This window comes from Malaclemys terrapin, chromosome 5, assembly GCF_027887155.1.
Source record: "Malaclemys terrapin pileata isolate rMalTer1 chromosome 5, rMalTer1.hap1, whole genome shotgun sequence".
NCBI lineage: Eukaryota > Metazoa > Chordata > Testudines > Emydidae > Malaclemys > Malaclemys terrapin.
The window spans coordinates 106,567,484-106,639,572 of NC_071509.1; the positions used below are offsets into that span (position 1 = coordinate 106,567,484).

The 72,089-nt window shown below is 39.8% G+C and overlaps 1 long non-coding RNA gene across 1 annotated transcript; it reads right to left on the reverse strand.

Moving 5' to 3' along the window:
- Positions 1-5,884: 5,884 nt before the first annotated feature.
- LOC128837684 (uncharacterized) lies at positions 5,885-52,550 on the reverse strand. The gene is made up of 5 exons (XR_008445019.1): positions 52,360-52,550; positions 30,834-30,932; positions 27,282-28,023; positions 11,085-11,188; positions 5,885-7,414 (listed from the first exon to the last, which is right to left on the reverse strand). It is a non-coding gene; the product is annotated as an uncharacterized LOC128837684 (long non-coding RNA).
- Between the last annotated feature and the right edge of the window lie 19,539 nt (positions 52,551-72,089).

The window sequence follows — 72,089 nt, forward strand, 5'->3', positions numbered from 1 at the left end:
TGCCTATTTGAACTCAAAGGGTTAAGTCAGAATGGTCTTGAGGATTGTTCTAAGCAGGAAACAAAAGGAGGACTAAGCGATCAAATAGCTTGATGTGTACACACCTTCAAAGCAGCTAAGAGAATAAAGGGGCCATTACTGGGAGATGTAAACTGTTGAGAATGGGCCACATCCACTCTGATTGAATTGGCCTCATTAGCACTGACGCCCCCCCACTTGGTAAGGCAACTCCCATCTTTTCATGTGCTGTATATTTATACCTGCCTACTGTATTTTTCACTCCATGCATCTGATGAAGTGCATTATAGCCCACGAAAGCTTACGCCCAAAGAAATGTGTTAGTCTCTAAGGTGATAAGGTGATTTTAAGGTACTTTTCTGGCTCAGTGATCTCAGGGACATTCTGTGCTGTCTACAGTCCCCAGGGCAAAGCAGAGCAGCCTTGTGGCTATTCTACATTACTTCATATGCCTGCAGGAACTTTTCTGCCAGGCAGAGATTCCACATGGGCAGGGGCATTCCAACCACATCCCCTTTAGCCCATGGCCGCTACACTGGCACCTGCTATAGCAGTCCCACACCAAGGGAATGCTTAAGGCAGGTTTAAGTTTGCTTCCAAGGTTGAAGTAGCACAAAGCAGACTAGCCCTTTGATTTTTGTTCTTTTTTATTTTAAATTCAAACATCTAACAAACAGATGGTTGAAAAAGGAAGATTTGAAATAGCTTTGCAAGTCAATGCCAAAATGCTACAGCCAACTGAGTGCAGTATGTCTGCATATAGACATGCTAGATAAAATGGCCCCCCAGGACAGGATTGTCAGTGCTAGCTGCAAGCAAATTCAAAGTGATTGAGTACTGGCTGTGCGTTTGGGTTCATATGTAGCTAGAACCATCTACTACTAACAGGCCAAGGAACCAGCATCAGCTGAGATAGTGTGGCAGAGGAAAACTGGATGTAGGAAAAGATAAGGAGGGGGCACATACTCTACTTTTTCTGCAAACAAGTTGATGTTTTCTTTTTGAAGTCTCAGGCTCTTTGGGCCTAATTAAATTTGAACATGGAAATGAGGAGTAAGCAAAATTCTTGGACAAAAGGCTGTTTTTCATCCCTACTGGGAACATAAGGAGTGCATGAAAGGCAGTGTCAGGTGTTAAAGCAAAACAGTGTATATTTTAGCAGCAGTGAAATAATTATGAGCAAAAGGATGCAAATATTTCAGGAATGTCATTGTTTTATGAAAAACATACTGTTCAATGTTACTTTGTGATTCATGCCTTGTAAATCTTGCAACAGAGAGAGAATATACATCTTTATTTGAGATTATTAATACACCGCTACCCCGATATAACGTGAATTCAGATATAATGGGGTTAAGCAGTGCTCCGAGGGGGCAGGTTTGCGCGCTCCAGTGGATCAAAGCAAGTTCGATATAATGCGGTTTCACTTATAACGCAGTAAAGATTTTTTGGTTCTATCAGGGTAGAGTTATATTTGCTCCATAGTCTGTCCTAGAGTTCTTAATGGTTATACAAATAAGGGTAAGATCATGGCTTGTCCTACACTGCCCAAGCAAAGGATTAAGATGTACCCTTACTGTCTTGTGTGTGCGACCTTTAAATGTGTTCACAGCACAGGAGGAGGAGAGGAGTGTACGTCCCCCTCAATGCATGGGGCAGGGAGAAAGCATGGGGGCAGAGCCTGGGCTCTATTCCACAGTGAGCTGAGCATGGAGGGGGACACAATCTAGAGCAAGAGGGGAACCAGAGACCGAACTATGATTCTCTACATCACAATTTGTTCCCGGGTATGCTCCAAGGGCAGTGCAGCTACACAGGCCCGCTTACGCGCGGCTGCCTGTAAACTGACAAGCTAGCTCTACATTATAACGGACCATCTGAGCCAAAAAATTAATTTTCAATTAGAAATTTATAAGAGACCTACTGTATGTGTTTTGCAGGTTGCACATTCATTTTAAACAGATGAAAGACAAAGAGATATGATTTAGCTAAAACCTCTAGCACGCTTTTGGCAAGGACTAATGCAGAAACATTCAAGGCTCTTTGTAATTGCCCTCCAATACTTGCCTAGCATTAGTTCTACCTCTCTGTCATTCATCCCAAGCCCACCATCAGGGTATGAGTGCCCAGTGTAGACTTCATTAACTTTTTACCAAGAACAACAACAGAAAGGTGCCAAGCTGGATTTTTCTGAGAATGCTTGAAATGGGTTCCAGCTATGTCACTCCAAACACAAACTGACAAATTATCCTCTCAGTTACACTGCTCCTGAGAGGAGAATTTAGACGAGGATGAATGCTTTGTAGTCGCTGGAATGGAATGTGGAAAATGAGAAGGAAAGATTGTGACAGCTTGAACCACTGATTAAAAAATTATAATCCTTGCTCTTATAGAAAGCTGAGCCAAAGAAATGGGCTTGTGGGTAGACCTGATGACAGTGAGATTTGAAGTCATTCTGATCTCTTGAGGGAGAGAATCCCATTGCTGTATTCCAACTGCCAAAAGCATTAGTCCCTAGCTTTCATAGGTCTGAATCTTGTCATAGACCACACCAGTCTTCCTGGGAAACACAGCAAATGTGGAAGATCCTGGTTGTCAAAAGGGAGACAAGTGCTCCTACATAGCTCGGACCCAACACATTGAGAGCTTGAAGATTACTACCAGGAATGCAAACTTCATGGGGCTGAAGATCTTCAAAGGAGAGACAGCATAGACACCAAAGTAACAGTGTGATGTAATTCTGTCTCCTATTTTAGCAGCTGAGCTGCCACTTTCTGAATCAGAGTATTTTCAGGGCTTGCTTATTTATTCTCAGGTACAGGGATATTGCACAAATCAAACCTAGAAGTATAAGATCCTCATATATTCAGAGTGAGGTAGCTCAATTTGTGTGCATGTTTTGAGAACTGACTGGGAATACTTGCCTTTGAAGTGTACGGTAGTATGGAGTGAGATTTCCTTTGCTTTAGATTGCAATATAATTGTCAATGCCTCACAATCCCTCAATGGCCTTTCCATGACCCCTGCGGGAATTGTGACCCACCAGTTGAGAAACACTGGTGTAGGCAATCATACAAAGTCCATATTGTGCCAGTTCAGGTGCTCTCCCTTAATCCCTCAAAGAGACAAACATGATGTAAGTGTATAATTCATTACTGTCAAGGATATCTACTGCCACTGATGACAGTGAATTTATGGTCTTGTGGTACAGATGTCATTAGAATGCCTCTAAAATTGTAAAATCAAGAACATAGTGCCTTGCTTTGGTTCAGGCAGTCTCATTTTCAGTAGTAACATTGGCCCTCTTTCCCCCATCAAAAAATCCCCTTACCTTACATCATTTCAATTTTTTTAGCTCATAATAAAGTGAGAAAACTTAAATCTAAAGTAGTTTTCTGTTCTTTCTCAAATATTTTGTATTGCTTTGGTACCAATTTACCATAGGTAATGTGTTTGGAGGGGTGGTTAGGAACATGATTTTTTAAAATTTTAATACTTGTATCTCTAAGCTATTACTCACAATGCATTTATGGATTAGGCAGAATGGTTTTAAATTAGTTTATGCACTGGATAATTGAACTATAACAAGGGCACTACTAAACTGAAACACACACACAAAATCAGTTTAACAAATTCCTGTGTTACAAGAATTAAAAGAGAAAGACAAATATTCCATTTATGTCAAAATCAACTATGGAACTCAACCATAATTCTGACAAAAATGACAGAAAAGGATCACTCACTGGAGGGTAACCGAAATGGTTGGAAATGTATAGGTGTAGTGAGGAAGCAGTTCACTTGTTCAGGGAACCAACTACTATTTTATTCAAACATGGTGAAAGTTCAGCAACACAATTAACTTAGAAAACATACAGAGAGAGAACACATATAGATAAGACTGATAACATTATTTTCTTACTTAAACTGCAGAAGTGGGAATACTGTAGCATCTTTAGCTGGACACAGAAACATTTAACATTAGATATCCCATTGTATTGTGATAATAATGCAAATCTTTAGACTCACGCGAAAAAAATGGCAGATTAAATTATTTTTCTGGCAACTGGCAAATTTATAAAAAACCCAGCCAAGCCAGTTAAATCCTGGTGAGGTGGTAATCCAAGTTCAAATCGCTGCCCCATCTGATAATGGCTGAAAGTTCTTCAGTTTATTTGATTTATTTTTTACCAGTTGCTGATGTTTGATGGTCTATGTGAAATGAACTTGATCGTATAATCTCAGTCCAATTTAAGAGGCAGGTGTCCACATATAACAAAACATCCCATCAGCACAATTGCCACTAGCTTGTACCCTTGCTGGCTGTCTCCACAAGAAAGCTAATGACTGAATGGGCATGGGGATTAAACTATTCTCTCAATCCTTCAAGTCAAGGTTGAGGCACATTGGTGGGAAGTCAGTCACAATGACTTCAAGAGTCCCTCCTCTCAATAATAGATTGTCTTTTTTATCTGTTTATGGTATTTACATGGATCCTATTCCTGTAGCATCTGAGCATCTCACAATCTTTAAAGAGCCTATCCTCACAAACCCCTGAGAGATAGGGAAGTACTATTATCCCCATTTTACAGATGAGGAACTGAGGCACTAAATGATGTACCCAAGGTCACAGCAGGAATCTATGACAGGTCTCCCAAGTCTCCTGAATACTAGGAAAGCATCCAAACCACTGGATCATCCTTCCTCTCTGATCTCATCCCCTTAAAGTCATTGTAGTTAAATTAAAAGGCAAGATCAGTTGATTGGATTTGGGACATAACAGTAGTCCTGCAGCAGGAAGATGCCCTCAAAAAGCTGCCAAGGAAGTCTCGGGAAGTCTGTTCTAGTTCTATAAGATTTAATCCAATGTCACCTGCTGTGGACTTATTTAAGACTTGAATTGCAGTCTTAACTGTCTTCAGTGACTATTTTACCTGCTGTTCCCATGTTTCTCAGAAATACACATTTTAGCTATATTTTAAATGTATAGAAGGAAAATAAATACTTTAGCTTCCCTTGACAATGTTTTGTTTCAAAAGTTACATTTCTTACAAGGTTTCACTACTGCCACCTCATCAGCTCCCCCCCACAGGCACACAGAGTTGGGGGTATAAATTTTATCTAGCTCTACAGGTGCAAAAACAAGTCTCAAGTACCTGTATCTGGTTTAAGATTGTTTGAAAATTGAAAGTAAGTCCTTCTTTACTGAAAGGACATTTGACTTTGTAGTGCAACGGGCACTTAGCCCTGACCACTGTTATAGTAAAGCATAGATGATGGTCCAATAGTAGAAAAGTAGTGCAGCATTATTCACTTCAAGTAAAAAAAAAAATATATACTGGTCCTTTAATGACTTGTATATGTTTATTACAGGGTGCCAATGTATTACTATATTTCAATCTTTTTAAATAACGTATAATTCATTTGAAAAAAGTTATTCCAGCCTGAAACTTGGCATCTAAATTAATAAAAATTTATATTTTTTATTTATAAAAGTGTTTTAATATATAAACTTGTAGCCTCTGAGCTGTGTACAAAAAAAAATTAAAAGCTAACAAGGCCTCAAAAACAAATAAAATAGCAAAATCAGCGCAAAGAAACTGAACAAAAAATACAAAGAGATCCCCAGCCTCTCCAAAATGCAAACTAAAAAAGAAATATCTTCAGACATCAGGTTAGCTTGACTATTTTTGACTAGCAAAAATGTGAAAGCTGATTTTTACTGATCAATTTTTAAAAAGGCTGTATCTAAAATTATGGTATTTTTCCCCTTCTTTGGATACCAGTGTCACGCTCTGCTAAGCGGATGCAGAATTTTGTGGCCTTATAGGTCAGCTTCCTGGTAGAGAAGAAAATCAGTGAATAGGAGTCTGAGTGTAATTGCTTTATTTACACATATATATTACTCTTGGAGCAGAGGCATTGACAAACCGCATACAGGCAAGCCCTTCTTCTAGAAATCTCAGCCCACGCACCAGTCATGGTTCCCAGGAAGCTATACTGCCAGAGAAATGCCTCCAAATGTTGAGACTAAACAGAGAGCAAACTCTCTGATATCTGACACAGCTTCTTTCAAAAGACTATTGCATAACAAAACTAATAATACAGCATTTCTTCAACAACTAAAAACTTGCTTTCATATTAAGGAAAATAATTTGCAAGACGATGTGTAACAGCACCATCTAGTGACTTCTGCCATAACAGTATTATTGTGATAGTACTGACAGCTGATATCATGGTACTAAAGTGCATATATATTCAGACTAAGAACTTTCAGGAAAGTGAAGTATTTCAGTCTCCAAGTGAGAGCTAGAAAGACCACTCCCTTCACCTACTTCGTGGATCTTCCAGTTCTAACTCCCTCAAGAGGTCTTAACTTTCAGAGATTACAAACACAATTAAAAGTCTATCAAATGAAGGGAATGAGAGGAGAATTACTGGATCAAGGGACACCTTAGCAACCATACTAATAGACTTTAATGTAATACATATTTCTTGAAAGAAAAATAAAGGAAATTCAGCTAATGGTATTAGTTTGTCCTATGTACAAATTAACTGGAAACCTGGACTTTGTTTAGGGACCCATATTCAGAAATAAGCTACTTAAAAATGGGAAAAATATTATCTCTTTGTGACAAAAAAGATCCTGTGCGGGGAAAAAATTGTAGAATACAGTTCTTAGATGAAAAATTATCTCTTCCCAGAAAAGATAGCGTAATCTTGATTATATAATAATATCCTGATGAATTTCATGCCATACCGTTACTAATCAAAATAAGATATTATCATCAGTCCTACATGATTACCTTAGCTTATAAAATTCAAGATGTTTTCTGTTTTCATACATCACAGACAACAGCCAGACAATAGGAAACATTCCAAATCCCCAATGATTGTTTTGCATGTGAACCATAAATAGGAAATATTAAACAGAAAGACAACTAAAGTTTCTAAACTTAGAGAAATATGTAGGGTAACAAGGAAAACGTATGTTTTGACTACAACATCCATTAAACTGCACATAGAGGAGAAACCACAAAAAGATCAGGCATGAAAATTCAAGATGAGGTTTTTTCCAAAGCAAGTTTCACTTCACTGGACTTTGAGCGATTCATGGTTTCTAATCACCTTTATAGGAATAATCCTGTGCTTTATTCTTAATGAGGGAGTCTCTCCGTTGCCTATAACTGTGTACATGTGACTCTCATTAACATTAATAAGCATTAGGGAGTCACATATAGCCTTAATGTAACCAAATGCAAGCCAAGTGACTTTGAAAGGGTTGTGTCCTCTTACACCAGGTCTGAATTTGGCCCATGGTTTCTGATGAAAGAGAATTTTGAGCATGCAAGGAATTCAAGTTTGTTCCCTGGTGGTGCATCCATGCCAGAATTAACTCCTAATGGGGGAAAATCCAAAGAAAACTGCAATCACTCAAACATTCTCAAAATATAGTGCAATTATGATGATGATAATCGCTATTGCTCTAATTTCTGTAAAACCCAGTCCTATAATCACAGTGAGAAAACACTTATTGAAACCTAATGAAGTTTTATAGGAGTAAAAATTCAGCTGTATTAGTCATTTGTTATCTTAAATACCGTACAGTCAGACAAGTCATGAAGTTTTATAAACCATATTTGATGATTAAAAAAACAGTTTTTCAGGATATTTCTGCTATTTGTATTTTCATCATTTTTCATGTTATTTTATGGTAATTATTTTATGCAAATGTGACTTGCAGAAAAATCCCAGTGTACTGAATATATGCAAGATAATTCAATATTTTTAAAATGATTTATTGCTGGAAATTTCTGGAACACTGAAAAGCTGCATTTGATTTAAAAAAAAAAAAAAAAAAAAAACGGTTTCAGTGAAATACATACCCAAGCCTAATTACTCACTTTGACGCAGCAAGCTTGAAATGACAAATATGTTCTTGTACATTACCAATGGGCCTGAGAAGTGAAATTCAGAACGAGATTTTGAACAATACTAATCTTGAGGGTATGTGAATCTGGGATTTTGGTTTGATCCATTATAGTGAGCAAGGCTAGATGTAAAATTTGGCTCCAGATCCAGGTTCAAATCCCAAACCTTCTCAGAGTTCATGAGTTTGGGGGCTTTTGTTCAGCCACACATCATTTAACTTCAATAGTCTATAATAAAAAGGCTATTTTGTGTTAAAAGTTTCAACTCTTCCTGAGATCATGGGAGTTTTCCATTATTATTTTAAAATTATATTTTATTGTTTAAATCATATGCATCTATTGTTATACTTTGTGATTTTGTTTTTCCCCTTTTTATTGTCCCTTTATGGTCCATCCAAATCCCCCATTCTTTTCTGGTGGATTTTTTTTTTTTTTTAAACAATTTCACCATACAGCCTAATCCACATGGATTTGTTTTGCAGTATAGAGACGGTTTGCTGTATTTTCATAGATTCCAAGGCCATAAGGGACCACTGTGATCATCTAGTCTGACCTCCTGCATAGCACAGGCCATAGAACTTCCACAAAATTGTTCCTAGAGCAGATCTTTTAGAAAAACATCCAATTTTGATATAAAAATTGCCAGGGATGGAGAATCCATCATCTGTATCACCACCAAATTGTGCCAATGGTTAATTACCATTATGGTTAAAAATAGATGCCTTATTTCCAGTGTGAATTTATCTAGCTTTCAACTTCCAGCCATTGGATTGTGTTATACCTTTCTCTGATACACTGAATAGCCCAAATATTCATTCCCTATGTAGGTACTTATATACTACAATCAAGTCACACCTTAAATTTCTCTTTGTTAGACTAAATAAAGTGAGCTCTCTCTCTATGTGTATGTCTACACTGCAATTATACACCCTGGCTGGCCTGTAATAGCTAACTCGGGTTTATGGGGCTCAGGCTAAGGGCTTGTTTAACTGTGCTGTAAACACTCAGGCTTGGACTGCAGCCAGAGCTCTGGGACACTCCCACCACACAGGGTCTTAAGAGTCTGGGCTCCAGCCCAAGTCCAAATGGCTAAATTACAATTAAACAGCCATTTTGCTCAAGCCCCGCAAGCCCAAGTCAGCTGACACAGACCAGCTGCAAGTTTTCAAATTGCATTGTAGACATACCCTATAAGGCATGTTCTTTTAATCATTTTCTGAATGCCCTCCAATATACCAACAACCTTCTTGACTGAACTGTGGACACAAGAACTGGATACACTATTCTAGTAATGGGTGCACCAGTGCCAAATACAGAGAAAAAAATAACCTCTACACTCCTACTGGAGATTCCCCTGGTTATGTATCCCAGGCTCACATTAGTTTTTTTGGCCACAGCATCACTCTGGGAGCTCTTGTTCAGCTGATTATCCACTAACACCTCCAAATATCCTCCCCCCCCCCCCGCCTCCAGAGTCACTGCTTCCTAGGATAGAATCCCCTATTCTGTAAGTCTGGCCTACATTCTTTGTTCCTAGATGTATACATTTAGCCATATTAAAGCACATATTGTTTGCTTGCACCCAACTTACCAAGCTGTCCAGATCGCTCTGTTTCAGTGACCTAACCTCCTGATTATTTACCACCTTCCCCTAATTTGTGTCATCTGCAAACTTTATCAGTGATGATTTCATATTTTCTTCCAGATCATTGATAAAAATGTTAATAGTGTAATGCCAAGAACAGATCTCTGTGGGACCCTACAGTTTTCTAACTTCCATGTGAATTTTAATATTGTAATTGTTTCCATTTTTAGAAAGCCATTTTCTGAACTATTATTCAGATTTGAATCATCTGTAGATAAATATGCTTTTAGCTTGGCATCAGTTATTTTCTCTGTAGCACCAGACTTTGTTCTTGCCCTAATAGCTTCTCAGTCATAATTTTCCCCAGATTCTGATAATACTAAATTTAGATCACAACATATTGTTTTTATTATATTCTCTAGCATCTTTTCACCACAGCTGCTACCTTATTTTAGCCCCTATGACTTAGTAGTAGAGCTGGCTTGGGTAGGATGATTATGTGGGGATTGCATCTATAGGGCTTATTAGATATCTTAGATATCTTTTAAAAAAGTGGGTGTGATTAGATGATTATCAAAACTGAACTTGAACATTCAGAGTTTTCTCCATCTGAAAACCTTCCATTTGTGCATAAGGCAACATGAATAGCATCTGGATTTTGGTTTGTTTTTTAATGTTGTATATGTGTAATGATTTTGCAATGCTGATGCTAGATTTTCTGCACACTGTTTTATGTGCACTAGCAGTGTTGAAGCCGGTGTCCTTCTTACTTGTACATATGCTTTTGGAGTGCTTATTCGTGCTCCCTCCCACTCCCCCAGTTTCTTATGTTATTCTCTGGTAGTAAAAGTGAGCAAGCATTATTTGAAGAGATCAATAAGAGATTTGTTTAAGTCTGAGACTCTCAAAAATCACAATAAGCAGCAAAATCTCAGAAAATAAAAAGTATTCCATGGTCTTATCAACTGTGAACCACAAATCCAAAACCCACAAATGGCTCTGTTCACTTAAAAAAAATGAATTTTTCAAAATAATCTTTAACTTAAAAAAAATTAAAACATTTGTATTGTTTCAGACTAAGAGGCTGATCCAAAGATCACTGAAGTCAATAATGGATCAGGCCCTAAATATTTCAATAGTCTTATTTTTTTAAAGCTTTTCTTATACATTATTTTCTGTTATGCATTCAGATATTTGAAAATAATATGTCTTTCTTAACTGTTTTTTCCTTTTCCTTTAGTTTCTTTATATCACACCAGCCAACCCATGCACTTTGCTTCCCTATCAGCAGAAACCTGGATGATTCCATCAGTGATATTATTTCAATTTTTAAAATCAGGTTTATTTTATGGTTCCTCTGATGACTGATTGTCTTTAGAGCACACCAGCAAAAATATTGTAAGGTTTTTTACATATAAACAGTTCCATTGATTTTTATAAAAATACATTTTGGTAACAAAGTGATAAATTTAAAAATGTTAAACAATTATAATGATCATTTTTAGACCTAAAGTACTTGATGATGCCCCCTGCCCCTTTAAATAAAAAGGTACCTCAAAATATGTCTTATGATTTTATATTGCATGGAGATTTTTCCATTACTCCCCATTCTCTTGGAGATCTTCCAACCTTCCAGTCTCCTCACTTCCTTTCACTCCTGGAGTAAAATATTTAAGAGAAAATAGTGGATAGCATATTACATTATTTGTATCTATAAAATTTGCAGCTTTATTCTTGTGAATGATAAATAAACCCTACCACACTGGATAAAGTGCATAAGATAGATGTTTCTTTAAAAATAATCAGCAATGAATGTCACAGCATGCAGCACTCCCTGCTTGTCTGGTGCCTCCTCATGTTCACTCCAGGAATTAGCTCTCAAGTTCGATACCCCATTCCATGGTTTGCACGCCATCACACTGCTTCCTACCACTCTGGTTCTCCTCCTCTCTGAGTATACCAGATCCAAACTCCATTCCCTCCTGACAAGGAGTGACTGCCGTCTGTATGCCTCTGAAACTTCCAAACACTATTTAATCTTCCCGGGGAATGACTATCCTTTCCTAGCAGCAGCCCTGGTCTGTTGCCAGTTTCTTGGCCTTATAGGACTCACCTATTCCTGCCCAGCAGAACCTGCTTGCAATTAGTTCCTGCTCCCTGGCTCTTCCTCCAGGTACAGGCTGTGTATTTAAATTGCCTACCTGGTCTACTGTTTAGTCATTATAGCTCCAGTCTTTTTCAGTGAAACTGGTTACTTATAAATGTTTTTCCTATCTTGGTATGATAATAATCAGACTGGTGCCTAGACACTTCATTGAGAGACTAGTTTCTCAGGGTTTATGTTGGATATACCTTTCAGACAAATAGTTACTCTTTGGATCTGAAACCAACTGATGTCATGATTGGTGTTCCATAACAATAGTTTATTTGATATATCCAACACTGTCAATGCTCAGTGATAACAGCAATCAATTATGTAGTCCATTCCAATAAGCTATGCTTTTCTGCAAAACATCTGATGTTTCTCTTCTCTTGACTACGTACATGACATAATCAGCATAATGACTGTAAGGCTCCCTCTGTTTCTGAATAGTAAGTAAATGTTTTATTCCGATAATTCTCAACCCATGGAAAGCTAAATGATACAGAACAAACTCAGTTGCTCGATAGACACTATAAATCTTGCTCTTTCTTTTCTTTTGCCAATATTCTCATCAGCGTGTTTTTGATCAGACCTAACTCACGACATTTTTATGAGTTTTCCTGAGCTGGTTTATTTCCACCATAATTAATCTTTCTTCCTCTTTGAGGTTCTAAGACTCCCACCATTCACTAAAATTGATGGCATCCACACTTCTTGCAAACTGATATCGATCTCAAAGATTCTCATGTACTTTCCAGATGTTTTTCACCGAATTGCTACCTAATCAGGTGATGTTTTTATAGCCAACCAAACATTGTCTTTAAAGGGGAGTCATTTCAACAAGAAACATTGGCAGATACTTCACAATTTCTATTTTTGTATGTAGTCTGTAATGTATTAGTCAAAATAATAAAACAATGACTCCCTTATAGTAGTAGTTTTTCAGCCTTTGACCTTGAGGTGTCTACAGAGGTAAAAGCTTAGAAGCATTATCCTAGAGTTTTATTCCTTGGCTTCTGGTAGGGTTTACAAACTCTGGGTCTGGGTTTCTAATATATTTCAGGGTGCTAAGGAAGCTTACTGCCTAGCAGGTGCCCAGATAATGTCTCCAATCTGCACATGGAGGGGTCTTACTTGGAGGCCTCTCTTCAAAGACCAGGGATCTGTGCAGAATGCAAGGATGATGACTGTGAAGGCAAGGGGATCCTGATGGGGATCCCAAGGGTTTTACTACAGAAGAGGATGATCTGAACCAGGATTACATCCTCAGGAAAGACCAGTCATTTTTCAGAAAGGATATACCAGGCCTGTGGTGTGTATGAACAAAGCAATTTCACAAAGGGAGCAGATGTGTCCATTCTTGATTTATGAATATAACTTTTTTTCTTCCTCGGACAAGTGGTAAGATTCATATTAACCACCAAGACCATCTTCATGTACATTTTTAACAAATGAGTTAGCTGTGAGCAGGATGAATACTAGGGCCACCATACTTTTATATCACTCCAGGAAATTCTGCCTTTAAGAGATTTGGACATTTTATATATACACGTTTTTCTTTGCTTACTGAAGCAGTCCACACACATATATGTATTTGCATGGGTACACCAATGCAATGATAATTGAGTTTTTGGTCATAAGCATTCTATACAGATAAACATCACTAAAATATCAATGTTTAGCAAGGTCTAATACTATTAATATGGTTGTAGATCTCAAAAGTCTCCACTGACTCATTTAGCAACAAAAATTCTTCCGTTACTGGTAGCACAACATCCTGTACAGTACCATGCATCAGGTAAAGAACTCTGAATCCTTTGTCTAAACTACAGTCCATTGTTATGCCCTTGTTTTCTAATGCCAAAGCATCCTCCAATCACAGATTATAGGAAAGTTTGAAACTGAGCATTGTCAGGCATCAGCAGCATAGTCTCACTCCCTCTGCATCAAGATGTCCTTCTGGAGACAAGGCTGAATCATAGCTAAACTGTACCACAGTACAAGGAATTACCCTTCTATATAACCCCATAAGATAAATGATCGAGGATTCAGATGCTGGGCCAATTTTTGCCTTCATTTACAGTAATGCAACACCAGTTTTTGTTAAAACAAAGTGCAAGAATCCATTAGAGGCACCAGTTTCCCCTGCTCCACCCTACCAACACCAGCAATCTCTCATGTCTGTAAGCCCCATAAAGCTCTTGATGTTCATAGTTTTCTTTTTAAATATGAAGAAAAAAGCTAAAGCGTGCTTTGTTGTTCTTAGCCTGAGTATTTGGGCCCTGCCAGAGCACTAAAGTCAACGGGACTCTGCTCACTGAAGTTAATAGTGTTCTGTTGATATAAATCTGGCCCTCTAAGTGTTCAGCTTGATCATAAAAAGGTTGATCCAAAGCCCATTGGGGTCAAGAGTCTTTCCAAGTCAGTGAGCTTTGGATCAGGCCCTAACTGAAAATCCTGTTTCAACCCAAACAACTAACTTCTGAAATTTAACATACAAAATAGGGATATGGGTGGGGGGGAAAGGCTATGTTATAAGGATGCCTTGTTTACCTTCAATCACTACTTATGGGTTGGTTTGAGATGGAGATTGGACAGACAAACAATACAATGAACCTACATTTAGTTCTGGCTTATCCTCTGGTAGAAAACTTGGATTGAAGGCAACCAAGATGATTGCTGCCTTTGTAATCTGTAAAGTGATTGGTTCAGGGTAACTGACGTTCTCCCCCCCACCCCCCCTTTCTGTCACATTTGACATTCTGCAAACTATACTTTAACATTTTTTATTTAGTCGTGCTTCTCCCATCTTAAATCTGGCATACCATTTTATGAACAAGCATAATGCTATTCTAGTAGATTGCTTAACAAATTGACATCACATTAGACCCCATATATCTTTTTTTTACTCAAATGCTAAGTGTGACACTAAGAAGAAACCACAAACATGTATTATCAAGAACTGTATTAGTGCGGGTCTGCAAAAATATTGTGATACAGCAGGTGATGCTGACAAGCTTCAATCGATCAAAATCATAAGAAAACCATGAATATTGAGATAAAGATTTGTTTAAAGCTTGAGGCACAAATCAATAGAAGAAAAAATCAGAAAGATAAACATGTTCAAATACTTGGACAGTTAGGTATTTTGAAGTAAGCTAACTTAGCTCTGAGGACTCTTTAGAACCATGAAAAATACAAGCACATCATGCAATGTCAGAAAGCATTTATTTAAAAAAATCTCAAGATTATAGCATACGTTAGGGATAATATTACAAAACTACTATATAAAATAAAAGTTCACACAGGTAGATCATGAAAAAAATGGCAAAACAATAGCTATTCTTATGCGCTGTCGGACATCTGAAAATGTCCATATCTTGAATATCATTTCACTAACCATAATCATGAAGTCCCTGACTTATGCTATATGTACAGGGAACATCTCACAGATATGACTTCAGGGAACTTGGAAAGGTGCTGAAGTGATCCAGGTGGATCCAAGTGATCTTCTCAGAGATTCTTCCTGTCCCACAAGTGAAGACAGACAGAAGGCAGAAGACTCTGGAAGTGTACTGCTACCTAGGTGTGTGGGATAACATAAAGGGCTTTGGTTTTGTGAAACATTGGACACCTTTCTATGGGGTAAAGGGTCTGCATAATTTGTATAGCCTCCATTTCAGCAGAAGGGGAACTAATCTTCTCAGAGACAGACTGGCTAGAGGAGTTAGGAAGGCATCAAACTAATAACGAAAAGGGAGGGTGAAAAGAGGGAACAAATGAGCATTCATTTAGCACAAAATTGAAATGTTAAAAACAAAATGTATCAAGAAACTAAAGGATGTGAAAAGAAGAAATTCTTTAACTACCTACACACGAACATTAGGAGCTTGGGTAACAAAGAACAAGAAACGGAACTGTTCATTTATGAGCATAAATTCAATATATTTGGTATTCCTGAAACCTGGAGGGCTGACTTTCATGATTGGACTGTTACAATCAATGGCTATAGCTTACTTAGGAAGAACTGAGGTGGGCAAAAGGGGTGAGGGAGGAGGGTAGTGGCAGTGTATGTCAAAAATGGCATCACCTGTTCCAAGTCACTAATAATTCATAAGAAAATGATCTTGAATGTATATGGATCAATGTCCTAACAGATAAAGCACATGATGGAGTACTAGTTGGGTACTACCAAATCACACAAGAGAACAGGATGACCGGCTCCTGAATCCTGTATATAAAATGTGTCGGAAAAAAGCTGTGTGATCATAGGGAACTTCAATCTGAATGACATATGCTGGAGGTCTCATGCTGCCAGTTCTAAAACATCCTAGGAATTTCAAAATGCTATAGAGGATAATTTCCCAACTCAAAAATTATTGCATCTGACATGGAGAATTTTATATTAGGCCTGATCTTGACATTTAAAGAGGAATTGATCATAGACCTAAAAATTAGTGGTGGCTTAGGTACAAGTGATTGTAACTTTATCACATTTGTTATGTGCTTTAAAAGACCCAACTTCACAAAGCTGAAAACAATTATGACTCAGATTGGTTGGCAGAAAGAATTTAAACAGAAAAATGTGAAAGATTATTGGGAATTGTTTAAGAACATTTTACTGGATGGCCAAATAGTCATAATCCCACATTCGAGAAAGAAATTTGCACTGGTTAAAAAAACAACATGGCTTAGAAGGAAGTGAAGACTGCTATAAAAAATAATATAGAACAAGTGGAAGAAAGGAGACATTTATAGTAATGAATATAAATCAGAATTATATGAAATATATGAATTATAGAAATATTACAAGGAAAATAAAAGATCTCATGAAGAAATCTATGGCAGTAGAGTTAAGAAAAATAAGAATATTTTGCATATATTAGAAACAAAAAGAATGATAACCATGATTGATCCATTGGCAGCCAGAAATGGTGGATTTGTCCATAATAATGTAGAAAAGGCAGTAATTCAATAAATATTTCTGTTCTGGAAAAGCCAGATGGTGTAATCATATCATATGATGATGAAACACTTTCCATTCTTATACTAACTTAGGATGTTAAATAGCAGCTACTGAAATTAGACATTTTTTAAATCAGCAGGTCCAGATAATTTGCATCTAAGAGTTTTAAAACAGCTGACCAAAGAACTCACTAGACTGCTGATGTTGATTTTCAATAAGTCTTGGAATACTGGGGAAATTTCAGAGGATGGGAAGAAAGCTAATGTTCTGACAACATTTAAAAAGGGTAAAGAGGATGACTCAGATAGTTATAGGCCTCTCAGTCTGACATCAATCCTGGACAAGATAATGGAGCATCTGATATGCGACATGATTAATAAAGAATTAGATCTTGTCCAACTAACTTGATTTTTTTTTTTTTATGAGATAAGTTTGGCTGATAAAAGTAATAGTGCTGATGTAATATACTAAGATTTCTGTAAGGCGTTTAACTTCCTACCACACATTTTCATTAAAGTACTAGAGCAATATAAAATTTACATGACACCCATTAAATTGATTAAAAACTGGCTAACTGACAGGTCTCAAAATATAATTGTAAATGGGAACTCATCATTGTTTCTAGTTCTTCATACTAGGTCATTTAACATTTATCAATGACCTGGAAGAAAACAAAATCGTCACTGATAAGTTTACAGATGACACAAAGTTTGGGGGAATGATACAGAATGATCTGGACAGATTTGTAAACTGGGCACAACCAAACACATATGTATTTTAATACAGCCAAATACAAAGTTATACTTCTAGGAACAAAGAATGAAGGCCATACTTTATCTTGGGAAGCAGTGATGCTGAAAAAGTTTTGGGGATCATAGTCGATAATCAGCTGAACCAGTGCAACACTGTGGCCAAAAGGGCTAATGTGATCCTTTTATATATAAGCAAAAGGGAATCTCAAGTAGGAGTAGGGAGGTTAAATTACCTCTGTATTTGGCATTGGTGTGACTGATATTGGAATTGTGTGTTCACAATTCAGACAGCATGTTGGAAATTGGAAAAGGTTTAGAGAAAAGCCAGGAGAATTGGAAAACACGCCCCATACTGATAGACTCAAGGAGTTCAGTCTTTTCAGTTTAACAAAGAGAACGTTAAGGCAGGACTTGATCACATTTTATAAGTATCTACATGGGGAACAAAAGTTTGATAATGGGATCTTCATTCTAGCAGCAAAGGTATAACAAGATCCAGTGGCTGGTACTTGAAGTTACACAAATTCAGACTGAAAATAAGGTGCAAATTCTTAACAGTAAAGGTAATTAACCAAGGGCTGTGGGGGATTCTCCAGCCCTGGAAATTTTTAAATCAAAATTAGATTTTTTTTTTCTAAAAAATATGTTCTAGATCAAACAAGAACTAAGTCAGGGAAATTCTGTGGCCTGTATTTTACAGGAAGGTCAGGCCAGATGATCACTGTGGTCACTTCCGACCTTATCATCTATGGCTGTAGTGAAATACATGCAGTGTGCTGCATGTGCTATGGTCAAATATTCAAATATGGGTCAAACATTCTAAATGTTAGGTATGTCTCCCCACATTTAGTCACCTAAATAAGTGGCCTAGTTTTTTTTAAGGTACTGAGCAGTTCCCATTAACTTTGGGGGAAATATGGGTGCCCAGCACCTCTGAAAATCAGGCCAGTTTTATTAGGGTGCCTAATTATGTATTTAGGTGTCTAACTTTCAGCAAACAGGTTTGCAAATTTTGGCCCACATATCCAAACATATTAATAATGTAAAAGGACAATCCCAGTGGAACATCAGTAGCACAGTAGTTACCATGGAAGAACACAATGAAAGAGTTGGCACCCTGGTCAAAATGTGCACATGAAGGCTCTGAACAATGAATTTGAAATGGCGGGTAGCATTTGAAGAGCAAATTTCAAGACTTCTCTGATACATAAGAAGTAACATCCGCATCATTCCGAGGCTTCCAGGAAGTATCTTCTGTTGAGTGAAGATTGAATTTGAGGCAGAAATGTACCATATGAAGCAGTGAATTAAGCAAAAGAACAAGTTTAGAATGGTAGTGAGTGGTCTCTAACCAGAAACTGGAATCTGAAGGGGGAAGAAGAAACACTGAAAGGGGCAGAAGGAACTAAGAGACAGAGAAAAAAGGAAAAATAGAGGAAGGGAAGAAATAAGGGATGTCCTGAAAGGGAGAATAAGAAAAATAAAAATAAATAAGAATGGGCTCAAGAGAAATGAGAGAACCTGAAACAAAAAAATTAAGTTAAATTGTGGAGAAAGGGCCCAAATTAAAATGTAAGAGAATATACAGGAATAGAGAGAAGAGAACTGAGAGGATATTGCCTTGATGAGAATGCTCAAAGAAACAGAAAAGTGGACCTAGAGGGAAAGAAAGCCTAGGGGAAAGGGGGAAAGAATGGATTGGACTCTGGCAGAACAGAGGCAGATACATATCATACTTTATCAGATTTGAATGAAAGTCTGCAGTAGCAACATACCAAGAGAGCTGGAAGTAGAAGAAGTGTTAAAAAGTGAAATAAAAATGCCATGACCAAAGATCACCTTGGGGATTCAACTTTAAGCCCCAAGCTTATACCATGGATGTATTATTATTATTTGTATTATAGTAGTGCTTAGAGGAGCAATCACATTGAGACCCTATTATCATAGGCTAATATGAGCTTCTTTAAGAAAGATTCATATTTTAAAGTATAAACAATTTAGACTAAATAGGTTTTATTGTATTAATATTCAATAAAAACAATATATTTTTAAAATAATAGGGAAAAAAACTAAGTGCCTAGAACCTTCTAATGTTTTGCCATCCCTATAAGGAACAGTAATAAAAGGTGAAAAGGCAGCTGTTGTGGATGCTTGGAACTAGTATACGCAGCAAGAAGAGAATTTCCTTTTTCTTTTTTAAATAAAGCTGGGAAGTACGAGGCCTTCCAAATAATAAAAGAACATTCACCTCCCACCATTTTCTTCTAATAAGGACCCTGATGCTGCATGAGGATAATTCAGCCCCTCACAGGCACATTTCACCTAAATACATTGTGTTCAGCGGCCACAGGAACATTGAGTGGCATGACGCCAATAAGACTTGTCTACAATTTCCGGATGGAAAACTAGACTCATAATTCACCACTGCTACCCGCAGTGACAGCTGTAGCAGAACCCTGCCCAAGGGTTAGATGACTTGGTACAAAGCACCTGAGCCTTATCTACACAACAGTTTTCACCATTGCTGCCACATGTGTGGTTACACTGAAGGCGAATTACAGGTCCATTTTTCCCTGCATATATACAGCTTTAGACAGCACAGTAGTGAGATGACTGTGGAAAACTGTGAATTATTTGTATTATTTTTCTAAATATCATATGCCCCATAGCATATCTGTGTTATTACCCTGCCTGAATGCCTAGTTAATGGAAAGGAGGTTGTTAAAGAAACCAGACAGGAAAAGTACAACCATGTCCTAGATAAGAAGAATCTCCTCAAAACACAATAGCCAGGTTTATAGCTGTGAAGTGGGATGAGACAGCCCCAACGCTGGTGACAAGGCTGTTTGACTAGGCTGAGAATCTGAAGATGAAAAGACACTAATCGGTTAAAGGATCTGCCCTACAAAGGGGGAGAAGAAAACTGTAAGCAGCTGCAGGCTGACACAGAGATTGACTGGGAGTGAGAGGTCTGCAGCAAGCAAGTGGTAACTTGGTGCCCTGAGAGAATGGAGAGGCACTGGGAGCTCAGTCAGGTCCACTCAAGGGGAATGCCAAATGTGGGTATGACAACATGCTTGTTCTTTTTGTTATTTTAAATCCACTTCTCTAAGCACTATATACCTTTTGGTAAAATAAACTACACTTCGTCTGGAAGGAGCTGCTTCTGTGTCACTGCATACTGTTACTATCCACAGGCTTAGTAACCTTTTAGTAAATTAAGATGGCTTCTGTTCTTTCCAGGTTCATTAGATATTGCCATCAGTCAGCTGCTTTCACTTTTTGGTCCTATTTCTGTTATTTCATCCAGCATTTTTTTCAGATTAGTTCTCATACAGTAATGTTGTATGCAAACCACATCTTGTTTCCTTTTTATCTCAGTAGATCAACCCCTATGTCCCCCATTTAAGTAAAAATCATTTGGTAATAGTCTGAATACAGAATCATTTTTTTCTGATTTCAGACAGTATAATTAAAATGAGGTAAAGTATAAAAAAATCTTGAATGCATTTTTATAGGGGAAAAATTAATTAAATTACACAACTTACATCAAAGGATGGAAATACAATATTGCTAAGCTTTGGGCCTCACAAGGTATTTTCAATTAAGAATTACTTTGCATATGTTATTTAAATAAGGCAAGGCCCTCAAGTTGGAAGAGCATTCCACTGAGAATGCCCAATGGGAGAAGAAAACAAGTGAACACTAGCCAGCAAAAGATTGGCTTACTTAAAAACCATTAATAAGAGATCTTGTGAAAAGGGCATCTGTCTGCAGAGTGGGTAGATACAGAGCATTTTCATCAGATGCTATTTTTTCACACAAGTAAATCACTAGAACGTAAACTGAGACTGGAAAAATACTCATTAGCCAAAGCAGCTCCGGTCCAAAATTAGTTAGTAAAAATAATTAATTCTGCCTCCCATAAACTTGTGTTTATGTTAAAGTTTTTACCTATTTTCTAAATGGTCCCAAAAAGGCAAGCAACCCCACAGTTTGTTACGTGAAGTGCCTGTTGAAACATGAAAGTAATAACATTGTGAAATTACATTATCTGACAAGTTTCAAAAGCCTATTGAGGTAAGCCCATGAAATCTGCAGGGAAATGAAGACAGGAGGACTTTTCAGTCAAGCTGCCATAACATTTCACTAGTGAAATTCCATAGCAGTTTACTGAACACTGAAAGAAATGTCAGCAGTAAAACAAGTGTCAACAAACTTCATGCTTCGTTGGAGAAAACTGCAGCTACTAATAAGGTAACATCAGCTTATTACAAATAAGCCATGAGATAATCTCAAAAGGAGTTTATTGTATCAAAATGTGCAGTCAAAATAGCTAAGGCATCTTTTTTGCAGTCCAGAAATGATAAAACAAAAAGGTTTTTACCACATGCTGTGTGAAATATGCCTGTCAGGTCCAAGTGCCAATATATACACTTTGAAGGAAACCACCAGCATCTTCCATTATTTGATGGAACAAGCAGACAACAAGAATGTCTAAGTGTCAGAGCTTTTTTGTAGAAGAAATTAATATGAATCAACACATCTTAATTCAGTCATCAACTCAGGCACTGGAATGAAGCATGCCATTCAGTCTAGAAGATCTCTAGTCCAAATCAAACAAACTAGGAGGGAATGTCTGGTTACAGCAAGAGCTCTTGTTAAAAAGCTTAACTGAAGTTCTCTCAATGGAAAACACTTTTATCGTGTGATCAAGACCCAATTCTTGTAGAAATTAATTCAGATCAGATAACACAATGAAAGCAATGTTTAGTAGCAAGAAGCAATTGAAGCACAAAGGGGGCTTGTACACATGTTGCAGCAGATATGGATCAAAAACTGATGTGATGCTTAACACTACAAGTTGAGTTAATGGAAGTCACATGTGACATAAATAAAACAATGCCATTCAAAATGCACCATATCATTGCCTCTTTCTCATTGTAGCACCCGTGATCCTGCTCTCAAGTGCTTAATACCAGCTCAAACACGCATTCATTTCACACCCAAAACTGCCAATGAATACAACAGAAGTTTTAGGTCACAAGAATATCATGTCAAGCCCTAAATGCTTTAAAAGTTGGATGAGGTTGGAAAAATATAACTAAAGTAATGGGAAGCATAATTACTTAATATTTTGAAGTATTCTTCCATGTTGCCTCAAATGTTGCCATCCCTAAACCTAATTTCCCAAGCCACCTTCACTCCCCTTCTAATTCTTTCTAGAAATCACGTCTGCTGCCTGATCTGCAAAAAATGAGATGGTAAAACAGGGGTCGGCAACCTTTCAGAAATGGTGTGCAGAGTCTTCATTTATTCACTTTAATTTGAGGTTTTGCATGCCGGTAATACATTTTAATGTTTTTTAGAAGGTCTCTCTCTATAAGTCTGTATATAATATAACTAAACTACTGTTGTATGTAAAGTATACAAGGTTTTCAAAATGTTTAAGAAGCTTCATTTAAAATTAAATTAAAATGCTGATCTTAAGCCACTGGCCTGCTCAGCCCGCTGCCAGCCTGGGGTTCCGTTCACCTAGGCCGGCAGCGGGCTGAGCGGGGCCTGCGGCTGGAACCCCAGCTGGCAAGGGGCCAGCATCCAAAACCCCAGGTTGGCAGAGGGCTGAGCGGGGCCGGTGACTGGGACCCCAGCTGGCAAGGGGCCAGCAGCCAGAACCCCAGACCGGCAATGGGCTGAGCGGGGCTGGAGGCTGGGACCCCAGACCAGCGGCGGACTCAGCAGGGCCGGCTCCCCAGACCAGCAGTGGGCCAAGCGGCTCAGCCCACTGCTGGTCTGGGGTTCCATCCTCTGGCTCCTGCCAGACAGGGTCCCGGCTGCCAGCCCCGCTCAGCCCCCTGCTGGTCTGGGGTTCTGGCTGCCAGCCCCTTGCCAGCTGGGGTCCCAGCTGCCGGCCCTGCTCAGCCTGCTGCCACTCTGGTGCTCAGGTTGGGGGCTGGGTATGTGTGGGGAGTGCAGGAGTCAGGGTAGGGTTTATGGGGAGTGCAGGAGTCAGGGCAGCGGTGTGGGGGGGGCTGGGTATGTGTGGAGGGTGCAGGCGTCAGGGCAGAGGGCTGGGGGCATGTGAGGGGGTGCAGGAGTCAGGGCATGGGGGGGCTGGGTATGTGTGGAGGGTGTAGGAGTCAGGGATGGGGTCGTGGGGGGATGCAGGGAGCAGGGGTGCAAGGGGGTGCAGGGGTCAGAGCAGAGGGCTGGGGGCATGTGAGGGGGTGCAGGAGTCAGGGCATGGGGGGGCTGGGCATGTGTGGAGGGTGTAGGAGTCAGGGATGGGGTTGTGGGGGGATGCAGGGGGCTGAGATGCAAGGGGGTGCAGTGGTCAGGGCAGAGGGCTGGGGGAGTGGGCTGGGATCAGGGGGGGTGCTCCCAGCCCCCTGCCCTGAGCAGCTCATGGCAGGGGGCTGGAGGGATACGCCCCGCTCCTACCCCCTTCCCCAGGCCCCGCTCCTGCCTCCCTTCCCCACCTCCTTACCGGTCTGAGCAGCGAGGGCACTGGGGCTGCTCTTCTCCCCTCCCTCGCAAGGGCCATCAGCGGCAGGGAGGGAGAGGAGGCGGGGCACCACGCAGCATGCTGGGGGAAGAGGCTGGGGAGGGGGAAGCTTGGCTGCCGGCGGAGCTTTCCCTACAGCAGCAGCCGGCAGGAGCAAGCTTGCTTCTGCCCCCTGCCCCCACCACAGAGAGCAGTAGGCGGGGGGCGGAGAAGAGCGGGCTGGGTCGGGCAGGATTTTTAATGGCATGCTGCTGCCTGCTGGGGTCCGGCTCAGCCCGCTGCTGAGCGGAACCCCGGCAGGCAGCTGCATGCCATTAAAAATCGGCACGCATGCCACAGGTTGCCAACCCCTGTGGTAAAACAAAAACAAACAAACAAAAAAAAAACAAGGCAAATGTAACTTAGCCACCAAGACATGTACATGACTAAGCTATGATATTATTGCAACCCTTGTCCTGCCTCTCCTTGTCCTCTCCTTTTGTCTGTTGACATCTCTCACTTGTTATTTCATTCTGCACATGGTCCCTCATCCTGGAATGAAAAGGCACAAGACCTCTGGGCAGGGCCGGCTCCAGGGTTTTGGCCGCCCCAAGCAGCCAAAACAACAACAACAAAAAAGCCACGATCACGATCTGCAGCGGCAATTCGGTGGGAGGTCCTTCACTCCCAGGCAGAGTGAGAGACCGTCCGCCGAATTGCCGCTAAATACCTGGACGTGCCGCCCCTCTCCGGAGCGGCCACCCCAAGCACCTGCTTGAGAAGCTGGTGCCTGGAGCCGGCCCTGCCTCTGGGTCAAGGACTGTGTCTTTACCTGTGTGCGCGAGAGTGAGTGTGAGAGTGAAAACACTTGGCACCCTCTTGGGTCAATAATACACAACACCACTGGCTGGAACATTTTAGATTAAATACATTTTTGCTGAAATATGCTGTTTTGTCAAAGTTGAAATGTTTTGCTGAGACGTATACATTTTGGTTAAGTTTTTGTGGAGAAGGTTTTGAGAGACAGGGTGCAAGACACGGTGGTTAGAGCTGTGGCCTGGGATGTGGGAGACCCAGACTCAAGTCTCTTCTCTGCCTGATTCAGAGAAATCTGGGATAAAAAAAATCTCTATTCTGAATCAGGCTGAGAACAGACTTGATCCTGGATCTCATGTCCCAGGTGAGGGCAATAATCACTAGGCTACACCTATGCACATACAGGTACAACCTTCCCAATTGAAAAGCAGAGGTTTCAGTCTGAAACAATTCCATTTACGTGAAAAGATTCAAAAGGTTTAATTTTTGTACCAATGATTAATGAAAACAAATTTCAAAACTTTGAAAGTTGCCATTCAGCAGAATTGTAATCTCTAGGCCAGCTCTAATAAATAAATAAAAAAATAAGTTGAAAATTTAAAAAAAAATTTTCTGATTTGCCATTTCTTTTTGTAAATGTAGTTGGAAGAGGCTAATTTAACATTCACAAAATAAGAATAAGCCAGCTTATGTAAATGTAATGATTTAGGATTCTGGAAAAAAGTATTTATATTCTGCTTTGCCCATTCCTTTCCTCAGCAGCCTCCCAGACCCAAATCTTGGCAGATTCAAAAATGCTAAGAACCAAAACATTATTTTCCATCCAGTAATAAGAGCTGCATAGTGAAAGATGAAGGTGTACAGCTGCCATATCTGCCACTGCCTCTTGCGCTTTTCCCTTAGAAATCATTGTAGGTTGTTAAATTATCTTGCTTTTGGACATATTCATCATTCTCTACTTGCTGCCATTTTTCTGTTCTACGTGTTTCTAGTTTTTCATTTCCAGTTCTTTGAACATTCCTTCTGTCAGACAAACACAAATTCACAACCCAACAAACGAGCTGTAACACAATAAACAGGCATTTTCAACATTTAAAAATTTTTTTTTTTAAAAAGGGAACATTTTAAACAGGGCATTGTAGATAACTTCCATGAGGAGAAAAGGGAAGAAATGTGTGTTTACTAAAAAGCAAAGACCAAAATCTGTAAGGGATCTTTTCAGACTTCTAAGAGAGCATCTTAAACAATAGTCAGCAAAATACCAAACTAAAGGACAGATTCTGGCTGTCCCTCCTTATAGATACAAGTGGGTAGCACGGGTGCTGGAACAATTTATACAGTGGGGGTGCTGAGAGCCACTGAACCAAACTGTAAACCCTTTATATGATGGAAATCACTTCAAGTCATGGGGAGTGGCAGGACCCCTACTTCTAGCACCTGTGGTTGGTGGACAGAATGGAACAAGTCGCCTTGGCCCATTCTGCTGTGCAAAGAGAGAACACAATCACATCTTCTGTGCTCCCAGAATGCAAGAGTCACAGGGCCTCCAGCAGACTCCTCAAACACAGCAAGAACACGGCCTATGACTTTGCTCCCTTTTGCACCAGCCAACAGAAGAGGGAGTTCATGCTGAACACCCTGTAAGAGTGTATTAGTGGCTATTCTACCATGCAGTGTCTGGGACCTGCTATTGCATCAGAGCCCCTCCATGTCATTGAAAGCCCCAATCAAGCTCAAACTAGAGAATAGTAGCTGAAGTTGCTTTAATGTCAGAATAAACACAAATCAAATATGAAGCCTCACTTTCCAACTGTATTTTGCAATTACCTTTTATAGGACATTATTTCCATTTGCAACAAAATGAAATACCACGTGGAATGTCTGCACCAGAGCTGCAGGTTTAGACATACCTGTGCTAGTTTTGATTGAGCTAGCATGTTAAAAATAGCAGTGTAACTGGAGGGATGCAGGTGATGGGAAGGACTTTCAGACAGGATTATACATATCTAGAGTTTTAGACAGGATTGTACTTAGGATGGTTAGTCTGTCCCAATGTCCTTGCTCCAGCAGCTACACTGCAATTTGTAATGTGCTAGCTCCATCAAAGGTAATGAATGTATGTCTAACCAAGCTGGAAATCAAACCTCCAGCTCAAGAGTAGACATATCCTAAGACAGAAATGCCCCAAATTCAGTCTCAAAAACAGTCAGGGTCCAAACCTGCTCCCACAGAAGCAGATGAAGATCAGACTGAGCCAAAACTACTAAAATCTTCCCTAGCACCATCATCTTTCCTTTGCTGGTGTCCAGTGGAAATAAGAACCAGGAAGACAGAGGTCAAAGATAGTAGAAAATAAAAAAGACTGTTGAAAAAAAAAAAACATTTTGGATTCTATGGACTGATAGCGAAAGGAATTCACCCTTGGACACAAATAGTGATAATTAAATAGCAACATTTGATATTAGTGGATAAATGCCTAAGCCTTACATAGACAATAGAACTGAGCCCAGAATGTTTTGTTTATTATATTTTCCATCCTCGGGTATTGAAAGCATTTATTAAAGTACACCTGAAATGAGGTATACCCACTGCTGAAATCTCTTTACGGAAAGAAGCTTCCATTTTGTGACAGCATACATATGATATCAGCACCAAAATGAAGAAGTACCATCCTGTGCCACCTTTCTCTTGGCATTCATTTGTATTTTCACATTTCCACCTATAGAAGTGATGACAAAAAGGCTGAATATGAATTTTGATGCAATTCAGCAACAACAGTAGGAACTCTGGGAAAGAAAACATGTGGCATGGCAAGTAACTCCCATTTATTTTTAAACATTCTCCCCAAGCTCACTGACTTTAGATAAGCTTAATTACACTCACTGAGAAATTAAGAGAAAGGAGAAAGTTCTGTCTGAGATAAAGAACTGAGACTGTCATTTAATATATTTATAAGCTGAATGCTCAAAATAGGTACACATCGATAAAAGAAGATATTAAAAATATTATGAACAATAATTTATAGTGCACTGTTGGCTGCTGAAATTAGCTAATGCTAATTGTCACTCACTTAGAAGACATAGAATCTGCATTTAGGGATTCAGTTGATACATAAAGGTCATAATTCACCACCTCAATAGCTTCTTTGATTGTTAGTACAGGCAACTTATCTGAAAGAAGAGAAGCAGGAGGAATTCCACACAGCTAGAAGCTTCAAATCAACGCCAAGTCCTCAATGTTCAAACTATGGAAGATACCTCTCAGGATTCAGCAGGTCCAAGAGAACAGAGAGATGTACAGGATACACATGTGGATAGCAGCTCAGCCCAACCTGTAAGAAAAGAAAAAAAAATCAAGCTTATCCATAAAGAGTTCTCCAACCGTCCAAGGAAGATGGATGATCCTTGTTGGAAATTTAATACTCAGAAGGGGATAACGTGATTTTAGTCAAATCAACAGCGTGCCATCGCTGGTAAATAGTATCAATGGCCAATGAGGATTTGGCTGGAACAATCTTGCCTACATGCTCGGGGTTCTACTAATCGCCATATTTGGGGTCGGGAAGGAATTTTCCTCCAGGGTAGATTGGCAGAGGCCCTGGAGGTTTTTCGCCTTCCTCCGCAGCATGGGGCGGGGATCGCTAGCTGGAGGATTCTCTGCGACTTGAAGTCTTTAAATCACAGAATTTGGGGACTTCCACAATAGAATCAAGGGAAAGGGGTTGGGTCAGCTTTTGTGGCCTGCATCATGCGGGAGGTCAGACTAGATGATCATAATGATCCCTTATGACCTTAAAGTCTATGAGTCTAAGAATCAAAACATGCTGCAAGGCACAGGTGGACAACAGGACAATATGCTGCCTTCACAGAATCAAAACATGAGAAATCAGTCTAAAATTGGGACAAGCTTCTGAAGTCTATGAGTAAGGATTTATTGGTCATGGTTCATTTTGGGCACTAATGACACTGCTTCGCAGTATATCTCACAGATAGTAAGAAACTCAGAAGTGTGCTGAAGAAGAAGAATGTCCAAGAAATCGTCCTGTCCAACAAGCAAAGAAAGATAGAAGGAAGAAAGTGAATTGCTGGCTAGGTAAGTGGTGTAAGATGCAGGGCTTTGATTTTGGAGAACAGTGGTCCACCTTCTATGGAGTGAGGGGGCTGAACAGTTTGGATGTCCTTCACCTGAGTAGAAGATGGACCAATCTCCTTGGGACAGGCTGGCTAGAGTAGTCAGGAGGGGATTAAACTAAGGGAGAGTAAAAAGAGGAAATGTTGGTGTTACTGAAACATGTTGGGATGATTCACACCATTGGAATGTTAAAATCAATGGTTATAACCTATTTAGGAAGGATCAAGTGGGCAAAAGGGGAGGGGAAATGGCACTCTGTCAAAAATTGCATTACCTGTTTCTGAGTCACTGATAACTCAAAGAAAAAATATCTTGAATGCTTATGAATCAATGTCCTAACAGATAAAACACAAGATGCAGTACTAGGTAATGTCTGCTACAGACCACCAAATCACACTAGAGAACAGGATGACCACCTCCTTATGTACCTTTCTAGAATATGTGGGGGGGGGGGGAACTATGTGATCATAGGGGACTTCAATCTGAGTGACATATGCTGGAGGTCTCATGCTGCCAGTACTAAAGCATCCTTGGAATTTCTAAACAGTATAGATGATGATTTTCTAACCCAAACAGTGTTGTTCACAACACAAGGGAATTCTATATTAGACCATGTCCTAATAGATAAAGGGGTACTGATCACGGAACGAAAAGTTAATGCTAGATTAGTTACAAGTGATCCTGACTAGATCACATATATAATGTGCAAGCAGAATAAAGTTCAGAAAAGTGACATATACACCTGGTGCTTTAATAGGGCCAATTTCATGTGAATCGCAGCTGTCTACAATGTCTCCTGTAACAGCTGTGTGACAACTACAACTCCCTGGACCACATCTCCATGACCTCTCCCCAGCACCTTCTTTGACCTCACCGCAGGACTTTCTTCCTGATGGCGTTTGTATTCCTCAGTCCTTCAGCAGCACGTCCTCTCATTCGCAGCTCCTTATGGGCCTCCCCCTAACTAAAGGGAGGTCTTTCTTTTTAACCCGGTGCCCTGATTAGCCTACCTGCCTTAATTGGTTCTAGTAGCTTCCTAGTTGTCCTAATTAGCCTGCTTGCCTTAATTGGTTCTATCGGGTTCCTGATTGTTCTGGAATAGTCCCTGTTATCTTATCCAGGGGAAAGGGACCTGCTTAATCTGGGGCTAATGTATCTACCTTCCACCACTCTCCTGTAGCCATATGGCCTGACCCTGTCACACCATGAAGACCAACTTGCTTCAGGGATCTGCCCACACAGAGAAGCTTGCAGAATTTAAGCCTTCATATGCGAAGAGAAAAAGCAGGGCCAACCTTCACAATCTTTGAAATATATCTTTCAATTGCCAGTGGTTCCTAACAACATTTATCACTCATATATTTATCAGAATACTACTGCAGACTTTCAAATTCCAGTGTTGCTATGTAAAGGAAATTTTCAGTGTTTTTCTATTTTATTTCCAGGCATAAAAAAAAAAAAACGTTATAATTCCAAATTAACTAAGAACCCAAAGCAAACAGAGTGGCAGTAAGCCTTTTTTCCCTTAGCCAACAATATCTTTAACCAAACTTTCCATTTCCTTTGTTTACAAGTTCCCTCTCATTTTCTTGTTGCCAGTTAGTATAGATTTTGAGAGCACCTGTCATCTAGAAAATTACTCTCAAATGGGGTAGAAAACATTTTAATCTACAACGAAATTGCCATTGATTGCTAGTCTCCATGCTTTCTCCCATAACTGTTATGTATGTATGTAAATAAGTGACAGTGATATAAATGTGGAGAGATTTGGTTCAATTTCTTTTTCTATTCTGCACTAAAGTCTGAATTTTGCTCTTCTTCACAAATGCTTTCTGTAAGAAAAACTGAAATGTATATGTTGCAATTAAAATTATACAACAAAATTAGAAATAATTCCTTTAAAAATAAATATGAATTAAGTGTTTGTGAAAAGGGCTAGAATGGCAGAAATGGAAAATGAAGATGTGTGTTTAGCCACTGAATAGGTAAAACAACAGCCTCCAACATCACCTGTCAGCTGCCAGAATCTTGGATCCCTCTCAGTCAGGCTTCTTTTCAGGACACTCTACTGAGACAGCCTTTGTTGCTCTGAAGGATATCCTTGTGACCCTAGACAGGGGAAGTAAATCTATATTCATCTTGCTGGGCTACCATCATCCACCAAATATTCCTGAGCCACCGCTAAGGAAGTTCAGGGATGAATTATAGAAATGCCCTGAAATGGCTCATGGCCTCCCTCTCAGAATGGCTGGGCAGGCACCCCTTTCAAGGGGTGCACTAATTTACTTTTCCCCAGGAAAAAGAGGGCAAAAATGGGAGGAATTGTGCCTCAGAGATATGTCTTAATGACACAATGCTCTTCGGGTGCCTCTGAATCACCACTCTGATGCACAGTACTACCCTGTTGCCATCCTATTCCAGAGCTGATCCTAAAGGTATATGCTAACCCTGAATGGGGACAGAAGAAACACAGATATAAATAGTACTTGTGAACACCAGGCTTTTCCGTGAATTGAACAGACTCACTTGAAATGGAGAGAGAATATAAAATGTATCTATACAGAAAAGTTAAGGAAGCCATGAAGCTACCACAAGTTCTTCAAAGCAAAAGCTGGTTCATTACCTTACCTCCCCCACCTATTCATGTGCTCAATAGTTCCCTTCAAATTATATCTAACTTAGCATCTTTTTTACCATCAAACCAATAAATAATGCTATATATATAACCAAAAGAAACGTAACCAAAAGAGCATCTGATAGCTGATTTTTACGATGCTATGACAAAATACATGATTAATGCATATAAAATAAAGAATTTTACACGGAAGGTAGATCAAGAACTTCTATTTTCCCTGCATCAGAACACCAGAGCCAGGGGACATTACATTAAAATATGGGACATTGAAAGCTAACAAAAAGAAATACCTTTATGTAATGTATAATTAGACTGAGGAACTCATTACCACAGGAAGTCATTGAAGCCAAGATTAACAGGATTCAAAAAAGACTGGATATGTATAGGATATAAAATGTATTCATAGTTATAATTAATTATAACAAAAATTTGCAGAAGGGCTATTAAACATCATGCTTCAGTATTTAAGACAATCTCTAATTATTAGAGACCAGGATGAGACCTAAAGTTGGAGTCAGATTATCCCACACCTGCCAACCCTGGGATTTTTCCAATTTTCCTGTGAAGTAGCTGGTACTGGCCACTGTCAGAGACAGAATACAGGACCACAATGACCTCAGTCTGATCCACTGTGGTAATGTCTGTTTCCATGTTCCACGTTCCTTTCGATAGGCCCTAAGCACGGCTTTGGGGTATTTCCAATATGGCTCTTTCTGTCCCTACAGATAAGAATAAAATTGTAGCAGTTTCTAAATAAGAGCTAAAATTTGAAGCAAATGCCTTTGCCAAAAATATAATTGCTACCTCTGAACTGCGCCTTTAATTTCATCTCTGACTTCTTTTTAATAAAAACAATATCTCCCCCTCCCCCATTGGAAACCATTTTGGCTTAGATCTGCATCAAACACAAAGCAAGGCCCAAGCTAGGGTTGTTACTGAAAAAATTGCCATTTCATGAACACAGAGGCTACACTGTCACTACACTATGGCATTCATCAAATTAAATTTCATTAATCTGTGAGGTAATAAAACTCTATATGCTGCCTATTCCTCAGGAATTAAGAGTATTCATGCCAAGCCATAACGTTTTTCTTAACATTTTTCAAAAGTAGTAATCCAGCAGCATGATTATCTCTTTGCTATAAGCATCAAAACTAAAATGACTTATGGCTCTAATTACAACCAGTTTTGAAATTTTTTCACTAAAGGCACAGATGCTTTATAGTGGGATTAGCCAGTGATGCTTTGTAGTGGTATTAACCAGTATAATCTTTTCATTTACCAAAGACAGGATCTCAGTGTTGCTTTAATTCCTTCCACCTACGCAACAGTTTTCACCCAGTTTGCATGATATTTTGTTGGTAACACAATCTGTTCGTTCCCATTCTGTAAGTGGTGAATTTTTCCTGTGGAATTAGGGAAAGGGGGGGGGGGAGCACTATGTTTATACACTGTTTTGGGCTAGGTATTTGAGGACCTTAAAATCTTGCCAACTTCCAGAACTTTAGATTTTATTAGCACTGCTTGTTGTTCCTTAAAAGGTTTTAGGGCTTCATGTCAACTGAGCTAAATAAAAAGACCTCAGACTCTCAAATTAGTGTTCAGGAAAAAAACAACTACTGGAGCATTTTACCTGCAGAGCAATATCTGGTTTCCATAGCTGAATAACCACATCTTGCTTTTGTTTATTGTGTTTTAGAGGTTTATGATAAACAAAGTTGCTTGATTTCAGGAGTTTCACCAGGTGTAAATTTGGCCCTCTTTATAATTTAGGCCCCGCAATTTACACCATGCAGACAGATTGCTGTAGTGACATCATTGAGTTGCCTTGTGAGTATAGCAGTCCCCATCCACACATTAAAATATAAGTTCTAAGGCTTTAGTCCTGTAATTTGCAATTATTTCACTTCTGCTTATGTCACATCGTAACATCAGAATATGTAATTATAATGGAAATGATGGCTGTGGGGCATTCTATTTGGTTACATTGCTGCTTTTAAGGACAAAACTCTCAGTCATCTTGATGGGAGCAGGAGCAGGGACTAAGTACTGTGAGCAAGAACATCAAAAAACTGTGTCCATTCCGGGTGTCACTTGTAAGCGAGGTGGCTAGAGTGTATTTCAACATATTTATGTCCTGCCATGGAATCTCTCCTTTCATATTTTATGGTATTGTTTCCTTTTTTGTTCTTTTGTGCCCCTCTTTTCATGTGGATGTACTCTTTCTCTAGGACAGGAAAGATTTTTTTTTTGACTAATTTAGCAAATTATTCACATTGCTGTGAAAGGAAAAAGCTCTGTATCAATAGCCAAGTGAAGTAGCCCTTTCCTGGCAGCAGTTAACACCTTATTTTTTCTGCCAGAAACCTCTTTATGGTGATTTGGAATACAATCATCTCATTTGCAGTGAGATAGTTCTTTCTTTGTTAGAATGAGAAGATAGTGTTTTAGTCCAGAAGAAACTTGCACCCTGCACTAAAAATGTTAAGTGAAAAAAAAAATCTAACTACTGTATTTTAATGTCTTTACTAATGAATGGAAAATATGCTTAAAACAAAAAAAGGATCACAAAATTTCCAGCCCAATGATGTAAGAAGCCCAATTCAGTGCAGTATCCACTCATATGTTAAGCATTTAGATTCACTGATTGTGAATCTCCTCAAAAACATGAATATTGGATAAATTTGCCAGTTTCAAAATATCAGAGAGCAATATGGGGTGGGGAGAAGAGTCCAGAAAGAATAAAAGGAGGAGTGCAGGGAAATGGGGTCCTGGAATAGGGAAAGAGATCTGGAATGGGGAGAGGAGAAAGGACTATAGGAAACTTGCAGTGGGAAAATGGAAGGGTATAGGACCAGATGAGTGAGTTGGCTAACCTTGAAGGTTTCAGCACTCCCTGGGAGCCAGTTCCCCAGGGCTGGAGGAATGAGCTAGGCAGCCTGAGAAAGAGAAAGTGATGGCATAGAGAAATAAGTGGAAGGGGGAAAGAGTCCAGAGGGTAAATGGACACAGAGAGAAAGACATGGAAGAAAACTACAGTAGGGGTGGGGAGAGAGAAAGTGTGTATATCGGGGCCAGAAGGGAGTTGATAGGAAAATTTAAAAAATAGTACAGTCCAAAAGGAGGGATAGAGATAATATGCCATAATATAAAGACCAAATGGAAAGAAATGAAGGGCAAAGAAGTGAGGAGACACAGACAGACATGAGAGAGACCAAGGGAGGTACAAAAGATTACATAAGCTTAAAAGTTATGTACCGTTTACTAGAAAAGCCAAACACTAGTCTGTGGTTCAAAAAAATGTCAGCTGCAAAAGTTCATCTGCTAGAGCTCAGCCTTGTCCTTGTATATTTTAGCAGTTTTAATTAAAATGTTACATAATCCTAATTCTAAGTAATTTTACTATGTTTCTGTTCCAATTTCAGGCACTTAGAGAATGTGGAATCCATCTACTTCTGACTCATACTTCTGAAACAATCAGAAAGCTCAATATAGTGTGTACTGTCAAAAGGCCAAAGCCATAAATCTCATGAGTCCTTTAAGCAGTCTGAACAAAGCACCGGAAGTTACACTGTAGGGAACTGGCAGCAAGATGGACTGGATGACCTAGTAAGTCTTTTCCATTAATTTCTATGAGGCTATTAATATAGACTAGTACTTGACCTTTCTAGTAAACTGTGTATCTGTTGCTACATGGGTAGCCTGAAGAGCATTCAATTGCTTTTTAGTTACCTTCACATTTTCACAGCAGTAATAGGAGGATGTAGTATTGGGCAGTTTGTCCAAGTCCCTTGTTGAGGAGTGAAGGTGTAAAGATCTTTCTTCCACCCTTTCCATACTTCTCAGAAGATCCAGGGACAAATCACTCCTCCTTGCATACAAGGTAGCACAGGAGCTGATCCCCAGCAGTTCACTTTGTCCCAAAGAGGGCAGGAAGGGACTATGGTGAGGCCATGCCTCCTCTCCCACATCCTAATAACTTGTTGAGCTGGCTGCCCATAAAAAGTGAAGCATATTGCACTATCCAAAGGACTGATCCTCCTGTTCCTTTCATATGCAGGTGCAGAGCTCAATGTAAACCACCCTCCAGATGTCCAGTTAAGCACCCTTCCACCACATGAGTTATTGCCGACAACATTGCCCCACGATCATAGCATGGAGAGGAAACTAAGCCAAACCAGTGCATAGTTGCAAGAACTCTGGACAAGCCAGATCCTGAGTGAGGATCCACAATCAAGTGGACAAGGAGGCAAATTCACTGAATATACCAAGTGTTGGACTCTATCCAACCAATGCCTCCACTCTATAAGAACATAGTTTTCAGCTGCTTGGAGGTACTGATTGTCCACACATGGTAAAGGGATAGTAGCATTCTTGTCCAGGAGTGCATGAGCTGCCATAGCAAAGGGCTGTCACAAGATCAGCTGTGGTGTCACATCCCATTCCACAGGAGTGGAATTCTTCCCCTGAATACAAAGAGACCTTAGAATTGGTGCTGCATATTGTTTCCTGTCTGAAAATGAGATATCAGTCAGCTGAAGATATAATAGGTTGGTTTAATCTGTCACAGCTCTCCAGTCAAGATTTAACAATAATGGTATCTCATCAAAGGCCTAGCAGAGGTGTGTGTGCTTGCACATACAAACTGGAGGTGGGTGTATAATTCAAGCAGCTGCTAACAATACGAGTGTCCAAATTCAGCTTTGTTAACAAGCTGAGAATGGTGATTGCGCCCTTAGGGCTGGTCTACACTGGGGGGGGGGGATCGATCCAAGATATGCAACTTCAGCTAGGCGAATAGCATAGCTGAAGTTGAAGTATCTTGGATCGAATTACCTGGGGTCCACATGGCGCGGGATCGATGGCTGCGGCTCCCCCGTCAACTGCGCTACCGCCACTTGCTCTGGTGGAGTTCTGGAGTCGACGGTGAGCACGTTCGAGGATCGATATATCGCGTCTTAACGAGACACGATATATCAATCCCGGATAAATCGATTGCTACCCGCCAATACGGCGGGTAGTGAAGACGTACCCATTGACTACAGAGCATTATTTATCTGGAGCAAACACCAGACCTAATACAAATGTACACAGGACCAAAGGGTCCACTCCCCAGGAGGTTCCTGATAGAACTGAGGTGTGTGTATACTCCCTAAATACACTTGGGAGTTCCAGAAGTGACTCATCTCTTCAATATATTTGTATACTTTGCACATTTGTTTAAAATGTACCCTCCTTACTTAAAGCAAAGGACCCTGCAGGCCTTCTTTGCACAAACCTTGACAACAGTGGCAGTTGACATCCGAAATTGGAGAGAAACATTGTTCACCTCAGGATTAGAAAAAGAATACAATCATTCAAATGGCCTTGACAAATTAAAGAATTGTTCTGAAATCAACAAGATTAAATTCAGTAAAGACAAGTGCCAAGTACTACACTTAGGAAGGAAAAATCAACTACAAAATGGGGAATAACAGGTAGGTGGTAGTACTGCTGAAAAGGATCAGGGCGTCATAGTGGATCAAAAAATAAATCAGAGTTAACAATGTGATGCAATTGTGAAAAGGGCTAATATCCTTTGGGATGTATAAATAGAAGTATTGTATGCAATACATAGATAGTTGTTCCACTCTACTCAGCACTAATCAGGCCTAAGTTGGAATACTGTGTCCAATTCTGGGTGTCACACTTTAGGAAAGATGGGGACAAACTGTAGAGTCCAGATGAGTGCAAAAAATATGATAAAAGGTTTAGGAAGTTTGACCTATGTGGAAAAGTTAAAAAAACTGGGCATGTTTAGTCTTGAGAAAAGAAGACTATGGGGGGACCTGAGAACAGTCTTCAAATATGTTAAAGGCTGTTACAGAGAGGACGGTGATCAGTTGTTCTCCATGTCCACTGAAAAGATGACAAGAAGTAATGGACTTAATCTGCAGCAAGGGAGATTTAGGTTAGATATTAGGAAAAACTTTCTAACTATAAAAGAGTAGTTAAGTTTTGACAGAGCCTTTGGCTGTGGAATCCCCCTCATTGGAGGTTTTTAAGAACAGGTTGGACAAAACTGTCAGGGGTGGTCTAGGTTTACTGCTTCAGTGCAGCAAGCTGGACTTGATGACCTCTCAAGGTCCCTTCCAGCCATTCATTTCTATGATTCTAAGATTTTCCCTTTCCTCAACCTCCACATGCAAAATAGATTATAAGTAGAAGTGGATGAATGATTCAAAAAGCAAATTCATGTCTAGAGTATTTGCCACATTCTAGAAATAGTTTGTAAACTTTTTTCTTCCCCTACCAGAACGTTTGTGGAAAGCAAAAGATTTCTGAATATTTATGCAAATGTGTTCACAGTAAAATTCTCATCTTCTCATGCTAGGGTGGCTATCTTGAATTCTCATTGATTTCCTGCCTCATCCTGTGAATCAGCACAGAAATTATAGCATGCGTCCTACAGGGGATGTCATTCACAAACCACAAATATCAAATAATTAATAGCTGAACAGTTGAAGATACAGGAACAAACTCTCCACTCACTGAATTCTGTTAATTTAAATGGAGATAATTTGGACCTTGGTAAATAATTCACTAGTAAGCCACAGGCAGAAATATGTTCACATGAAATGTTTGTTGAACCAATTCGAACAACAAACAAATTATTATTCACAGATAATTCTAAATTGAACAGATATGTTGGTAATAATGGTGCTAGATGAACTATACGTAGACAATAATGCATTTGAAAAAATGTGGGGTTTTTCCTGTTTGGAAATTGTCTCCCTCCATTAAGATGAATTTTTCCTTAATAGCCTCTATCATGGAATTGTTTTGCCCTCACACCCCATGAGTCAGTTCCCCCACATCCTGAAAGGAAAACAGCTTCCTCACTCCAAACCCTTTTTACTGATCCAGCAAAACTGTCATACGTAAGTCCAGAGTTTTTTGTTGTTGTTTGATTTGGAGACCTAGAGCAGTTTATAGAATAAACCACCTTCAGCTTGAGCCTCTTGAGATACAATTTTGATGCTTTCTAACCACAGAGTTACAAAATATCTTACATGAGCAGTTCTTGGTGGATCAGCTATCGGGCCAAGTGAGCAAAGAGGAGATTGAATTAAATGTTAGAACTCAAAATATGAAATTTCCTCAGCTGCCCCACGATTACTTCCTCACTGCGTCCAAGTGAAGGCAGAAAGATAATTCTCCTGCAGACTGCTTTATGAGGGCTGGGTATGCAGCTGGCAGAAATTCAAGGCTATATTTAAAGTATGGGGGAGAGTGCTGAAGATGAAGGGCTGTTTGAGGTTGTAGAGAGGCTCTCTCACCCAGAAAGACTGTTTTCTGAGGGAGAAGGGGAAAAGCTTTACAGAGCACTCTTTCCAAGCAATAGAATCTTAAAATATGTGAAATCTGAAGCATGCACAGAAAGAAAATAAATCTTCTAAAACCCTACTGGCATTTTGGTGGTCTCTCCCTCTGTTGTGTAAGACAAAATCTGCATTGGTACTACTAACATAAGCACTTCTTGGCTAGGAATAAAAAGAATGTCTTGGAACAATGGACGTGATTCATCAGTAGGCATTTGTGTGTGTCCAACACTGATTTACTGAGGATCTGCAAGTGGTTTGACATTAATTATTTGTTTAGATTTATTTACGTGGCATAAAAGAGTGCCTATCACAATCTTTGGGCACCCCTTGACAAATTCTTAAAATATATTGAAATACTAAATGTGAGACTGAAAATACAAAATGAAACAAGAATGCCACTGCCCAGTGCATTGCCCTGGTAGGAATTTTCATTCTATCTGTGGAGGTCAGCGAAGGTCTCTCCTGTATAATGTTGACCGAAATTGTACAGAATAGTAGACTACAGTAAATCTATGAACTATTCATACACCCAGTCTAGTTTTTCGTTTATTAGACCCGAATTTACTGATCTTAACTTAAAATACATGTAGATTATTTAAAACGTAGTTCAGTGTATGTCTTTTGTAACTGTTGCCTTACTTCCCCGTGAGATTTCTGGAGGGAGTATTAAACTTAATGTAATGCACTACCTGTGCTATTGCAAGATGCATGGTATAAGAATTACGTAATCCTTTATACTTTAGGAGAATCTTTAAATGGTCTCAGTAAAGCTGGGAGAACTCCCAGAAAACCCTTTGCATGAATAAGGCTATCTTTAATGAAAAGTTTTTAAAATCTTGCCAAATTACTCATAAGGCTATTCATGCTTGTTTAAAACCAATTGAGAATTTAAAAGTAAAAGAAAAATTAATTTGGGGAGCAACCGATCACAATAACTTTTAAACATTAGATGAGGAAGGGGCATAGTCTAGTGACCTGAATGCAGGTGGGGGAGTCATACCAATGAGTTCTAATCCCAGCTTTGATTTTTACTGTCTTTGAGCCTGAACAACTCACTTAACCTTTCTGCCTCTGATTTCCTGTCTGTAAAAAACATCATTATACTAACTTACCTACTTGACAGGAGTGTGATGAGGATGAATTAATCTCTGGGAAGGATTTGAAGATGAAAAGAACTATATACAACACACTAACTATCATTTGAGAACTCTAAAGTAGCCCAGGAGAAGCCAGAAGGGCTTGTTACCACAGATTGAAGGGGTAGAATAGTAATACAGTATGGAAGGATATATGGGAATTTCAAAAAGAAAAGCAGGAGGGAGTAAAGGAGGGAGATCCCGAAAAGACTCACTCTCTTATTTATAGAGAACCTGGACATTAATTTGTGTTCCCCTTAGTGCTGGAGGAATAAGAAATTCCGCCAATATACGTATAATATGAACAATATTTTAAAATATACGTTTTCCTTCCTATGAAAAGCATTTTCCAAACCCTTTATTGAGTTTCTCTCATTTGTTCTCTACTGGTCTCTGTCCTGCTTTTCCTATTTTTCTCTGTTTGATACTCTTTCTTCTTTCCTCAGGCTCTGCCCAGTCCTCTGGTGTTTCTCTTTCAGGGCAAAGCTCCAGATCCAATTGAAGTCCATAGGAATTTTGCTACTGAGTTCAGCCAAAGCGGAACCATTAATTAGTTAAAATTCTTTTTCTCCAGTTCAGCTCTAGGGTGGAGTTTCCCCTGATGTACACTGGACATCTCTATGCAAACTACTTAGTGGGAATACAATAAATAATTCTGCAGTTTCCTTGTTGCTTGATGCAATGAGGTTCTTCCTTCAGGAGAATTTTCTCTGAGATTAGGATTCCTTGGATGGTGGGCTTACTCTCTACCTCAACCTCTCTCCCCCCAAAAAATCAGAACATGCAAGAGAGCACTGTATGTCACCCAAAGATGAAGGGCAGGAGATCACACATCCACAAATCCTTCACTTTTAAACACATCAATAGTAACTGGGGAGCCAGGTTTCACCAGCAAGCAGAGATGCCAGGGAAGTGCTAGGTGATGCCAACTCTCAAAATTTTATTTCATGTCTCTGGTACTTGATGGTTTTCTTAATGCTGCAACTCCTGGAATCAGGTGATTATTTAAGAAGATCATCTTTTATTCTTAAAGTAAAAAGTGAATTTCTAGACCATACAGTTGCAGAGAAAAGCTGGGCGGGGGGGGGGGGGGGGAATCAAGTGCTCAAAAGTAATTAAAAAGTACACCAATTTTTTTATTATTATTTTAAATATCAGGGTTTTGCAGGGCCTGACTCATGATTTTAAATACTTGGGGATGGAAATATTACACACATCCCTCCTATAGAGACAATGAGAGATGGTTGGGCAAATACAACAAGGAGTCTGGTGGCACCTTAAAGACTAACAGATTTATTTGGGCATAAGCTTTCACTCTATGCATCCGAAGAAGTGAGGTTTTTACTCACGAAAGCTTATGCCCAAATAAATCTGTTAGTCTTTAAGGTGCCACCAGACTCCTTGTTGTTTTTGTAGATACAGACTAACACGGCTACCCCCTGATACTTGACATCATGCAAGGTTGGGCAAATGCTACTTTATTTTTCTTCACACTCCTTCCCAACAAGGAGAAGGGTAGAACAACAAGCTGTGGGTCATCCTCCTCTTCGCCCTTTCTACTGGATCCTCACACTAATTTAATTCAGCACAAGACAGATTCACCTGTGCCTATTATCTTAGAAGCTGGTGATTGTTGAGTTTCCCAGACAACTTTAAGCTTGTTAGGTCTCCCAAGTGAATGAGACTATACCCAGTGCATAAAAAGTGAGCATTTATTAAATGATGAAATAAAAGACCATAGGCTGACACCCAGGAAATTTGGCATCTCAATGCTCTCAGATACAGAGCTGATCGGGAATTTTTCGACAAAACATTTTTTGTCAAAAAAGCCAATTCTTCGGAACTGAAACGGTTTGCTAAACAAGTTCTGTTTCAATGAACCTCCTACCTCAAAAAATGATGAAAAATAATTAAAAAATGAAAAAAAAGGGTTTTCTGATTCAAAAGACTTTTCATTTTGAAATGTAAGCTAATTAGACAAAAAAATGTAAAAAGAAAAAACAAATAATTTTGAAATTATTGAAACAGAACATTTTGATTTACCTGAATTTTTTTTCCAATTTACGGTTCATGAAAATCTTTGAGATTTTGAGTTTTTCCTCTAAATTTTAGACAGGAAAATTTTTTTGAACTCTCAAAAATATTTGATGGATAGGAAAACCTTTACCTACCCTCACTCATACTCAGATAGCATACTTATCTACTTATTAACAAATACAGTGAAGTGCTTCAGAACAGTGAAGGAAAAGAGGATGGGGACTGATTTCATGAGAACTATTATGTGCCCATTTATGTTTTACCATAACAAACCAGAACAGTCATGTGTGCACAGAAATTAAAAATCAGCAAGAGGTCTAGGGAATCTTGCCCTCGAAATCGCTGTGTTGTGCAGTGATTGACTGTGGTGTTGGGTTCTTTGTTTTTGTTTGTTTGTTTGTTGGCTTTTTTGTTTGTTTTGCCTTTTTTTTTTTAATTGGCACATTTTACAAAAACAAATTAAAAGAAGTTGAGTGTCATGGGCATATACTGGGCTTTCTAAGGTGGAAACAGTAAATAAGCTACATTTTCCAAGAAACTGTTTTTAAGAAGTTTGAAAGGGGCTCCCTGAGTTTGTACTTCATATATTCTCCAAATGTAGGTACTTATAGTCCATGCTAAAATTACTTCTTAATCTTCTCTTTGTTAAAATAGATAAATTGATCTTCTTTAGTCTCTCGCTGTACGTCTGGTATTGCAGGCTTCAAATCATTATTGTCACTCTTTTCTGAGTCCTTTCCAATTTGTCAACATCCTTTTAAAGTTGAAAGTAACAGACTGACCAAGTGACAGTCACACCAAGTAGGCTCTGGAGGCATAACTAACCAGGAGGAAAAAACCTGGAGATGAGTAAAAATAATACCTAACATATTTTACCATAGATATTGCCAACATCAACTATTTGTCTATAAAATAGCCTAGATTCCAACTACAGCCGTTCCCAATTTATGTACAGCAATATTAATGTAATATATCTAAAATAGTCAAATGTATCACATATTAAATACCAGCAACATGATTGTTTCCTTTACCTTTTTCCATCTGGCAACTGGATAGTTTGCTTGGTAATTTGCTGGCTGACTACGCTCATCCTGACTGGCAGAACAAGCTGCGTCACTCCAGATTGACCGATGGCCAACCAGTAGAAATTGCAGCCAACTTTTCATCTCCCTCTTTTCTGAATTCCCTTGTACTAGGCGTAACCAGAGAATATATTCACTTACGGTATGTCTACACTGCAATTAAAAACCCGCAGCTGGCACATGCCAGCCAACTCAGGCTCGCAGGGCTCAGAATAAGGGTCTGTTTAATTGCAGTGTAGATGTCTGGGCTCCAGCTGGAGCCCAGACTCTAAGTTTGTGAAAGGTGGGAGGGTCTTAGAGATCAGGCTGCATCCGAGCTGGAACGTCTACACCACAATTAAACAGCCCCCGCAGACTGAGCCCTGTGAGCCCGAGTCAACTGTTATGAGCCAGCCGTGGCTGTCTAATTACAGTGTAGACATACACCCTAGCACTTGAGTAGTAGTCAAAATGACCATTCTTCAGAGGCTTCCAGCACCTGCCATTGGTGCATCAATAAACTTTTAACATGATCTATCAAAGTATGCAGTTCTAACATACAGAATGTGCTATCATTCAATATATATTGCAGCTTTACATCCTGGATTAAAATAAATCAATTCAGCTACATTAACTTATACATTTTAGCACAGCGAAAAAACACATTTTTAATAAAGCATTTTGCCACATAGCAGCTGGACATAAGAAATTATTCTAGTCAAACCTTCTCAGGCAGTGAAACAAACTTGACAGGTAATACTAAACTTCTAAAAAAAATATTTGCACTCCAACTGACAATGAGCACTTCTCAAAAAACTAACTGCCTATATATAGTTACTTAATCGGAACTTGCAAGACTATCTTGGTGACTCTTGAGTCCCAGTAGTGTTACTGGAAAGATCTGTAGGCTAACACATCTGAAGATCTGTTTGCTGGCGCCCTTGTAGCCTAGACTCCACTTTATTTATATGCCGTATGTAATCCAGTCAAGCCACGCCACAGCGTTCTAATCAACAATGTTCAAGGCACGAAGACCTCCAGGAAGGTGTGTCATTTTGCAGTCCTCAACAATGTGTGTCATGGTTTGTGGCTGCCCACATTGACATGGTGGACAGTCTCAAAAATGCCATGGAAATTCTGCTGCAGCAAAAATTCCATGTCCAGTATGAAACTGGTTGAGAAGGCTCCATTGCATTTGTGATAAATCAAACCAGATAATCCTTTTTTAGCATTATGATTTCCTGGATCTTTCATCCTCCAGAAAGTTGCTTTTCAGTGGCCTCAACCAAGATGCACCATCTTTAACAGTTTTTTATGAAATAGATATTTGTGGCTGAATTCCAGTTCAGAATGTACAGTGTTCCCCTGTTAGCCCCTTGCAGGACACATAGTAAACCCCCAGAGTGTCCAATTTCCATATTTGTTCTTATGGCAGATGTTCTATAGCTATAAATTGTGTTACCACAAAAGACTGTGGCTTTGCACTCAAAGCTTTGGCTAAATTAATGTCAGAAGCTGAAAAAGAAATAGCTCATTCTGTTCTATATAAAGTCTGATAGGTCTTGTGAAAAACTGTCTGACTGGCTATATTTGAATGCTGATGGTCCAATCACAGAATTCACAGATGTGAACGGAAATGGATTATATAACTATGAAACAGCCATACTCCCCTCCAGACATACTCCTCTTGTATGATTGCAAATAGCTTCACGGGATGAGTGTATAAATTGAATTGGGAATTTATCACATCCTTCATAGTAAACAGCAACACTACAAAGCAATAAGACTCCAATTCCCCACATTAGCAAAATGTGGAGTTATAGGGTGCCTTCCAGGGAATTATAATAAATCAATAACAGCCACTACTCGTATAAGTCACTGGCATCCTTTACTGTTTATTCTCCTGGTTAAATTTCTTTATTCCCTTCTACATTGTTCTCATTCCAACTCCATCTTCAGTTTCCACCCTCTTCGTATTTTTGTCTTTTCTCCCTTTAAATTTAGTTTCTCTTTTTCTGTGTAACCAAAATATAATATTCTTTTACATATCAAAGGGGCTTGAGCTCTTCTTCAGTTTTCCATTCAAAATTGATCCCTACCCATCCCCAATTCGGTTCCCTCCTGTTTGTTCAGCCTGTTCTTTCTGCTATATTGCTATCCTCTCTTTTTGTCTTCCTCTTTCTCCTGCCCTTTGTTTTTCTGTTCTTTTAACACTTCCTTCCCATATTCCCTGTTGTTCTTTTTCCTTTTCACCTCACTGAGTGCTGGCAACCTGAGAGCACTTCACACCATTGGCCTGCTTCTTTCCATCAATCCCTCTTACTATCATCACTCTCTGATCGCCCTGGAACACATCACCAGAGTGGGCAACCAAGCTCTGAGCAGAACAGCTCTCTCTCCTATGTTAAACAGAGTGAAGTGGGTTCCTCTGATCAGCACTGAGTCCTCACCCTGGGCCTGTGTTCCTGGAAGAGCAGTTGGCAATGATGATCAAAGGACTGAGGAAAAGAAACAGCTGGAAATGTGCAGTTTTTTCTGTACAACCAGTAAGTATGGGAAGATGAGGAGAAGCTTGGGATCTCTTCTTGATCGAGAGATAATTAAGGTCAGGAATTGGTCTTGCCTGTGAGGTAATTTTTCTTTCATGTGAGTGGTAGGTGGAGGTGTATACACCCACACACACACGCCGCTGCCACCGCCGCCACCACTCCCATCCTGCACTCCTGGCTTATCCAAGTTTCACATTAAATTCAAAGGAGATTTGGATCAGGCAGGACTGGGCCCTCCATTTCCACATAAGGTGAGTGGAGCCCTAGAGTAGCCCCTATCACTGTTGATGCGATATCCCTAGGAGTTTCACTTACTAATCAAGATAGGGTATAAGTGTGGATTGTAAAGACGTCCTTTAGAATATGAGGCATATATGTATGTGAAGAATCTCATTCTTTTACTATTTCTACTCTACAGCTCCCCACAATGCTTTCGACTAATTTTGAAGGAGGCAAATGCTCCCAATGTTAGTATAAAATTCCTTCCAGCTTAAAGTGCTTCTCTAGATGAGCTGCTGGACAATCAAAAAGAGCCAAATATTTCAAGCTGCTAATAATACTTTTACATTTTTACTGCTATCTCTTATACTGGCCCATCTTGGGAAACATGCATGTACTCCAGAGCAAATACATTTATACCTTTAACAAGAAAATGCACATACTTGGACAAATTATATATTCTCACACATAAAACTACTTGAAGTCAATGGCGCAATGGGTATAAAGATTGTATTTGGTCCGCTACATAAAAAAAGTGACAAAGAGTCCTGTGGCACCTTATAGACTAACAGACGTATTGGAGCATAAGCTTTCGTGGGTGACGAATGCATGCGTCTGACGAAGTGGGTATTCACCCATGTAAGCTTATGCTCCAATACATCTGTTAGTCTATAAGGTGCCACGGGACTCTGTCACTTTTTACATAAAAAAAGAGAAGGTTGGTCATGTAGTTAAGGCACAAGACTGGAATCAGTAGACCTGAGTTCTATTCTCAGACTTCCTAAGTTGTGTTGGGCAAGTTATTTAAGGTACAGACCGGGGTATCTAAATTTAGGCACCTAAATCGATACTTTGGGCCTGATTCAAAGCCCTTTGAAGCTTACAGTAAATGATTTTCACAGGCAATAAGCACCCCTATCTCCTACTGAAATCAGCTCAGAACCTCTAGCTGGCACTCATATTTGAAATTGTTGGCTTCAAATGTAAAGCTCAACTAGTAGTATAAAGGAGGAGAAATCCTCCAAAACCTCAGAAACTTTGCTGTAGTTCTAACTACCAAAGATTAAGAAAAGCAAAATGCTTTTAAATTTAAAAGCTTTAAATTTATTGTTTTCATATCATGTGCCAAACATCTATCATGAAGTCATGGAAGTATAAAATAATGGTTTGCAGTTGCACCTTCCCAGATGATGAGGCAAGGATATGGCAAAGAGAGCAAGCAAGTTTTACTGAAAATATAGACCCTACCTAATTGACCAAGGATGAGCAAACACTTCCCCATGGAATTTGCGAACAAAAACTCTGAGCTTTTTAAATACAGCATGACAACATAATCACTTTTTCCATCACAATCTTTCCTATCAGAAAACTTGATTACTGAATAATAATTGATTGCAGTGTTCCACCTAAAAAGAGAGCCAAAATTGCTTGGATCTTCTGTATCCAAAATTAACTGCAGGCTAAGCAGAGCTGAAGTCCAGTTGTCCAGGATTTTTTTATTGTTAAAACACACTGAAACTATTGTTTAATTCTCCTGCTTTCTGAATGGCTGGCTAAGGGGATGGAAATCCCCAGTCATGTTTATCTGTTCCTGGATCCTTCTTATGAGCCCCTGTAAATGCAGACCAGCATTATCACATTTTAAACACCTAGGCAACCTATCAGAGCTCCAGGAAAGTAAAACACATGCTGTGTGTAGTCAATTGTGAAAAAAATGTTCCTAATAGAAAAGACATGCATGCTTTTTTTTTTTATTCTAACTATTCCTTTTTAAGGAAGAGTCTTATGAAAAAGTCGTATGGAAAAGATTCCATTTTGGAATATCAATTAGAAATAAAATCAAGTTACTGAGTGACATTTGGTTTCTACACAGCTGGAGAGAGAAATGCTTTCACCTGTGCACAGTCAAAAATAAATGAGCATATGTTTTGCCGTTAGTTTTAAGTTTAGAGGGAGAGTACAAGGAGAGATGGGTTTGGAAAGAGTGTAAATTCAGGGACCAAAAGCCACAACTGGGAAGAACTGGGGAAAGGAAGTTATAATAGTCTGGGGAAATTGTCCCTTCTCTCCTAGTAAGAAAGGGACAATTTTCCATGACACTTACATCACATCTGAGCAGAGTAACAGCTGGATCCTACAAAATGTTAAGTAATCTGCCCCCCTTCCAGTAAATCACTTAAGCACATACTTAACTTTAATCAGGTGCATAGTTCTATTAGACTGATCACATGGTTAAGTGCTTTGCTAGTTTAGAGTAAGAGTTCTCAGACTATTACAGCCCTAAAAGCCTGTGTAATCTCCAACAGGCAGGAGTAGATACTATTGTAATTAGAGCAGGGCAAAACATTTCATCCAAAACATGGCAGCTTTTCAAAATCAAAAACAACTTTCATGAAAAGGTTTAGCCTGTTCACCAAAACCAAAAATTCAAAGATAAAACTACAAATTTGTCCACCTCCTTCCCCCCATTTCTCCTCCTCTTTCCCTTTTTGCGATTAAATTCAACAGAATGAATAACGAAGAGAAGCTTTTGGAGGACAGGAAGAGTCCCACTTTTGTTTTTCCTTTTTCCACTCTAATTTTTCAAAACTTCATCTATTTTTAATAAGTTACACAATGGAAAATTGAAAAAAAGGAAGAAGGTGGGAAAGGTGGAACCCACCAACCTGGACATTATTCATTTTACTGCATGCAATGGTAAAAGAGGAGAAAGGAAGAAAACTCCTCAAAATTAAAAATTTCAAAAATTTGAAATTAAAAAAATGTGGAAAATCATTGCATTTCAAGCTCTGCAAAATGGGAACAACTTCAATTATTTTTGTGATTTTTTTTTTAATCTTTTTTGACCAGCTCTAGTTGTAATCAAGATTGTGGCAAACTTTAATTAAAAGTGCACTATGAAATAATAAATATTAATAGCAAATAGCAACAGCACAAGAAGGATCTAAGCCGATGACTGCAACTCTGAGTGCAACAAAAGAAACTGTCACAGGACCTGCAGCTTCTCCAGCAATTACTAAGCAGAGCCAGGAGCAACAATTAATCCTGTGGCTTCAGATTCTCAGTCAAAAGACATTTTTCCTTCCCATCATTCCACCAGCAGCTGATAAGCTACCCTATCTCCTACCAGTCCTGCAGATATGTAGCTTCAAAGTAAGAGGGACAGAAACTGCACCCTAAGAAGTCAATATGCTGATACTTTAGTATCTGCACATGTAGGCAATGGGTGCATCATTGGTCATCTTCTGCAGAGATTACAGATGAATTCCATTTTATGTACACTAATTATTCTTAAGATAGAAAAGACACAGTCGTAGGATAAGTGGAGCTATAGACCAATAATTTAATTGTTCACCTGGGTGGAAGTAGAAGATGAGAAAAGAAATCTGCCACCCCCTTCTCACTCCAAACGAGCAAGTTTCTGCAGTTTTTGTTCTGGATTTGTTCAGCAGTCTACCAATTCCTTTCCTCTATATATTCTCTGTGGTTTGCATTAGCAGATGTTTAAATAGTATGACATATTATTTACTTCAGTCCACAGCTCTGAGAGTTTTGCATAGCTTTCCCCCTTACTAGCACTGTCACAAATAAATCACTGCTATAATCCATAAAATAAGTAGACCTATGGAGCATGTACATAGTGTTTTAAATTAATCTTTTAGGGGGAAATGTCACAATAACCACACTGCTTATTCAGTCACAAACTATTCTAACTGGAAATGTCTAGTGCAAGACAGCGTGTGACATTACAATCCAGATGTGGAATTTAACTAGCACAGCAACTATTTCTATAAGTGCAATATCAACATCTTTAAAAATTCCAAAGTCATGTCCAGGACACTGATTTCTTCTGACATTTGATATGGAAATCACAGAAGCCATTCACAGTTAGGGGTCCTGTGCCTCCATAGTTCTGTCATTGTCTATGTCACTTTGAAATATTTAGGAAGTTTATGACTACGCTTTCAAATCTTTGGGGTTCAGTGGTAAAAATGTGTACAGAATCTTGGATTCTGTCTTTGAAAAAAAATCATTCTGCAAACTGACATATGGATATGGAGCACAATGAATAGTCACGTTTTAATGAAAAAAACATGAAACAGCAGGACATTATTTTAATGCAAACAATCATGATTGGCCTAAGCTGTAGTTATATATAATTTTTAGTGTGATGTTGGATAATTTAGCTCCATGTGAATTCAATCTTCTGGGGTGTTTGAATCACTTTTGATCTACATTTGGTTTGGTGGCATATTGAGGCAAAAAACTGTACATGCTTTCTCTAAAGGAAAAAACTTTACATGCTCTTCCAGCAGTCACTTCTTTTTTGATCTATTTATTTTCCTAGGAGATTTATTTTTGTGGTGCACATGAAATGGTGTTATTTGGGGATAAAAGCTACATGAAAGCATTCAAAATGTACCTGGGTAAAAAACCACAGGGCTAGAACCCAGGACCATAAGCATTCTGGGCTACTGAAGCATCCACATCACCACAGGAGGCTCAGACTAGACTCTTCTAGGAAGACCCTGTTAGGCTGGGCCCAGCAGGAAGTACCATCCTGTAGGACATACCATCCAGCAGGCTCTGATTGGCTGTTCCTCACAGCCCACTGATTGGCTGGCACCAGTACTTGAGTCAGGAAACCATGTCAAGGAGTTGTGTGAGCAACAGTACATACTCCCCACATTTCTTGCTTCAGACCCTGTGTGTGAGACACTCCAGCTTCTGACCACTGTGTGCCTCTTGGTTTATCTTCCAGCCTCTCTCGGACTTCCCACTAACCTGACTCCTCGCTTGCCCTCTGGCCTGTCTTGGACTCTGACCCTCTGGTACCCAACTTAGCCCAACTGCTGCTCTGACCAGTAGGTCTGAAACTGCCACACACACCTGGTCGCAACAATCAGGTTATCAGCATATTGTGTGCAAATATTTTCAGATTGGATGACCATTCTCTGCCAAAGAGTGCTTTGAGTAGGCAGACCAGACTTTTGCCATATGTCAGAATGAGTTTGAGATCTGCAGAAATCCATATCTTTTATCTATTTTGAACACTTCATAGTGTTCTAATAGAAACCCCTGGGGTTTCATGTGTTGTGCTACCTTGACATCATTTATATAAATATTTAATATTTATTCATTACGTTGCCAACTCTCACAATTTTATTACAAGTTTCACAACATTTGGTGTTTCCTTAAAGCCCCAGCTCTGAGAGTCAACTGATTATGTGAGAATCAAAACTTTCATTTACTTTTTTTTCCAACCCTGATGATTGCAGAGAAAAACCTGAAAATATGACTTGAGTATACCCTATAAGCTCAACCATAACACAGAAAAAGAAACCCAACAATTATTTTAATCTTATTTGTAAGCCCTCCTCATGATTTCTGAATGTTTAGGGTGACAATATTGAGTTATAACAAAATGAAAATTACATTTTGGCCTCACTTGTATCCAGTTCTTTTTAAATCAATGGTAATATCAATTGGTATATTCAGGAATGGTATATCAAAAAAGTACCAAGCCAAGAATCTAAAGTCTTTCTACTCCCTCGTTTTAGGAGTTTCTGATTTAATGCATTCCAGCTATGAAGCCTGATTGGTTCATGTGTAACTTATTTGATTTGTTCCACAATTCACTTATCTAAAAATTCTTCACACACACCCTTCCTGAACAGACAATTCCATGTTTGTGAAAATGTTTAAATGGTTTGGTTTTGTTCCAGTACAAAATGTAAACAATTTTGAAACCTCAAAAGTTGCTGTGAAACAGAATTGTGGTCCTCTGGTCAGCTCTAAATCATTGCTTCTAAGATTTTCACTCAGCATAGTATTTGTCCTGATATTTTATATTCTCCTCACTTACTAAAAAAAAGCTTTTTCAGATCAGATCTGTGCTATTTGAAGGAGTTTTATTTTGGCCATCTGCCAAAGAATGTTTGTGACAGGGTTTCATAGAGCTTCATAGAGAAGCTCAGTGATTCGGAACCGGATTTCTTCAAGGGTTCAAATAAATATAGTGTTTGTGTCTTTCTACCACCTACAGATCTATGTGGCAAGCCCACATGTTCAGTTTTGCTGATACAAATTAATTGATGTTTTGTGAAAATTTAGTTTTATGTAGTGTTTTTTAATTACAATAACCATTCATGCAATGAATCATGTTGATTGTAAAAACAAAACCAAATGCTAATGGCACAATAAAAAAATAAATCCATAAACTTACCATTTAGCGGTTCCAGACCAGATATATTCAATTTTAGAGCAATGAGATACATTATCACAGTTCTGTTTCTAGTACCTACTCAAATGCCATATTAAAAAGTTTACCTTTTCTTTCACCTCAAAGTGTGTGTGTGCACTTGTGTGAGAGAGGCATACACAGATTCTCCTTGCCCTTGGAGTGTCTCCTTGTGGTGGGTGTGATATTCTCAGGAATTCTACCTCAGTTTCCCACAATGATTGTCAGCCTACCCAGGCTGTAAACCACTATAAAAAGTAACAAAATCACTTAATCCAAAGCCAATAAACATACCTAACAAAAGAATCCCCATCCTAGCCAGGCTCATCCTTCAGCCCCCTTCCTCACAGTTGGGATTCTAGCTACAATGGTTTGCCTTCCTGCTTAGCAAGAAGCTCCATGGCTCTTTTCTAATCAGTCATCTGTCTCAGGTCTACTTTCCTCTCAAGGACTTAAGCCACAGTCCTCCTGTATCTCGGGACCAAGCCAGGCTCCTTCCCCCATGCAGAAGCAGCACGTCTGCTCTCCTTCACCAACAACCCTCAAACTGCTTAGCTTTCTTCCTCTTAAATCCAACAGCCCGTACAGGTGTAACGGGGTGGGACTAATTGCACAGAGCTCGCTAGCAAGCTGCCCTATTACAATGTGCTCTAATATAAGTGGATACGAACAAATTTCAGCTCAAAATAGAGACTGAGAATGCAGATTGAGGCCAATGTGCCTTGTTGGAATTTTGCCCTTTTCTTTCTTTCTGGTCACAACTGCTACATTTTAAATCTCTTCCTTACCCTTTTCTCCTTGGATTGGAAAGAGAGTAAACAACCTTCTCTAAAACAGATGCTAATAAGCAAACTTTCTAATTATTGCCATATTACCTTCTCATTCACTCGCTAAGGGCAAAATCTTTAACACTGGGCACATTCTGAGTAACTGGGGAATATGTTGGGAATGGGAGGGATTATTTTTTCTTCCAACCCCTGCAGAATCACCCGTCTGTGAATTGAGAGGACCATAGCCTGAAGTCAACAGTAGCTACTGCTCCTACTGTCTTCTCTGTGCAGAATTTTGACCAGAGAACATGCATAGCAATGTGTCTGTTATTATTACCCCTTCTTGTCCTTGACCCTTGCCTACCCTGGTCCCCTGACCTTCTGACATGGCTTACTATGCAGAGATGTACTCTGTTGCATGCAGAGGATCACAGAGCCTACATGTGGGCTGCTAGCCACATCCCACTATACAAGTTCGGTTGTGCTCAGGGCTCTTCATGCTTGAGGAAGTGTATGTGTTTATGTATATACATTCTGAAGGACGAAAACTGACTGGATTTGCTAAGTACAGATACAGAAGCAACTGACACTCCCATAAAGCCTGCCCATCTTGCATATACAAACATATCATGCTTGTCAAATGTCTCATTTCAATATAATGTGTGTCTAGCAGAGGAAGGTGCAACCCACATTTTTGTTTTTGTCTATGGCATGCACCTTCTTGAATATTTTTGATGCTAGTTTCATGATACCCTAAATTATTGTTTGTTTGGCAGTATTTTTCTTGGTTTGTTTTTTTAAGATTATTTAGTCATTGCTCTGTCAGTATAAGGATAATTCTACTGGCAGCCCCTGACACTGTAGAGTGCTGCAGCCTTGCTTAGGATGGGTAACGCATTCCTCAGCTGCAAATGAAAATGATTGCCAAGATTATCATGACACCATCAATTCTCTATAAAAAAAACCCAAAACAAATAAGGCCACTTACTTTCCTCCGGTATGACAGACGGACAGCTTCTATGATTAGGTGTTAAGCAGTCAAATCCCGAGACTTCATAAAGCTGCACAGGAGTCAGGCCATGTATCTATTTTCTTTACACATATATAGTGCAGGGGATCAAGCACATATTGTTTCATGAAAGTTCAGTATCTAGGATCAACAGACAAATGTCATTTCCAAATCCCAGACAATGTTCTAATAAAATATGACCTAAACAGTTATACTTTCCCAACTGCACTTTTAAACCCAATCTTCTCCCTATAATGATCTGGAAAAGACTAATGTATAGCACAAACAAACATCAAGCTCCTCTGAAGTTTCTGCTATGGAGAGCTCTGCATGGTTGGCATACTTTCTGTGCCACTTGCAAAGCAGCAAGCATCTCCTTTTGTTGATGATGCAGATTGTTTCCAAATTGCTCAGCATGACTTTTTCCTCAGCCACTTGCTCCTGAAACTTGAAAGAAAAATAGTGCACATTTAATTGGAAAAATGCTTCACAGATTTCATAAGGAAGTAGAGGGGGAAAAGCTGTTTCACAGGGGCCATGAGTGAGGGGCTAAACAAAACCTTCAGGCACTCTTTCACAAGTTATTTTCACTTCTTATAATTTGTACACCAAGTGGGTGGCAACATGTCTATCTACTCTCCTTGTTTTTCACCAAATGAAACTAGCATGACTTAAAAAAAAAAAAACATCTTTAGCTAATAGCAACCATGCCTATATTATTTTCAGATTGATTCTATGTGCAACGGAACCAGTTTTCTCATTAAATACAAAAATAATTTAGTATCCCAGTGAGATTTACCAGTTGTTGTGGATTATGTTTGGTATGCTCACTGCATGGAAGAAGGCATGGGCACATGCTAGGGGTTTTAACCAGGCCATGTCTTTATTAGTCAAAATACATTCAAGGTTCCGATTGGGGGAACAGCCCAGTGCAGTCACTCACACTCCATCGATCCCTTGCCAATTCTGGGGGTACTCCCAATGCAGGGGACCCAACTATCACACAAGGTGGTTTTCTGGGCATCTCCACCTGCCTATGAACATCCCTTCCCCTTTTGGGAGTTGAGGCAAGAGGGGACCTTGGTCCCCAGCCAGCACTGACATAGAGCGCGTTGGTGGAATGGCCTCCCGTGGTAGAGTCCCAATCTCTAGTTTGCATTTGTCCCTATCTCATAAGGAAGTGCCCTTGGGATGACCAACAAGTTCCTATACTGGGAACCTGCCTCAAAGAGGCACCAGCAACAGCTTAGCTGCCTCCAACCCACCCCACATGGGCCACCTCAGAGTTCAGGTGCTCATCCAAGTACAAACTGGCACCTATGTCAGATAAGTGAACTCCATCCCCTCACTCAAACTCTGCTGCCCTCTGAGCTATGCAGTCATATCAAATAACCAAGCCATCTCAGAACTCCAGGCATGTCAATACTTTCCAGCTGGCCTTCCTCCAGTCCCTCTCCACTTTTTGGGGTGGACTGCAGTTCACCAAACTCTGCAGGCCAGCATCTTCAATCATAATATCCCCATGTTGGGAGGCTTGTTTCCCAGGAGTCCAATATCCCACTTAGCCTTCCAAATCCATTTGAGCCTAGAGCATGTTCTCAGGGGGTTCTCGCTTTGGTGTATAACAATGGTATCCAGCATGTCCTTACAGAGTGCCAGCCCATGTAAAAGAGGCATTTACTTTCTGCAGTGGCAAGACAAAAAGTCACATCCAGCACCAGGACCAGCGGCAAGCCCCTTACTGAATTACACACTCTCTTGTAAACCCAGTGCACAATGCTGTGCCCACAAATTCATGTGCGCCAATACATTCTATATAATAGATATGGGGAAGGAACCCAGATAGTTAAAGCCCCTCCAACCGCCACCCTGGCTAGCCGATTAGCTGTAGTGAGACCAGTTTGGGGTTCTGGTATAGGCCAACACCTGGGGAGTCCCACAACCCCCCTGAATGCCTCGACTGCCATTCTGTAAGCTAAAAGGTGCAAGTGCTCCCTTGACTGTGGATACTGCTTCTAGCAACCAAGATTCCACAGGGCTGGTGGCATCTGTTCAGGCATTTCTTTAGCTCCCGCTGCTAGTGCTTGGAATCTGCTAACCTGCAGTGGAGAGAGCTTCAGCTATGCCAGTGTATAGCCCAGGCACATGGTTGGCAGTGAAATGAACATTGCATGCACATTTCTGTTTGGAAGCGTTAATTGTTTAACATTTCTAGACATGGGCACAGCCTTAGTCAGATTAAGGATTCCATGCAGGTGAGTCACTCCTTCCCCCTCACAAGAAGAGATAGGGAAGAAATTCCAAAGTTGAGACATTTTCTCCATTCAGGAATCTGGTAATGAGTGTTCGGTTCACCCAGCGACTGACTAGTGCACTCACACTGCAGCAAGTCTGTCGGTCCATGAAACACTCACCTTCCTGGAAAAATTCTGCACTGGCACTGAGTGATGTGCCCCTGCAGGATTAGTATAAGGACATAGTATTAGTATTAGTATAAAAGACAGAAAGTCTTTTAAGGCAGAGTCTTGTAATCCAGACTTTGGCTGGGGTGGGGAATTAAGCTCCCACCTATACTAATGCATTGAGGCCCCAGTTAGAACACAGGGTTCAGGGGAGCTACCACCAAAGTCTCCCATTTACACAAGACCAGACTGCAGCTGTGGAAATCTGCAAGCTGCATCATACTTTGAATACATGGCTCAGTCTCAGGAGCATTGAGGGACAGAGGTATGTCAGGGACTACTATGTTTATCCACATCCCCAGCATGGCAGAGATTCTAGAGCAGAGTTGGTGCCTTACTCAACAAGCGGAGTAGCTTTAGCTTTATAAGTGAGAGTTCAGGGAGGTGTGGGAATGTCTCCATTGAGACATTACACCAGCCAAAATAAGCTAACAACCAGTTCAGTTCTGCACAGCATCACATACAAGCCTATTCCCTGCAGCCCATATCAGTGTTTGCTCAATATACAGTTCACAGGGCTGTTTTGGCTTTTCAAGCACCTTCCCCAAGATGATCTATTGTCTTGGCTTCCCTTGAGAGGGTGGGGCTCAGTAAGGTGTGGGAGTAGTCATTTGTCTTCCAATCACAGATAATAGTCCTCTCACTTTCAAAGGCTGAATTCTCAGGGACAAAGACTTCTACACCTCAGAGGGGGAGCAGAGACAGAGAGGAGACAAGCCCACTATTTTTTTGGTGGGTGGGAGGGACAGGGAAGCAGCTTTCATAACTTCTACCGTGTAAGTGTTGTAGGGACTGTGGGATTTATATGCACTGACAGATGAGTTCCTGAGAACTCAGTTGAAAGTTATGAACATAGTATGCTTAGGAGTGGAAATTTCCCATCTTAAAGACAGAACAACCATGATGCAGTCTCTGCAGTCTCAAGGCCCTTTCTTACAGCAATTACATTCTTGCTGACCACATTTAGAGGGACAAAGTCATCAACAACGCAACACTGGACATACAACCTATTGCCAGTGATTGAAGGTTTCCATTTTCACTTCCAAAAGAGCCAGTTTCTATACCGTGCATAGGTTTGCAGCTAGGAACGGAGAGCCAGGAAGGCAGGGTACATGTGTTTGGTGCTCTGCTCAAATAAAGAGGACTCCATACCAGGAGCAAGATTCAAGCCAGGGAGCATCACATTTAGTCCCAGACCAGGGTGAGCAATCACTCACCATACCGCCTTACTAGATCAGTGATGGGCACAGAGTAAGAACTGATTAGACTAGCACAACAAGGCAAAGTGATCCGATAAAATCTGCCCCACTGTAGTGGGGGCAGACTGGGCTCACTCCTGGGGGAATATCAGAGGGGTAGCCGTGTTAGTCTGGATCTGTAAAAGCAGCAAAGAGTCCTGTGGCACCTTATAGACTAACAGACGTATTGGAGCATGAGCTCATGCATCCGACAAAGTGGGTATTCCCCCACGAAAGCTCATGCTCCAATACGTCTGTTAGTCTATAAGGTGCCACAGGACTCTTTCCTGGGGGAGTGGTTGGTTGTGGTGAAGCCAGCTATGCACACATCCCACAGCTGCTGCTGCTGCCAATTCAGGTCCTGCAGAGAAGTGAGCAGCACCCCCTGGGCATGGCCCAAAGCTCAGGGCAGTCGGGACTACCCAGCAGGTCTCTGCCCAGACCACGGGGCTCAGCCCTGTCCTCCCTAGGAATTCCTAATACCTACCACTACAGTGCCCCAGGGCTCCCAAGGGAGAGGAGGTAACTCTTAACTTGGCCCAGGACTTGGCCCCTGAGCAGTTCCTCACAGGAAACTATGAAAGTGAATTGCTGCAAAGTAAAGTCATCCAGGCATGGTCCCGCTGGCTTGTTCAGCTGCCAGTCCACCTGCACAGCAGTAGCTGGAAACTAGCAAACAGGAAGCAGCCCAGGGCTCCTATCACAGGTCCAAATCTGATGCCAAATGACGTAAAACCTCCAGCCCACGTCCAAAGTCCTGTGGGGGCTGGAAATCTTGCAGGACACTGTCCATCCTGTCCTTTCTGCCATCTCCTCTTGCTTGGCTTAGGGCCCTCTTCTACAAGGAGATTTTTATCTTTCATTTTGCTAATTAGAGGTCATGCCCCTACTTACACAGATCGTGGCAACAGAGTTTCGATGTCGAGCCAAAATACCAATAGTTGTGGTATTTCAGTGAAAATAGACAGTATCCTTACAAGGTTGAAAACAACAGTAATTAATTCCACTGAAACATCATCCACATTCCTTTTTTCCCTCTCTCATTTTTTAAATACATCAGAAGCAGAAAGCCTGCTAAACACCCAGTTGGGCCACTGGATGATCGAGATGCTAAAGGAGCACTCAAAGACGATAAGGCCATTGTGGATAAACTAAATGAATTATTTGCATCGGTCTTCACTATTGAGGATGAGGGAGATTCCCAAACGTGAGCCATTCTTTTGCATGACAGATCTGAGGAACTGTCCCAAATTGAGGTGTCATTAGAAGAGGTTTTGGAACAAATTGATAAACTAAACAGTAATAAGTCTCCAGGACCTGATGGTATTCACCCAAGAGTTCTGAAGAAACTCAAATGTGAAATTGCAGGACTACTAACTGTCATCTGTAACCTATCATTTAAATCCGCTTCTGTATCAAATGACTGAGGATAGCTCATGTTTGATGCCAATTTTTAAAAGGGGCTCCAGAAGTGACCCTGGTAATTACAGGCCAGTAAGCCTTCAGTACCAGGAAAATTGGTTGAAACTATCGTAAAGAACAAAATTGTCAGACACATAGATGAACATAATTTGTTGGGAAATAGTCAACATGGTTTTTGTAAAGGGAAATCATGCCTCACCAATCTACTAAAATTCTTTGAGGGGGTCAACAACCATGCAGACAAAGGAGATCCAGTTGATATACTGCATTTAGATTTTCAGAAAGCCTTTGACAAGGTCCCTAACCAAAGACTCTTAAGCAAAATAGGCAGTCATGGGATAAGAGGGAAGGTTCTCTCATGGATTGGTAACTGGTTAAAAGATAGGAAACAAAGAGTAGGAATAAATGGTTAGTTTTCAGAATGGAGAGGTAAATAGTGGTGTCCCCCAAGGATCTATACTAGGCCCAGTCCTATTTAACATATTCATAAACGATCTGGAAAAAGGGGTAAACACTGAGGTGGCAAAGTTTGCAGATGATACAAAACTACTCAAGATAGTTAAGTCCCAGGCAGACTGCGAAGAGCTATAAAAGGATATCATGAAACTGGGTGACTGGGTAAAAAATGGCAGATGAAATTTAATGTTGATAAATGCAAAGTAATGCACATTGGAAAACATAATTCTAATTATACATGTACAATGATGGGGTCTAAATTACCTGTTACCATTCAAGAAAGAGATCTTAGAATTATAGAATATTAGGGTTGGAAGGTGGTCATCTAGTCCAATCCCCCGCTCAAAGCAGGGCTAACACCAACTAAATCGTGGCAGACAAGGTTTTGTCAAGCCGGGCCTTAAAAACCTCTAAGGATGGAGATTCCACCATCTCCCTTTGTAACCCATTCCAGTGCTTCACCACCCTCCTAGTGAAATAGTATTTCCTAATATCTAACCTAGACCTCCCCCACTGCAACCTGAGACCATTTCTTCTTGTTCTGTCATCTGCCACCACTGAGAACAGCCTTCCTCCATCCTCTATGGAACCCCCCTTCAGGTAGTTTATAGAATCATAGAATATCAGGGTTGGAAGGGACCTAGGAGGTCATCTAGTCCAATCCCCTGCTCAAAGCAGGACCAATTCCCAACTAAATCATCCCAGCCAAGGCTTTGTCAAGCCGGGCCTTAAAAACCACGAGGAAGAAGATTCCACTACCTCCCTAGGTAACCCATTCCAGTGCTTCACTGCCCTCCTAGTGAAAAAGTTTTTCCTATTATCCAACCTGAACCTCCCCCACTGCAACTTGAGACCATTACTCCTTGTTCTGTCATCTGGTACCACTGAGAACAGTTGAGATCCATCCTCTTTGGAACTCCCTTTCAGGTAGTTGAAAGCAGCATCAAATCCCCCCTCATTCTTTTCTTCTGCAGACTAAACAATCCCAGTTCCCTCAGTCTCTCCTCATAAGTCATGTGCTCCAGCCCCCTAATCATTTTTGTTGCCCTCCACTGGACTCTTTCCAATTTTTCCACATCCCTCTTGTAGTGTGGGGTCCAAAACTGGACACAGTACTCCAGATGAGGCCTCACCAATGCCGAATAGAGGGGAATGATCACATCCCTCGATCTGCTGGCAATGCCCCTACTTATACCGCCCAAAATGCCGTTAGCCTTCTTGGCAACAAGGGCACACTTTTGATTCATATCCAGCTTCTCGTCCACTGTAACCCCTAGGTCCTTTTCTGCAGAACTGCTGTCTAGCCACTCGGTCCCTAGTCTGTAGCATGCATGGGATTCTTCTGTCCTAAGTGCAGGACTCTGCACTTGTCCTTGTTGAACCTCATCAGATTTATTTTGGCCCAATCCTCTAATTTGTCTAAGTCCCTCTGTATCCTATCCCTACCCTCCAGCGTATCTACCACTCCTCCCAGTTTAGTGTCATCTGCAAACTTGCTGAGGTGTTATATGCTAAGAACCCCCTTCGCCTCTGGCCCTGGGGCTATATTAGGGTCACAAGTGCCTAGTTTGAAATACCCTGGGCCTGGTTTATCAGAATACTTAGTATTTTACAGCACATTATCTCGTCAAAGCACGGCTCCCATTGACTTCAGTTATAGCTGTGAGGGCTCAGCCCCAGGGTCTCATGAGCTCTGCACTACAGCTAACAGGGTAACTGATAACTAGTAAACTGCCAGCCTCTGTGTGGTTGAACCACTGGAGGGGAATGAGAGACACATTTTGCCAATGGGTTTCACAGATGTTTGCGTAGCAAAGGAATGTCAAAACTCAAGAATCTTTGGTTTCATTCCAGATTCTGGAATGTAATGGGTATAGACCCTTTAGTCCCTGCATGAGCCCTTCTGCCCATGTCCTCTTCATGCGGTCTCTGTGCCAGTCCTGTCTCTCCCTCCACCTCATCATCCAAGTCCCAGTCTCCTAGTCTAATCAGTCCCTGCCTTCCCCACATCCTAGTTCCCAGTCCCTTTGGCCAGCCACCCCAGTGTGATTCCCCCAGCTCCTCATCCTATCTCAATCTCTCCCAAACACACACATGCACACAGGCTCCAAATACCACCCACTGTCTCACACTCTTTGCCCAGCTAATAACAAGCTCCCCTGCCCCTGGTCCTCATTTGATCTATCTTCCCTTCCCCCAACTGGCAACCAGCTCTGTCTATAATATGCTAGCCCATGCCAATGACTAATGAAGCCTATGCTTTTGTAGCCCTGCGACACTGTGTCAGATGTTTACCTGTGAAGTTACATGATAAAAACTTTATTATCTCAGTTTTATGAAACTCCATGCTAACCGTAATAGGGGCATACCCCTGAAATCTATTAATTACACTGAAAATGTCCTCTGAGCACCTGCCCTCTGAAAAATCAGGTCTATGTAAGGTGTCTCAAGCTAGCTACCCAAAGTCACTTTTGAAAATTTAAGCCAATACTACCCGTTTCTGATTCTTTTCACAGTCCCTCAATTTGCCAACAATCGTCACTTCATCACAGCAGTCATTTAATTCTAGAATCGTCATCATCTTGCGGAAAATAAATATTTAAAAGTAAACAACAAAAAAATTCATCCCTACTGATGACTCTTTCTGATCATCAGTCTGTGGTTCTATTTGCAATTCTAACTCCTGACTTTTGTGCTTTGGATTATAAAATAATCTTATTAATGAGTTGGGAACCCACATACAAGAACCATCATACAACTGCATATAAGATAGAAAGAGTTAAATGCACTACAGTAATCTACAGAGTACTGCACAGCAACTAGTCAAATGTCCTCATCTTTTCAATCAAAATCTCTAGTTGAATGCTTCTTCTTTGATATTCTATTCTTTCCTAATCCTTCTTGTTCAATAGCTACATCTGATTTCATCTTGACTTTCACTCAATTTATCCTGACTTTTAACAGCACCAAACTTGCATCATGGCCCGTTAATATAATTGTTCTGTAGTTTGCCAGATTTCTTCCTCACACTTTTTTTTTTTAATAAAGGGACTTTTATTCATATATGCCAATATTCAGGAACATACCCTGTTTCAAATACAGGGAAAAATTACGAAGTATGATGATTGATTTTACTGAACAATCAACTTGCATTTTTATTAGCTCACAGTTATAATATTAGTGAAACCTGGTGTATTTCACATTTTGATGTTTTTATTTTACCTGGTAAAGTTTTAGCATTGGCTATAAACTTAGAGATTCATATAGCCTGTTAGGATAACTGACACCTGCCCTATTTTCACAAAGCCTTCAACAATTCTTCAGACTCAACTTCATAGCTGCAATTGTATTAGTGTACTTGTAACCTTAGCTAATTTTATTTAATAAAAGTTTGGAGCTTTGGTATCCCTTTTTGGTAGGTTTGTAATTGGTTACAATCTGCATGAAATTTTCAAGTAATTTTTACATTATCTTTGGGTTTAAAGCACATTTTTACTATTGTAAAATATAGAACACCTTTTCTGGAAGTGACCTGGGGAGGTCATCTAGTTCATCTGTCCCACTGAGGTAGAATTAAATATACCTAGACACTCCCCCAACCCCTCGCCCAAGAGGAGTTTGTCCAACTTGTTCTTAAAGCACTGGAATGGGTTACCTAGGGAAGTGGTGGAATCTCCTTCCTTAGAGGTTTTTAAGGTCAGGCTTGACAAAGCCCTGGCTGGGATGATTTAGTTGGGGATTGGTCCTGAGGTCCCTTCCAACCCTGATAGTCTACGATTCTATGAATACCTCTAGTAATGGGGATTCCACAACCTCCCTCACAAGCCTATCCCAAAACTTAACTACCCTTAGAGTTAGAAAGTTTTTTCTAATATCTAACCTAAAATCTCCCTTGCTGCACATTACACCCATTACTTCTTGTCCTATCCTTGATGGACACTGAGAACAATTGATCACTGAATTCTTTATAAGACGTATGTCCACCCCCTTTCTTTTCTCAAGACTACACATGCCTAACTTTTTTCAACCTTCAGGTTTTCTAAACATATTTATCATATTTGTTGCTCTCCTCTGGACTCTCTCCAATTTATCCACATCTTTCTACGGTGAAGTGCCCAGAACGGGACATAATACTCCTGCTGAGGCCTCACCAGTGCCAAGTAGAGTGGAACAATTATCTCCCATGTCTTATGGACGACATTCCTGTTAATGCACCCCAAAATGATATTTGCCTTTCTTTGCAGCTGCATCACATTGTGGACTCAGATTCAATCTGTGAACCACTACAACCCCCAGATGCTTTTCAGCAGCACTACTGCTTTGGCATTTATTCCCCATTTTGTAGTTGTGCATTTAATTTTAACTTCCTACGTGTAGTATTTTGCACTTGTCTTTTTTGGTTCAAACTCCAAACTGAAAAAAATTCACTCTATTCTAGCTGGCAGTGTGGGCAGATCCTAACACATTGATACAATGAGCTCTTGGAGAGGTGAACCACTGAATAAATGGGCTGCCACACTGCATACCCATTTCAGTTTCTGCATTGATTTAAGGTGTCGAGCATTCCTGGCTTTTCTATATATATACATACATATATATATAGAAAAGACAGGAATGCTCAACACCTTAAATCAATGCATATTTTATATATATATATATATATATATATACACACACACACACTTTAGATAATATTGTTCATTGTTCTTTTAACTTTGTTTACACAGAATTACAACAATGTACATTTATCTTTTATTTCATGTTACCCTAGTGGACCACTGCATAAAGATAAAAGAAATAGAAAGACAAGTATATAGGTTAAATTGGCCTACCCACATATCATGCTGTGTTTCAAAAAAAATACACAAGGGATCAGGGAGTTTACTGTGTCCTGAACAGCTGCAATCATAAAAGAGTAGTGGCACTATATTCATTATTAAAAATCTCTTAAGAATCTCTTATTAAAGACAGATTTTGCACCTGTAAGAAACGTCCATGATATACACATTTGGCTATGCACGGCTTTTTTTCCATCAGAACTTTGAACTATATTGTTATACCCTGTATACAGCGTTGCTGAATGAATATAATGTGTGTTCCCTACTGACCTCCATTCCCTTAAATTAAATAAATATTATGAAAAATAAAAAGTGAATAAGGCAGCTGCTGGATACCAGTGAGGGAAATGAAATGCACTAAACTATCTCCTCTGGAGACCTAAGGTTAAATGTAGCGTGGACAAAATGTGTAATTAGTCAGGAATTTCAAAATGTGTGTCACAGTCTCAGTTACAGTGTCCATACTATGGAATGGGCAGTTAAGTCCTCTTTGAGAAACATGGCATTTCAAACAATGCAGGATAGCATTTGAACCCACATTGAATAGGTAATAATTTATCTGTCCAAGCCATTCTTCAGCTCCTGATAAGTATCTATAAAACTGAGACCAATGTAACATGCCAAAAAACAGTGGAACAGCTGAAAACAAGACATTCAGAAGGATTAAGAAAGGGAACAACCTCTTCGGCATGTCTAACCTAGATATCATCTTCCAGACATTAGCATGAAATTAAAAGGGAGTTAACCTAAACAGAGAGGGGTTGAATCACCTCCAATTTATAGATATCTTGTGAAATGTGACATGACCTACAAAGTCAAAGAAGCACTTAAGTGTAAAAGCTAGAAAATGGAGCTAGAAATGTAGTGAGTAAAATAAAAGCTGTACTCAGACACATGCTAAAAGATATATTGGCATAATGCAAGGAAGAGGGTGGGGAGGAAAGAGAGAATGCAATCAGCCCAAATAGCTGCAGTTGAGATAAAAAAGAAGTCATATGTAAAAAACAGAAAATAGAGCCATAGTAGCCTCGATTACTCTCAGGAGAATCCGCAAAAAGAACAGGAGTACCCGCAAAAATTTTTGCGGATACAGACTAACACGGCTGCTACTCTGAAACCTCTCAGGGGAATGAAAGACTATGGAAACTAATCACCTATAGTGACTGAAGCTGAAGTTCTTTAAACAATTTGCTATATAATTCTAAAGAAAGTAAAAGCCCTGACTATATGACAAAATTGTCAAAAATTGTCAAAAATTTCCTATCTTGGTTTACAGCAGTTAAGCTCCATCAGTGTTAACAATGGTGGGAGACCTAGGCTTCTGCTCCTGTCACCATGTTCAGCATCATATCAATCGGACGAGCTCTGAGTAGGGGTAGATGATGTGGTGTTTAAAATGGTGGCCAGCTGAAGGAACCCTAGCTACATTAGAACTTCCAATATTGTTAGCAACCGTGGGAAATTTCTGAAAGATTCCCCTAGTTTAGACAGGACCATGTAGTATGCGCAACTGGCAAAGTGTTTGTCGTGTGGACACAGCTTATACTGGAAAAATTTTGCTTTTGCCACTAGATGTTATACCATCCCCCTGGAGCAAAACAGTTTTGCTGGTATAAGCTGCATTTACACTAGAGGTTTTTGCCAGCACAGCTATCTCAGTCAGAGGTCTGAAGAGGTGTGATCCCTGACTGACATAGCTACGCCAGCAGAAGTCTGTAGTGTAGACATAGCTCAAACAGAAATGAAAAGGAGGATGGTAGTCACTTTCACATCTTGGTGATACATACCCTCAACCCTAATAGTAATGTACATAAGTGTGCCTTCAAATATAATTCTACTCCGAAAAGTGTGTCTGTAATAAAGGGATTGTGGAGTTCTGCATTTGTTGTCTCTCAAAGATTTCCATATCCAATATGTTCTGTGATACATTTTCTGACTAGAATCAAGCAACTTCTTTCCTCCTCATGAGTCAGCAATAGTAATAAAAGTTCTGCAGGACAAATTATGCCTTGGTCACATCTGTGTAATTCCATCACCACATGGTTTTGCACAGATGGTGCTTACAGATCACATATATTAGAACTTAAACAATTCTGTAAACAATGCACAAGGAGGAATAGAATACAGGTCACGCTCCCACAGCTATTTTGCCTCTGCTATTCTCACAGTAATAAAAGGAAGTAAAAACTTATTTTAGACCCAAAGCAAACAGATATGACTGAGTATACCCAGGGAGCAAATCTATTGTGAAAGAAAGTGCCATTTTCTGAACAGAACTGCAAAACTGGGGTTTTGGACTATATGGAGATAAGAAAAAAAATAAGATAAGGGTCCTAGGTTAAATTATAACCAGTTTTACACCCCCACATAATCTCTTTATTAGTGTTGCATAGTATTGTAAGTCAGGAGATAATTTGATGCAGAATTTGGCCTCTTTTAGACATAATAAGCAGTATTGCATTGAGCTTTTATTATTATCAATCATGTATATATAGAAGCATCTAAAGGCCTGAATCAGGATTGGGACCCCTTTGCACTGGGCAAAGTACAAACACAGAAGAGATGTTGTTTCCTGCCCCAGAAAATTAATACTCTGTCTAAAAGACACAAGGAACAGATGAAAGCAGGGATGAATATATAACATGCAAGTAAATTAACATAGTGATTGGCATAGTTTTGTTAGTTATATGTCTTGTAGCTTTAAAATTGGGGATACAGGTAGGGTGAGGGGAATGGCAGGAATGGGGAGAAATTAAGGGTATAGGATTGGAGAAAGATGGTACAATCAGAAGGACAATCACAGCTCATTATCTGCCTAGCTGTGGTCAGCTGACTTTATAAACAAAATACACTTATTCTTTCACTGAACTTTTGAATGGGACATATAGGGGACAGACCAGGCAGAAAAAGTAATCACAAAGGAAGATCTTGCTTGTAAAATCTCAAAATAGGGTAAAAAAAAAGTTTTGATTAAGGCTGAGACATCACCAAGGTAATTCAATTCCAACATTAAAATTATCATGGATGGCCTGTGCCAGAAACAATTAAGAATCAAGTGTGTTAAGGTCTATTTAAAGTTTTTACCTTAGAAACTTACACAAAACCTTTGGAAAACCTTTTTTTCTAATTAATCCAAGACACAAATTTCTGGACTATTAGTATCTTAACTGCAGTTCTCCTCTCTTGAAAACACCCACTGGGATGATCAAAAAGGAAATAAAATTGTATGGAAAGAACTGATGTTGAACATCATCTATTTACTCAGTATCATACAAATGTCAATGTGATTAATTCTCTTAGGGAGACTCCATAGTTGATCCTTTTCCCACTGAAGTCAAAGGCAAAACTCCCATTCACTTCAGTGGGAACAGATCCAAGTTCTCAGTGAGGTCTAACTCCATTTCCTTTTCTTCTACCATTTCAAAAAAGAAAAATATATACATCCATGCATCTCCATATGTTTTCAGATTGCCATGGAATGGTGTATTCCACCATTATAGCACTTCTACCTGTATGCGTTTTGCATGCCCTTCATTGTGTCTGGAATAGAGTTAGTGCCTTTGACCTATGTTAAATGTGCTGGAATAGAGGTGCAGGAATTTTGTAAAGAGAACTGATCATGCAAAATATTTCGCACTCTCAACTCTGTCTAGAGTTAGGGTTTTAAATCCCCTCCAAAGCAGCACTAAAGTATCACATCATTTTAGAATTAGAGATTGTGCCTGAGCCACAAAGTTTGAATTTGGATCAGAACTTCTTCCAAGGTTCAAAAGGCATTCAGGGGAAAGAAGAAATACATATTAGTGCCAGGGAACATAATTATGATTGGAATCTAAGGCAACAATTGTTTCTTTGTTTTGTCTGTAAACTTGACAATCTTACTTTTCAGCAACTTTCCTCTTTGGATCGGAGGCAGTCCACATCGTACTCAAGTAAAAGTAATGTTTTGACAACTCTCTTCCACTTTTGAAATATAAAAGTCTCTCCTACATTTGGGATAACAAGATAATCCAGGTTAGAGGTCCCTACCATTCCATGATCTTTTTCTCATGGTGCTGTAATATGGGATTATGGAAGATGACAGGCAGGATCTTAGAAGATTTCCCTTTCATGCTGGCCCAAGGTTTCTGCTGGAAAGATTTTCTCTTTACGTGAACATCCAATGTACTTTAAGCACTCCATAAATATCTCAATTTACATTTTCAAAACTAAATAGTGATTTTGAGTGCCCCTCCTGAAACACATTGCAGGGGTCCTGATTTTCAGAGGATGGATGCTTAGTGTGTGTGAATAAGTCTTTTATGAAGGGAAGATCAAACGACCAATGATAAACTTTTGGGTGTAAAAATGTGCTTCATCACACCTGATTAGATGTAAAGGGCAAGATGAACATCCCTACACAAGAAAAAAAGCATGTCTTTATTACATTTTTATCAAGGACGCATTTGAAAATGCACCACTTTTGTGTAAGGAAGCTGTGATTACACTGCTCTACGGCCAAAATGCTTCTGAAATAAATGTAGTCAAACTTTACTAATTCTGGGTCACTGAGAACAAAAATGATGCTTAAAATTGTTGATTGGCTCTAGTTTTCAAGATATGCTATTGGGTCAGTATATACGACCCTTGACTTGGGAATGGCGAAGGATAAGTGAGTTCTAAAGGGAAGGGATCTCAATTTAAACCAGAAATGACTAAAATACATCTTTGACTGGATCTATGAATAAATCTATGACTGGGTTTGGACAGTACTTGCTTTTTAGGCAAAACAATGAATGATGCAATCTGAAGCTGGTATTGCGTCATACATGATATGAATTGCATCATGTTATTCCTAGAAGTCATGGATGATGCAATCATAACGAACATCACTCTGCTGAACAAATTGCCCTATATCAGCTCTAGAAATCATACAGTGTCATGCTATCTCATTTGTCAGTGTTTGATTTTGCAAAGGGACACATTTCTGTTTAGCCAAAGTGAGCAGAGATGCCTCGTACTTGTGTGAACAGTGCAGATAACTTCTGCTATGTTTGTGGTGAAGTGACTTTTGCATCACAAAAGTGCAGTATAACCACTATGGTTAAGAAAGCCTATCACTTTTATTTTGGCTGCAAAATTGGAGATCAGGACAAGAGGTGAGCCCCACACATATGCTGCAACATTTGTGCAACAAATCTTCGCCAGTGGTTGAACAGGAAAAGGAAATCCATGCCTTTTGCAGTGCCAATGATTTGGAGAGAGCCAACAGATCATACCAGCAATTGTTACTTCTGCATGGTGCCTCCAGTTGGGAAAGGTGTGTCAAAGAAGAAAAAGTGGACTATGCATTATCCAAACATTCCATCAGCTATACGCCCAGTACCCCACGGAGAAGGACTGCCGGTTCCGGATGCACCAGAATCATTTTCACTTGAGTCAGACAAGGAAGAGGAAGAGGATGAAACTTCTGGTCCTGAACCATCAATGTCACAGGACCCACATTTTCTCCCATCCTCCTCTTCTGAACCACACCTCATAACACAAGGTGAACTGAATGACCTTGTCAGGGATTTGAACTACCCAAGAATAAGGCAGAGCTGTTGGGCTCCAGACTACAGCAGTGGAATCTCCTGGCAGGTGATATTAGGGTTTCCATGTCCCATTCTTCTTCATGGAAGGTGATCTTGTAGCCTGCAACAACATCGATGGTGTGATGGCAGCCCTCAACATCGTTCACGATCCAGATGAGTGGAGAGTGTTGATTGATTCATCGAAGACGAGTCTTAAAGCTGTTTTACTGCATAATGGCAATGTTTTGCCATCAATTCCAGTTGGTCATGCAGTCCATATGAAGGAAACCTATGACAACATGAAACAACTTTTGAGGTGCATAAACTATGACCAACATCAGTGGCAGCTTTGTGGCGATTTGAAGGTTGTTGCTCTCTTGCTTGGTCTGCAGACTGGATACACAAAGTACTGCTGTTTTCTCTGCGAATGGGATAGTCGTGCAAGAGATTCCCACTACAGCAGGAAAGATTGGCTACTCTGACGGTCATTGGAGCCTGGGAGGAAAAGTGTTCAGCATCCACCACTTGTTGAATCAAGGAAGATTTTGTTACCACCCTTACACATCAAGCTGGGTCTGATGAAGAACTTTGTCAAGGCCATTGACAAAACACAAGTAGTTTTCAAGTACCTCTGTGGAAAATTTCCAAGGTTAAGTGAAGCTAAGATAAAGGAAGGTGTCTTTGTTGGTCCTCAGATTCATGAACTTCTTCGAGATGATGCATTTGACCATGCACTGTGTGGCAAGAAAAAGACGGCATGGGAAGCCTTCCAGTTAGTGGTAATAAATTTTCTCGGAAACAACAAGGCAGACAACTACAGGTTGTTGGTGGAAAACCTCCTCAAGGCATACAAAAGCCTCCATTGCAACATGTCACTAAAGATATATTTTTTGCACTCTCATCTAGATTTTTTTCTACCGAACTGCAGAGCAGTGAGCAATGAGCACAGCAAGTGATTTCACCAGGACATTGCAACAATGGAGAAACGCTATCAGGGCAAATGGAGCCCATCAATGCTTGCAGACTATTGCTGGACAGTGACAAGAGATGCTCCATGTAATGAATACAAGAGACAAGCCAAGAAGCGCCGAGTAGACATTGAATAGGACTAAACTATGTGCATAATAGTTTTTTGTCTTTTGTTTCATAATAAATTTTATTTATATAACCCTTTTGCTGATTTTTAAAGTGTTACATAAACAGGACAGGTGAAATATCATGTAAAGCAACCAGAAACACATGAAAAGACCTAGGTTTACAATTTATGATTAAAACTCTACTATCTACACAATATACATAGACATAAAATGTAAAAACTTAAATATCTTAGAAACAGTAGCCAATCAGTTGTTTTAATTGTCATATTTGAATTCAGCACATCAAAATACATAATAAATAGCACATTTTATCTCTGAAGCAGACGACTTCTCAAAAATTGTAGACCAGTGTTATAGAGTCCCTTCATTGAAAGTGATCCGACATTGATCAGTTAGAGAAGAAGTATTTTGCTAAAAAGTGGTGAAAGGCATATAGAGTTGATATGAAAGTTTATTTAATTGATTTTATTTCTTCTGGATGCCCCAGTAGCAGATCCACTGCATGTAGTAGGGTGAGTTTTGGGAGGGCAATGATGGGGCTAAAGGATCAGTGAATACTGCTGAGAGGTAGTGTTGATAGGGAACATGTCTTGAGCTGCTGGGTCGGAAGTGACTAGGACTAGCAATGAGACAGAGAGGAAATGTGAATCTGAGTAAGTTAAAGACATAGACAAGGTTGCCTGGCTGTACATGTTACAATGTCCAGTTTGTAACCTGACTGAGCATCCAGACACCACCTTATTTTGTTTGCGTTCTTGCACAATATCTTACAACAATCAGGCAGCTGGAATTCCTTATAGTTAGCAACATGCAACTCCATTTTAACCTTTTGGTTAGATGACCACAATTTTAATGTCATGGTTTAGTTGGATGAAATATTGTTAGGAATTCCTCCTTCTTTGTAGAGTACTGTCATCTGACCATGTTGTCCTTGTGAATTTCAAAGCTTCCTTCTGCACATTTTTGAATCATTATTTATGTGCTGCACATCCAGATGGAACTATTCACCTTTTGTGGAATCAAAATCCGTTTCTGATCTCTCATGGATCTCTCACTATACTTCTGTAATTCCATTGATTTATCTGGAGTTACTGGATTACTTCTCTGGATTTACACTGGTATAAGTGAAATCAGGTTCAGCGCAATAGTTTTCTAAAACTAAATATTTTTAAAAGTTGAA